This window comes from Pagrus pagrus, assembly GCF_965226575.1.
Source record: "Pagrus pagrus genome assembly, chromosome: 13".
Lineage (NCBI taxonomy): Eukaryota > Metazoa > Chordata > Actinopteri > Spariformes > Sparidae > Pagrus > Pagrus pagrus.
The window spans coordinates 31,351,486-31,422,006 of NC_140197.1; the positions used below are offsets into that span (position 1 = coordinate 31,351,486).

Sequence of the window (70,521 nt, forward strand, 5' to 3'; positions counted from 1 at the left end):
TAGTGGCACAGTGCTCATAATTCATGTCAGAAAGATGCTGCTGGAGGAGTGTTTCAAAGATTACTGTACAAAGACACAAATAGAAAAATGTATTCACGGATTTGAGTGAAACTGGATCATATTTTATGGAGACATGTTTTCTGGTTTAACCTTCGCTGATTTACAGTGTCCTGATGAACAGCTGGCTTTACTTGTTGCTAAAGTCACTGCTAACAGAAGCTAACTGTACCGGGCTCCACGTGAACGCAGCCGGCATCGAGACGAACACAACTTTAAGACCAACTGCCAGTTTGACGACAGGGAATCCAGTCAGAGTCAGCTGCTTCGACACGCTAACACTTTTAGCTCCTACAACCGCCGATCAATATTCTCAACAAGTCCCTCCCTACCTGACTTTTACAGGAAAATATGATGCCAAAGCAAATTGTTTCAGTGCTAGTATTCAGACAGTTTATAATGGCAGGGAAATATCTGATTATGCTAAGCTAACTAACGTTATTTAGCTACTCATTTAGTCAAGTGTAATTTGTAGCTTTATAGTTTGAGCTATTTTGTGTCTTTAAGATTGAATCATTATTACACAGAACTCATCAAGTTTCAGGTCAGATATGTTGACCGTACTTCACATTAGTCCTCGATTTTTCACTCTAAACAGGTCAGATAGTAGCATGCTAATGTTAGCGTACACTGGACTGGGCAGCTAATGGACCTCGCGGTAGCAGAGGTTTGATCAGCCTTGTCTATTGAGGAAAGATTTTTTAATAAACATATCTGACAATCCACAAAATGTTCATCCAGACTGTAGTGTAACTTTATTACCATTTAACCATCTTTAAGAATGGCACCCGCAGGTTATCTGTCAGATAAAGCTACAGTATTTTATTGATTTATGGATATTGTACAGTGGGAATAATCATCATCAATAATAATTTCCTGATAAAAGTCTGGGGCACGACATGAACTGTTTTTTGTAAAATATATATAAACATTGTATGTAGGGACTTCTGGTTTTCTCTCTAACTACACAAGTTTTCCGGGGTGTTTTTTTATTTATTGTACATTTCAGTTGTCACTGACATCCATTCTTCCTGGATGTACGTGTCAGACAGTCAGACACTGAGCTGAGGGGCAGAGTGATGATTGTTTCATCACAAACAGAATGACTTCTTTTATATGAAGCTAATTGTTTGATCCATTGTAAATCTATATATCATCAATCAAGCAAAATCTGCATTACAATTGTCTATTCGAGCTTTTATGAATGTGAGGATCTGCTGAATTTCTGTTTTTACCTCATAGTAGGTTATGTGAGGGAAATTCTCTAATGTTCCTTTATTATTGTCATGTTATTCTTGCATATGAAACATTAATATGTGTGTAGGGTGAGAACTTGTGTCTGTGGGCCTCCTGCATGGTTTCTGTCTGGTGACAGTTATGGTTGCAGAGCATATGTGATGACTCAGTCAGTTCATCCTGAGGGTGTTTCTGTAACCTCTCCTGTGGATGTGGTCTGACAACGGTTGATGTATGACACAAACTATGGGATGTACGTGTATGTTAAATGTACAGTTTGTTAACCTGAGGTGGATGTGGAGAAAGTGGGAATGTTATTTTAGGTGAGTTCACATGTAACCTTGTGGCTGCTGCAGCTGTGAGTGTTGGTTTCTGCTGTTATAAAGGACGAGGAGAGACGTTGAACTTGGTGTTTGACCAGCTCTCATCTGCACCAGACAAGCGACTGGTTTTCAGTTACCACGACAGTTATCTTTGGTTTTTGACTGTTGGTTGGACAAAACAATTGAAAGATGTTTCCTTGGGCTCTGGAAAACTCTAGATGGGCATTTTGCACTTTATTCCTCTGTGTTTTGTAGATAATGAAAACCAGAATGGCATTCAATAGAGCGCATACCTCCACCAAGGCCCAACAGTGCCCTTTTTCAATGGAGCCTATATTTAAATCTAGAAATTCCTGTTTCATGAAAATCTGTTCAGTCGTTTTTGTGTAATCCTGCAGACAAAACAACCATTACTTTCTAAAATAAGGACAAATCTGTGTCAACACATAATAACTGAAGCTGGGTGAACATTTTGAACACTTCTCTTCTTTGTTATATGTCTGTGGATAAATACTTCAGTCATATTGTTTCAGTTTTGGTGGAAAGTTTGATATTTGTAGATATTGTGTCATGACTTGACACATACTGTTCAGCTGTAGCACCTCCAGTCTAATTACTTCTCTTGCTTGATATATTGATGTTGATGAGCTCCAGATAAAAAAATGTGTTGTGTTTTCAGAAAACTGTCTGTGTAATCTGTTTCATTATGTCTTATTCAGAAGTGCATCTTTTACCAACATTAAAGACAAGTAACTAACCCAAACTGCCTCCAGTCTGTACTGTCCTCCTGAGCAGACCTGTTGACCTAATCTCTCATTAATAGTGCCTCACTGAAGTTGATTAGGACCACTTTTGTTTTCATTTTACACAAATGCTTTACTGTTGAATTATATCACCATTGCATGGTATGCAGATTAATTCATATATTTATAGAGGCAATAAAACATGAGCTATAACACCAGCTGATGAGTTTTTCTGACAAGGGACAGGGAATGGGAAGTTAAGTTGGAAAATAGATAAACAACCATATTTGACAGCAAAGAGCCCACTTACAGAGGCCATGTTCTGCTGTTTGGGTTTTTGCCTTTCCTTCAAAGGGCCCATATTATGAACAACACGTTTTCTCTGGTCTCTACATATATAAACTGGTCCTCGCTGAGCCAACCAACTCCCAGAATGAGGAAAGCAAACGAGTCCTGCATCTCTCTGCAGCCCACCCACTGGTAAAACACACACACTAACTAACTTACTGCAGTTTTACAGTGAGTTACTGTAGTTTTACAGCGAGTTACTGGTTTAAAATGCAGTAAATTCACAGAACTGTGTTTCTGCAGTAACTCAGACACAATGCAGAAGCATCATTACAGAAGTTTATTGTGTGCAGCAGCTTGTTGTCGTGTGTTTTTAAATACACAATATGTTCAGAGCAGGATTTTTAGGCATTACCTTTTACCAAGTCTGGTCTCCAGAACCATCACCTCGGACCACCAGAACCATCACCTCGGACCACCAGCCACAGCTGTCGTGTCACCTTCTTCTTCTTATTCACTCATTTTCAGGACAAACAGGACGGGATCAGGATCGTAGTCCTGCTCATAATGCTGTCAGAACCACCTCATCTCTCACATCACAGTTATACTTTAGCATGAGAGCCCCCTGGTGGCTCTGTGCGCCCTGTGCAACTGCATAGCAATTATCATAGCAAGAAGCTGCTGTCTGAGAGGGACACAACAGTAAGTTAAACACTCAGTGTCATTAATAAAATCATGTTTCTAGCTTCTAGTGTGAATAAGTGACTCGTGTGCTGGTAACTCAGTCCATCAGTCAGGCAGTGATGAAATCATTCGGTCTCCCTCAGTTTCATGAAATAAAGATGATTTAATGTAACTGTGAGACGTGAGGATCCTCCAGCACAATGTGCAGTCATAGCTTCCTAACAGAAACCCTCCACAGCTCCGTCCTTCTCTGACTGAGTCCGTTCTCCTCCTGGTGTTGACATGTTACCATAAACACTCAGTCAGTGTTGAGACGACCACGTCAGCTCCGCGTCCTCAGGACAAACACTGACGGCCTTCAGGCGTTCGTCTTCACATGACGGTCATTCAGTGAGAAGCTGCTCTCAGAACAATGGGCTTCGTTGTGTTTTTCACCTGTCAGCAGTTTTTCTAAATGCTGTGCGTGTGTCGTCTCATTGGAGAAGATGTTTCCTTCATTTGCTTCTGTTTTGTCTGTTTGCATGTGTTTTCTTCAGCTGCAGTGTGTTCAGCTCTCAGGCCCAGCGTGGACCACATACGTAGTAACAAACACGTTTCTCTTGATAATAAATGGTGTTATAAAGATAACACTGGTGAAGAAGAAAATAATGAATACGGACAACCCGCTAGATCCTCAGGACAAAACATATCTTACAGAAAAACGATATGAACCATAAACTGTAAGAAAGATCTCACAACAAACCCGTGGACTCAAAGGCAGAAACAAGTCGACAGCGAGGATGGAAACATATTTTACAAAGATGGACTGAAGTTCATTAAGTCTCAGAGTGTTATTCTCAACAAAGAGGGTCTTTCTTTGCATCACATCATGTCCAGACTAAAGGTTTCTGAGGGGTCAGTGAGGGAACTCCAGAAACTGGATCAGTTGTATCCAAAGCACGATCAGGCAGAAGTTCACTGAGAGATGGAAAAGCAGCTTCATCACAGAGACAGACTCCAATCAGCAGCCGTCCTGTCAGAAGAAGGTCTCTTAGAGTCTCAGAGGACGAGCAGCAGTTTTCCACTTCAGACATCACTTCAGAAGGAAACGAGGACAAACACTCGAGGTGTGCTCAGAAATAACCTCCAAAGGAAGGAGCCCTGGATGCTTCCTGATCAGATGCCTGAAGCACCTCAGGTGACTCCTTTTGATTTAAGGAGCAGCAGCCATGCTAACCCTGACCCTTAGGGACACATAAGCCTTCTCCAAGCCTTCCAGCCCCAGCAGGCTGAGCAGTGCGATACCTCGTTGTTGAAGCACCAGCCCAGTCAGCCACTCTGAAGGCTCTGTCCCCAACATGTCAGCCAGGACAGCCCAACAATGTCCAGAGCCTTCAGCATCTCACAGCAAATGCATCAACAGGACTACCTCAGAGATCTCTGCCGGGGGTCTGTCCGAGTCTGCCTCCTCCACAGAGGGTATGTCATGTTAGGAAGCTTTATCCACCTCTCAGCAGTATCTCCAGTCCAGGTCAGTACAGTGCTTCAGGGCCTTCTGGTACCCGTCCGTTCCACGGGAATAGGAACATGGCTAACATGGATCCTAACCAGGTAGTGCTGAGTTGACACGTCTTCACCCAAGTGTCCAAAACATACAGTGTTCTGGGACCAAGTACTTCAACACGGTGTGTGTTATATATATTCTTGGCACAGCTGTCCAACATAAAAACACCACTCTCGTTCAGATCAGCTTGGCTGTTCCTCCCAATCCAGGTTTCCCCATCAATGCGTCCCAATAGACCGATCGAGTCTGTTACCAGAAACTCTACGAAGGCCCAGCTCACGTCCAGCTCAGCTTTAAAATGCAGTCTGACACTCACTCGTACTTTGGCATGATCTTTCTTGTGGTATCAAATCGGCGGACTGTGAAAGTGCTTCGACACCAACTCAACAACAAGATGGGGCTGCAGGAAATACCGACAAAAAGTTGCATCTTGAGTCGGGATGAGTGAGGCGCACCAGCAAAAACTAAATTATCTGGACCCGTATCGGCACTCAGAATCAGCGAGACTTAAACCAGAAACAGGCAGGACTAACCAGCAGGTATTCATTATTAAAACTATTTACAGAACAGATCAAGACCGACGGTCACTCCGACAGCAACCGCCGACTGTCTCACCCAGCAGAGCGCCGTCTCCAACATGTATCCCTGTGCTGGCTTTAACACGTCCACAGCCTCAGAAGCTTGAAACACAGTTAGCTTCCTCACTATAGCGAGCTGGCTCAGAAAACTGCGAATAACAATGTTACGGTCGACAGAAACTAACAGCAGCCGCAGAAAATAGTCACCGCTGCCAAAATGTGTGTCTTGGGTTCGTCTGAGCAGTTTAACAAGCCACAAACATCTTCTCCAGACTGGCGACGACTCTGAGGAGCCACACAGACCTTCTTCATCCTGATGTTACGATGGTCAGCACTCGGCAGTCGATGACTGTCAGCCAGTTCTCCTTCTAACCCTGAGGTGCCTCTGTTAGTCATCAAACACCACATATGAACAGTGACATGCAGGAAGCAGCAGCATATAAAATACTGTGTACCCTGTAAAACAACCGTCATATGTAAACTAACAGATCTAAAACATGTTGTAAATGAAATGCACTTGGTTTGATGAACTTCTGCTCAGCACCTGATTCGCTGCTGGCAGCTTCACTCTGGTTCCTGAGCTGTGATTGGTCGGCTCTCTGTGCCTTGTTGCTCTCAAACTGACTTGGTAGCAGATGACATGGACTCAAGGGGAGGAACCACCCTGACTTTATAATATATAAAGATGAAATGACTGTTCAACAACAAGACATCAACAGCAACCAGACATCAGAGCGGCTGCTTTCACCAGACAACCATGGACAGCAAACACCTTCCTGGTGAGTGACTGTTTTATTAAGATTTCTTATTATTATGTCGTCTCATTAACATTAATGACATACTGAAGACACTTACACTCAGTCGTCACTGTGAAATCTCTTTTAATTTTTAGACAATGAAAAAATGTCTTATTTGCAGTTAGTGCAGCTCCACAAACTGCCACTTTTCATCATTCATCAACTGAACTTAGTGATTTTTAAATCCTAATAAATTAGTTTTGTTCAACAAACTTAAATCCAGTGAGACACAAACAGCTGTGACCTCGTGTGTTCTGCTTTTTAAACTCAATAAATCAAAATGGTATAAAATCATTTCTTAGTGACAACATGAATATTAAATCGTTCATTAGATGTTTGGACCTTTTGCTTTAAACACTTTGGTATGTGATTTTCTGCTGAGACCAAAATGTTGCTGAATATTAGTTTATTCATGATGTTTCTGAGAGCGGAGCGGAGCCGAGGATAACTTTGTGCTTTTTGTATTATTGTTATTTTTTGTTTTGTCATTTTAAAGATGTGATTTGTTGAGTGGTGGCAGAGCAGTAAACCAGCTGGAGGCAGTTTAACCAACTTCAATTAAAACGCTTACAATCAAATACAAATAGAAAGTTTAATAATGAGGAGAAGCAGCTTGTGTAACTTCACTCTTCTTCTTCTTCTTCTTCTTCTTCTTCTTCTTCTTCTTCTTATTATTATTATCATTATTATTATTATTATTATATAATGTTTAATATCAGGTGCGTTATTATTTTGCATGTCGTACTTCTTACTTCTCCTTTAGTCCATTTTTAGTTTACCTCGTCTTACTTCTATTGTTTTAATATAAGGCACTGGTTTTAGCAGTTACTCCTTCAATACTTTATATTTAGTATATTTCACTAATATTTAATACTCTACTGTCTTTATTCTCATAAAAACTGGACCCGGTGTGTGACCCTAACCCAGAGCAATCTATGGTATAAGAACTTTTGTCTTCAGTGTGAATCGGTACAATCGGCACAGCCACGGCAGTCGCTGGTATTTATCGAGTGACACTGTCTGCCAACTGTGCTCATCTAAATGAAACATCCTTTCTTTCAACAGGAGTTTATTTAAAGGATCCATCTGTAAAAACAATAAATATCTTTGAGCCGACACAAGTTGGCTCAAAAATCTACTTTTCTTGAAAAAAGGACCTCTAAGCTCTTCTGAACCGGCTGCTTCACCAAAACGAACATATTTAGTCCAGAACACAGAATTCACAGCAGACGCTGTTACATCTCTACACCATTTGATTGACAGCTGATTTGAGCAGATGGAGCGTATCTCCGCCCTAGAGCCTACAACAGCCAATGAGTGATCGTGTAGACCAGTGACACACTCGACATCATTTTACTGAGTTTCAAGGTTAAAACGTTACATTTTGGAAACAACTTGCCCAGCGCTGCATGTGATGTTGTATTTCCAGTTGAAAAACTGTTTGAAGGCGGAGTCTGTTTTTAACATCAAGCATGTCTGTTTGTTTTAATATTTCAGAGGAGGACGAGCTGAGGATCGTGCTCCTGGGAAAGACCGGAGTTGGGAAGAGTTCGGCAGGAAACATCATCCTGGAGCGCGACAGGTTTCACACTGATGTGTCTCCTTCATCTGTGACAACGAAGTGCCAGAAGGAAATCAGAGACTTTAACGGACAAACTCTTGCAATCGTCGACACTCCAGGTCTGTTTCACACAGACAAAAGTGTCAAAGAGGTGATGACAGAGATCGTAGATTGCACCACGTGGATCTCTCCCGGGCCTCACGTGTTCCTGCTGGTGCTGAGGCTCGGTGCCTTCTCAAGACAAGATAAAACATCTCTGGAAAACTTCCAGAAAGTCTTTAAAGATGCAAAACGTTACACGATTGTCTTGTTCACCCACGGAGATCAGTGTGAGCAAGGATGTGACGCTTTTATTCAAAGCAAAAAAGATTTGAAAAGGTTCATCGAGGAGTCCTGTGAGACGCACCACGCCTTTAATAAGGAAGTCGAGGATGAGTCTCAGGTTAACGGCCTGCTGCAGAAGATCAACCACATGGTCCAGAAAAACAGAAGACGCTGCTACAGCAACGACCTGTTCAGACAGGCTGCGACGGCCTTTAAAGAAGTCATGCAACGCCCTGAGGTGAAATCAGCACGTCATCCCACACAGGCAGCAACAGAGTACCTGGAGGGCTGGATCAGTAAAGGTCTAGTTACTGTGGTAGAACAAGCTCCGGGTCTGAGATGTTTCCTTAAAAAAGTGGAAGAGGCGGCGTATAAATGCATGCCACCTGAAGCGTTCCAGTCACAGTAATCAACCATCAGTGAGTCAATTCACAAAGCAGGCCGGCGCTGTGGATCCAAAACAGGCGTGACGGTGCACGCATCGCGGTGACGACGGCGCGGCATCATCGTGGCGTGCTGTGTGAATTGACACACTGGTTGTCTTGACCCGGAGCTGCTCGGTTCTGTGTGAAGGAACAAAGGTGGAGAATCGGTGAGCCTCAGCTGTGGAGGTGATGAAGAGTCTCTGTGTTGTTAAAGATACTTTCTGTGAAAAAAAGAAAATGATATTTCATTCACATTTTACCGCTGTGATTTTCTCGATCCTACAAACATCCTGGGAAGTGACAAAGTTACGTTTTTCGCTCTAAATGACATCATCACATCCACCAGCTGACAGGAAGCTGTCTGACTCTGTCACTCGAGGTTTTCTGGAGGGAAGTTCGCTGAAGTCTCGGCTGTTGCCTTGTAAAGCCGACGTCACTGTCCTGCTCTCAGTCTGCTGCCTCTTCCTGTTTATCCAACACTGTTGTAGAAAATATTCTGTTGGGTAAAATACATCCACAACCAATCCGGAGACTCCAGCTGTGTTTACTGTCATGAGTTATAGCACATTTTAATAAACTGTAATAAAGGCGACAATTCTTCAGAAAGTCTGAACGTGTCTGTTTGTGTTGTTTTGTTTATGTTTCAGTCATTTTTGTGATTTCTGATTTTGTTCGTGTTTCTATAAAAACAAAACAACACAATGAATGAAATGATCCTCACTCAGCAGGTTGAACTGCAGAGCTTCAGGGTTGGATTGTATTTCTATTAGTGGTCCTGAATTATTCAATCATTAGCGACGACGCAGGTCCAGGTGTGAATGAGGCTGACTGACTCTGCAGTTCAACACTTCTCAACAACTGTGGAAATGTGCTTCTAGTATTTCTGCTCAGCCTCCTGATGTGTTGTCTGCAGCTCCGTGTTCATGTCTGATCTGTGACTGGTCAGACTTCGGTTAGAAACAGATGATGAGTATTTCAGGGGAGGGAACTAGAAGCTAATATAAACACTGTTGTGTCAGAAGAAGACGTCCACAGTGACGGGACGTCCACAGTGACGGGACATCACAGATCTGCTGCCATCACAAGAAGAAGATGACCAGTGAAGAGTCCCGACTGTCTCGTAAGTTTCTTTCTCGATACATTTTCTCGACTATATGATGCCGGATGTTTGTCAGCAAGTATTAAACATCGATTTCTATCCATTTACAGTTCATTATCCGACACTCTGGTGATTTTCTTATGTAAATTTGCTCTAACTAAATGATTAAGCTTTGATTGATTATTAGTATCTGATAATGTACTTAACAGTGTTTGCAAACTCCCATTTTTGTGTTGATGATCAACTTTGTGTTCTGACACCAGACTTTAGTGTTTGTGTGATTTTTAGTCAAGAAACGTAGAAAAAATACTGAAACATAAAAACCTTGTTTAGACGAGTCAGTGTGTTTTACATAAAGCTGTAAACTCTGCAAAGTTACTTCAGACTTTAACAACAGATATATAACAGATGTTTATGTACCAGAGACATGAAGACATTCAGGAGACGAACAGTAACAGCTGAGACTCTGGCGTCATGTGTTCACTGTTACTGGTCTTTGTTCAGACTCTTCAGACTTTTTTCTAAGATGATGGAAATAAAAAGTACGAGGTGGATTTTTCTGCCTGGACGTTAATCTTTGAATTAAAGGTGGAACACAGACGATGTGGTCGAAACTGTGCGTCCAAGATTAAAGCAACATTTCTGTTTAATTCAGACTCATCAATCTGTTATTAGTTGTTCTCTTGCAGAGACAATCGGGACTCTAGTTGCTTGGTAACAAAGAAAGGTACATTTGTGTGTCGTCTGCATAATTATGATCGCTGATCTAATTATTTTGTGTAATCCGGCCTAATAGCAGCTTGTTAAAGCGCTGGTGAGCTCCACACGTCATGTTGGTGAACTCAGATATTTATTGGTTTGTCTAACAGGGACGATACATGTTTGCATTGTTCAATCTAAATAAAATGACACAAAGTACACAGGACTTCCAGCTGTGGCTAATACCTCATTACATCTTTAGACACAACAGTTCCTCTCTTGAAGATAGTACTTCAAGAGGCCAAACCAATCAGCCAAACAAACAACAGCTTTAAAAAACAACAAACAAACAAACAACAGTTTAACAAACAAACAAACAAACCAAGGTACTCATAGTCTGCGAACACAGCCTCTTTGTCACATTGAGTTCATTGTGATGTCGACACATTTGTCCAGAACTGGACGGCGTTTCTTCCACCGCGCTGACGTCTGTGTGATTTTCTCCAGCAGAGCGCTCAGAGCTGAGGGTCGTACTCGTCGGGAAGGTTGGAGCTGGGAAGACTTCGGTCGTGAACACCTTCCTGAGGAGCTCCGAGGAAAATGAGAAACCTAATTTTGAACATCCGAAGAACGACGTAAAGATCAGAGGACGACCTGTGGTCCTTGTCGACACTCCTGGTCTGTGCAGCTCAGAACAAACAGATGAGGAGGTGATGGAGGAGATCAAGCATCGTGTCTCCCTCGCTGCTCCTGGACCTCATGTCTTCCTGTTTGTGCTCTCCTGTCTGGACAGATTCACAGAAGAAGAACAGGACGTGGTGAAGATCATCAAGGAGACCTTTGGAGAAAACACTCCACGTTACAGTGTGGTTCTGTTCACGTGTGGAGACGAACTGAAGAAAAAGGGAAAACCTATAGAAGAGTTCATTAAAGACAGCAGAGCTCTCAAAGGCTTTGTCGATGAATGTAATGGAGGATACCACGTTATTGATAACAGAGACCAGGATCCATCTCAAGTCGCCGAGCTGCTGCAGAAGATCAGCGTCATGGTTCAGAAAAATGGAGGAGAGTGCTACACTGCTGAAATCATTGACGAGGCTGAGAAAGAAGGAAACCCGTCCGGGCTCAGGAAGAGGATCGCTCTGTGCGTGAACGGCTCGGCTCTGGCCGGAGCGGCTCTCGGAGGAGTCGTGTCGCACTTTGTCGGTGGCTCAGTGGGAGTTCCAGCAGGAGTTGCAGCAGGAGGTGCAGTCGGAGGTGTTCTGGGAGGAGCAGGCATCGTTACAGCTGAACACATCCGAGCTAAAACATGCATGACACAGTGAACGGTCATTACTCTTTAGGGTGTCAGACCTCAGAGGTTCTTCAACAAACAAAAGGGAAGTGTTGTCATGGTCCAGTCACTTCGGCTTCATTGTGTGTGTTTCATGTGTTCTCTGGGTTTTCTCAGTGTTTCCTCTCCTGGTCTCCTGTCGACCTTCTCAGTGTTTCCTCTCCTATCGTCCTCCTCAGTGTTTCCTCTCCTGGTCTCCTGTCGTCCTCCTCAGTGTTTCCTCTCCTGTTGTCCTCCTCAGTGTTTCCTCTCCTGTCGTCCTCCTCAGTGTTTCCTCTCCTATCGTCCTCCTCAGTGTTTCCTCTCCTGGTCTCCTATCGTCCTCCTCAGTGTTTCCTCTCCTGGTCTCCTGTCGTCCTCCTCAGTGTTTCCTCTCCTGGTCTCCTGTCGTCCTCCTCAGTGTTTCCTCTCCTGTCGTCCTCCTCAGTGTTTCCTCTCCTATCGTCCTCCTCAGTGTTTCCTCTCCTGGTCTCCTGTCGTCCTCCTCAGTGTTTCCTCTCCTGGTCTCCTGTCGTCCTCCTCAGTGTTTCCTCTCCTGGTCTCCTGTCGTCCTCCTCAGTGTTTCCTCTCCTATCGTCCTCCTCAGTGTTTCCTCTCCTGGTCTCCTATCATCCTCCACAGTGTTTCCTCTCCTGGTCTCCTATCGTCCTCCTCAGTGTTTCCTCTGCTATCGTCCTCCTCAGTGTTTCCTCTCCTGGTCTCCTATCGTCCTCCTCAGTGTTTCCTCTCCTGGTCTCCATCACATGAGATGCGTCACTTCTGGACGGGGCGCTGCCCATGAAAAGACAACACACTGGGCCACATCACACCGGGCCACGTGAACCCTGTGCAGCTGCTGTAACCACGTCTCCAGAACCTGATCGACCCATTGTCTTGTCTCTTGTAGTCCAACACTGACAGTATGATGTTTACTGTGCACATATAACACTGTGCAGACACACATGCACCAGTCTGCATACAGTGGACCCTAACCCTAACCCTTGTGTTGATCAAGGATTAATTTGTACCACCTGCTGTATTAGTTTGCATATCACTGTATATCACTGTGTCATTAAACTTCAGTCTGCATCAAAGCATCTGAAGGTTTTGACTTCACAGACTGAGTCACTTACATTTACATTACATTTAGCAGACGCTTTTGTCCAAAGCGACTTACAGTAATTCATACACTGATGGTGGTGGCTGCCACATCAGGAGCAATTTGAGGTTCAGTATCTTGCTCAGGGACACTTCGACATGCAGACCAGGGAATCGAACCAGCGGCTTCCCATAACAAGACGGTGGCTCTACCCCTGAGCCACAGCCGCCACTTCACTTCTCATGCAGCCAGTGTAGTACTATGATCCCAATTGATCACATGACCTGGAAGCTATTGAGCTTCCAGGTCATGTGATCAATTGACTCAAAATCATGTTGGGATCATGTGACTACACGGGTTCATGAGATACGCCTCTTGTTTTTACGTTTTACGTCTCTAAATATTTTTAATTAATTATTATATGTAAATATTAGCATTTTAGCTCAATAGCTTCCAGGTCATGTGATCAATTGACTCAAAATCATGTTGGGATCATGTAACTACACTGGCTGCATGAGATACACCTCTTGTTTTTACATTTTGAACCTCTCAATATTTTTTATTAATTTTTATTAATCTTTATATGTAAATATTAGCATGTTAGCTCAACCCATGATGTCGTGTTCAACGTGACACTCGTAGAGTCAGAAGATCAGTTTCATCTCTGTGAGGCCGACACAGCTGAGTCCAGGATGTGTTTAGCCTAGCTTAGCATAAAGACTGGAAGCTGGGGGAAACTGCTAGCCTACATCTTTTGGCTAAAATGAAGATATAAGTTGCTGCAGCTGATCCAAACAGTCTGAACCAGTAAAACACAACCAGTGATCAGCTGGACCTTATTTCTAGCAAAATATATGATCATTTACTCACCCAGATAACTTTGGTGTCATTTGAAGTCGTTCAGACGAAATTAGATCCAGTGTAGCGCCGATATATCCATATAATGCGAGTGACGGGGCAGCGATACACAGCCTCTATATAACACATTATCTGCCGCGAAACTAGTTCATTTCACCAATATTTTGTTACGATACGCTCGTGCTATTCCCCTCTGAGTCCGGGCTCGTCTGTTGTCAACATCCGGGGTCAAACTAGCAGCAGCAGCTACAGGTAAACAAGCCGGCTGTCGCGGGTGCGCGCAGCTCAGAGACGACATCCTCCAGGTCAGAGGTAGTAGGTCAACCTACAGACCCCGGATGTTGACAACAGACTTAAAGCTCTGGTCTACGATCTGAGAAAGGTTTGAAAAAAGCATCCCCCCACACACACACCCCTCCCCTCTGTGCTCCTTAACCCCTCCCCTCCGAGCTCGTATCGCTCTCCCCTCGGAGTCCCGCGACACACCCCCTCCGGCTACAAGCTTTTTTTTTTTTTTTCTCATCAACGAACTTTATACCTCCCGCAACAAGCTTTTTTTTTTTCCCTTTTCAACGAACTTTATACGTCCTGCAACAAGCACCAAGAGCCACTTCTAAAAGTTATTGAGGGCCAAGAGACTAACAGATGCTGCCGTCAGCTTTCATCACAACGATCGCTTCCACATTGTGGCTGAAAAACAAACCTGTGTGTGTCCCAGCTGCTGTTCGGTGCTACTCAGACTTGTTGTTAGCTTACAATGCTAGCATAGAGGCTAACGTCTCCGTCGAACAAGTAAACAGGTGTTGACAACACTGCAGAGACAGACACCGTCTAATAACAGAAACAAACTAACGGCAGCTTCACAGTCATCAGCAGCATCGGCATGAAACTTATCTGTGTCACAACATCCACAATAAAGACGAAGGTTACCTGCTCAACAGAAACGCCGCTGTATCAGCACCGGGTCCATATCTTCACGGACCTTTCGCCACCGTTCAAACGATGACCCGATGTTTACTCGGTTTGAGCCCACTTTGTTTCACATCTCCGGTTTGTGTGTTTTCAGTGACAGACTTTCTTTCTTTGACTCTTTGTCGGTGGGGCAAGCAGAGGCAGCTGAACTGCTCAGGGCAAAACAAACCTCTTGTCCGCTTGTAGTTTCAAATGCGGAAGTGGGTCGGGACCAGACGTGAGCAGGAGAGTGAGCGAGGATTGGATCGGAAAATTGATCCAATAGGAGCCATCCGGGCCGGATGGTTCCTATTGGTCAATTTCTTTTCAGTTTTACCGACACTAGAGAGAATGGATTTATTTGGTTCCTTTTACTCTCCACATTGTGTGGGTGGTACTATTGGGTCATAACCACCATCTAAATTATGTTAATAATAATAACAAATCTTTCAAATCGTAGACCATAGCTTTAATATCACAATGAGCTCAGACCAAAGACTCTTCAACACACGCTTTATTCATTTCAACATGATCAGGACAGAAGCTTGAAGCAGGAAGCGTCTCATTGGTTTAAACTCTGTCCAGTTTGATGTGATTGGCAGACAGCAGGTGATGATGACATCACACAGGTCACACAGATGAAACATCAGTTTCTGTTCGTGTCGTTGAGATTTATCAGACGAGGAAGTTTTAAATGTGACCCTCCTGTCTGTCTGTCTGTCTGTGTGTCTGTCTGTGTGTCTCTCCTCCTGTCTGTCTGTCTGTCTGTCTGTGTGTCTGTCTGTGTGTCTCTCCTCCTGTCTGTCTGTCTGTCTGTCTGTGTGTCTCTCCTCCTGTCTGTCTGTCTGTCTGTGTGTCTGTCTGTGTGTCTGTGTGTCTCTCCTCCTGTCTGTCTGTGTGTGTGAGTGTCTGTCTGTCTGTGTGTCTGTCTGTCTCTCCTCCTGTCTGTCTGTCTGTCTGTCTGTCTGTCTCTCCTCCTGTCTGTCTCTCCTCCTGTCTGTCTGTCTGTCTGTCTGTCTGTGTGTCTGTCTGTGTGTCTCTCCTCCTGTCTGTCTGTGTGTCTGTCTGTGTGTCTCTCCTCCTGTCTGTCTGTCTGTCTGTCTGTGTGTCTGTCTGTGTGTCTCTCCTCCTGTCTGTCTGTCTGTGTGAGTGTCTGTCTGTCTGTGTGTCTGTCTGTCTCTCCTCCTGTCTGTCTGTGTGTCTCTCCTCCTGTCTGTCTGTCTGTGTGTCTCTCCTCCTGTCTGTCTGTCTGTGGACAAAGGCTCTCGTTACTTAAGACGCAAGTGATGTCATCATGTTATGATGTCATCCTGTCATCATGTCATGACATCACTTACGTCTTGTTGTTGCTGTGAAGTTTTGGCAGCAGGCTAATTATCAGAAAAGTCGTCGGTTTCATGAAATGAATTCTCGTCTGTTGGATGTGAAAATTGTTCCGTTGTGTTAAAGTTGGTTTGTTTCATCACTTTAAAGTTCTTGTTGAGTTCTTGCTGATCACTGGTTGTGTTTTACTGGTTCAGACTGTTTGGATCAGCTGCAGCAACTTATATCTTCATGTTAGCCAAAAGATGTAGGCTAGCAGTTTCCCCCAGCTTCCAGTCTTTATGCTAAGCTAGGCTAAACACATCCTGGACTCAGCTGTGTCGGCCTCACAGAGATGAAACTGATCTTCTGACTCTACGAGTGTCACGTTGAACACGACATCATGACAGCTGTCTACTTGCAGAGAGTTAGAGAAGATTGTTACCGCTGTCATGGGAGCTAAGTCATTATGAGGCTAGTACCAGCAGCTGGTTAGCTTAGCTTAGCTTCATACAAAAACTGGAAGCAGATAAAAACAACTAGCTCTGATATGTTTGTGTGGATTAAACTTCGTGTGTTACATCAGGTCCAATAAGACGTGTGACAGACAGACAAAGTGCTGGAACGTCTGTTAGAAACAAGAAACTCATTTCATGAAATGTGTCGACCCTCAGCAGCGTCTTGCAGGCCGACTGTGACGCAGCAGTTATAATCCTGCTGTTACCCTGTCTTACTTCCTGAGGTGTCCTCCAACTCTTCCTGTAACTCCTTCGTGTAGTCGTCTATGCTGAGCTCACAGTTCAGGCCGTAGTACGGATGCTTGCACTCACACATCGCTACAAAGGTTTTTTCCATAGGAACACATGAGCCTCTAACACCATCTCTGTCGTTGCCACTACATTTCATGTCTTTGCAGGGATCTTGTTTCATCATCTCTTCATCACTTTTAATCAAAACCACAAATGTGCCACCAAAGTTTATCTCTGGGCTGAGTTTATATTTCTTACAAAGTCCTTGATAAAGATAAGGAACTGAATTGTCTTGAGGGTCGTTGGGTTTCTCTGGTGAGATCAATGCCTCGTAGCTTTGGTGGGCTTTGTCTATGAAGGCATGCACTGCTGTGTAAGTCTTGGACAATTCAATTCCCTCCACTTTTTCATTGCACTTCTCCAGTTTCTCTGCTACCTTATGACAATCATATGTCTTACTGAGGCATCTCTCTATGGCTCGTCCCACTTTATCTGCCTTTGTGTGAGTCCCCTTCACCTGTCTGACGAAGGACACACTTACACCCCCTGATGTTACCGCTGGATGAAACCCTGTCAAGGTGTGTTTGTTGAGCGATCTTAATATGGTATAGTCAGAATTTGTGGTTTTATATGCAACAACCATCCAGTCATACCTGTCATACGTCTCCGCTAAGAATAACCTGACTTCATGTGCCAGTTTTCGACGTTTTTGGTCCTTAATGAGGCCCTCCACTTCCTTTTCAATATACTTATAACTGTTGAAAATGCAGGACTTGTAAAGTTCGAACATCACTGATGAACTCTCGTATGCAATTTTAGCTGAGTGAGCAATCTTTTCCGGAGTCTGAGTTTTCTTGTGTTGGTAGCTGAAATGGTTCATCAGATTGCCCTTGTAGATAAGTGAATTAATCAACACAGTATATCCTAGAGTATCTTTTTCATGACATTTCAGCTCTTTAACCAGCTCCTGTCCAAGGTTTTTTATGAGGGATAGTCCCGTAGTCGTCAGGTACTTGTTCAATTCATCTGTGCCAGATTTTATGCGATCCTTAATAAACTCATCTTTAAGCTGGTTTCCCTCGGCCTCGTCTTTACCCGGTAAACTGCTGATAAGTATTATAAACTGGTCCCAGGCTACTGTTATTTCCATCTCTGGCTTGTGGAAGGCAGCAGCTGTCCAGATCTCCCATTTCTGCTCTACATGATATTCACTGATCTTAGAATTAAGACTTTCAAATTCAGACTTGAGAAGATCTGCTATTGATTTCTCATCTTTCTCAGTCAATTTCAGTATTACCCCGAGTCCTAACTTGGTACAGACACTTATCAACGGCCCATGAACTGGTATCAGCCTCAGAAAAGGCACACCAAAGTCACTGAACATGGTAATGGCTTTCCGGACTGTTTTGCCTGTAGATTGAATCATCTTCTCGATATCCTTAGAGGAGGCGGTGGAGTCGGTGGAGACGAGGAGGGAGGACAACACCAACAGGAGGAACAGCAGGCCAGGAGACGCCATGACTGCCAACACACAACAAGACAAACACATTAATAACTTCTTTATTATTTCTGCTCGACACGTTTATTCAGAGATGATTTGTTTTGTCAGCATTCAAGTATGAAGACTAGTAGAGGCAGCAGCAGTGTTGACCTGATCCCAGACCAGCTGAGAGGGCTGCATGCTTCCTAACAGAGCAGGTTAGAAATGTATTGAAAATAACAGAATAATCTGGTGGAGAAATAATCTCATTAATGTGACGACTGTAAAAACTTCAGCAGCAACTATTTAAAAGAACACGTTGTAAATGAACCTCGGTGTCTCTGTGAGGTTCACCACACATTTCAACACAATCCAGTGAAACAAGACGTTGGAGAGAAACAGAAACAGTCACTCACAACATTCAATTTAGCTCAGAGGGCCAAGCTTAAAAAAATCACAACTAAAAGGTATTTGCAGTACAGCTGGAGGATTCTGCAACATCCCATAAATGCAATATTTGATTTGAATTAAATATAGAAGTTTAAACATGACTTGAACTGGGAGGCCTGAGCTGAGTCGGGATGGAATGAACCAGTTTTATTACAAATACTACCTGATGTTCACATTTATCTTGTTTTACTGTGCAGCACGTTATAACCAGATTTTAAAGCTGACAAATGAGTTGGTAACATATCATAATAACACCACTAACAGAAGTAGAAGCAGTACTAGTTGTAGTAGTGACCGTGTCAGGAACCATTAGTAATACTACAGTGGAAAATGACACCATAGTTAGTGCAGAAACTGATCCTCAGGTTTAGAATGAATAAAACCCTCAACAGACAGACCTGAAGCTGGACACTGAAGAGGTTGGTGGTCAGCAGGATGGTCGGTCAGCAGGATGGTTGGTCAGCAGCTGGTTGGTTAGCAGGATGGTTGGTCAGCAGCTGGTTGGTCAGCAGGCTGGTCGGTCAGCAGCTGGTTGGTTAGCAGGATGGTTGGTCAGCCAGTCAGCAGCTGGTTGGTCAGCAGGATGGTCGGTCAGCAGCTGGTTGGTCAGCAGCTGGTTGGTTAGCAGGATGGTTGGTCAGCCAGTCAGCAGCTGGTTGGTCAGCAGGCTGGTCGGTCAGCAGGATGGTCGGTCAGCAGCTGGTTGGTTAGCAGGATGGTTGGTCAGCAGGTCAGCTGGCTGGTTGGTCAGCAGCTGGTTGGTCAGCAGCTGGCTGCTGGATGTGATCTCGGTCTGAAGATAGTCTGCAGGTCGTTGGAGTGTCGGAGGAAGCCTCTGAACTCTGAGCTCAATGGGACAGAAGCTGCAGATTTATAGAAGCTGACTGGCCACACCTTCTCTCCAGGTAGTGATGCTCATCCATTGCTGGGCAGCTGGAGACAAAGAGGTTTGCCACGAATGGAGAAGTGATAAAGAGACGAGGCAGATAACATCATCCAAGTTTTAATGTAAACAACACGTGTTCATTTCCACCTGAGAAGGTAATGAATAACTTCAGACTGTCAGGCTCCAGTGTGTGTGTGTGTGTGTGTGTGTGTGTGTGTGTGTGTTTTCATGCGTCTGTCTGTGTGTGTTCATGTGTGTGTGTGTGCGTGTGTGTGTGTTCATGCATCTGTCTCTGTGTGTTCGTGTGTGTGTGTGTGTTGTTTCGTTGTATTTTCTTGTGCTTTGTTGTATTTTGTTGTGTTTTCTTGTATTTCGTTGTGTTTTCTTGTATTTTATTGTGTTTTCTTGTGTTTTCTTATGTTTCATTGTGTTTTGTTGTATTTCATTGTGTTTCGTTGTGTTTTGTTACGTTGTGTTTCGTTGTGTTTCATTGTATTTTGTTGTATTTCATTGTTTTGTTGTGTTTCGCTGTGTTTCGTTGTGTTTCGCTGTGTTTTGTTGTGTTTCGCTGTGTTTGGTTGTGTTTGGTTGTGTTTTGTTGTGTTTTGCTGTGTTTCGCTGTGTTTTGGTGCGTTTCGTTGTGTTTTGTTGTGTTTCGCTGTGTTTCGCTGTGTTTCGTTGTGTTTCGTTGTGTTTCGTTGTGTTTCGCTGTGTTTTGCTGTGTTTTGTTGTGTTTCGTTGTGTTTCGTTGTGTTTTTGTTGTGTTTTGCTGTGTTTCGTTGTGTTTCGTTGTGTTTTTGCTGTGTTTTGCTGTGTTTTGTTGTGTTTTGTTGTGTTTTGTTGTGTTTCGTTGTGTTTAAATGATCTGATAACTCACACTTTAGTTTTGTTCTTCGAGTTTCTTTGTTTTGTTTGTGTTATTGACATTGATTGATTGACATATTAAGACATGAATGTATCAGGAGATGGGTCGATGGTTCGAGCATTGATTGTTGTTATGGTTACGTGCACAGGGTCTACAGATCTACCTCACATGAGACAGTTTTGCAGGCAGCAGGTACGTTTCCAACATAATGTTCACTGGAGACAGTTTTGGGTCAGAAATCAGGTTTTCTTCTTGGTTTGTCACATTTTCAGCTTCGACCGTCACTCATTGATGAGGTGAGATGATGTCATGTAGCTGTCCAGTGCTGTGAGCTTACTGTCCTCCACCATGTGAGCAGTGTGTGTGTGATGTGTGTGTGATGTGTGTCTGTGTGTGTGAGCCGTTACAACAGAACAATAACATGATAGAAAGTAGACCTCCTGCATTTGAATAACAGTCGGCTGCCTGTGCAGATAAACGAGCGTCTGTTAGCTTAAACACACACAGGGACTCTCCGGCTGCTTCACATGTAAATCCAGGCCGTCATGTTGTTAATCTTTATGAGGTGAACACAGATGAATCTCCAGCAGCTTCACAGGAAGAAGAACATCCTTTGTTTTAAAGTCTTCAAGGCGTCTAAATACTCAAATGACAAGAGGTCACAGGAAGACGCTGCCTCACTTAACGTCACCTGTGAGGACGAGTCTGCTGGCAGTAACATATGACCAACCAGAGGAGCAACACAGTCAGGCCTGAAGGCTTTTTACCAGCTGGTCCTCTGCAACAACACAGAGGACAGCCAGTCCTCAGACCCTCTGTCCTCAAGTCCTCTGTCCTCAGGTCCTCTGTCCTCAGGTCCTCTGTCCTCAGACCCTCTGTGCTCAGGTCCTCAGGTCCTCTGTCCTCACGTCCTCAGGTCCTCTGTCCTCAGGTCCTCTGTCCTCAGACCCTCTGTGTTCAGTCCTCAGGGCCTCAGGTCCTCTGTTTTCAGTTCTTCAGTCCTCAGACCCTCAGTGCTCAGACCCTCTGTCCTCAGACCCTTAGTGCTCAGACCCTCTGTCCTCAGACCCTTAGTGCTCAGACCCTCTGTCCTCAGACCCTCTGTCCTCAGACCCTCAGTGCTCAGACCCTTAGTGCTCAGACCCTCTGTCCTCAGACCCTCAGTGCTCAGACCCTTAGTGCTCAGACCCTCTGTCCTCAGACCCTCTGTCCTCAGACCCTCAGTGCTCAGACCTTCTGTCCTCAGTCCCTCAGTGCTCAGACCCTCTATCTTCAATTCTTCAGTCCTCAGGCCCTCTGTCCTCAGACCCTCTGTCCTCAGGCCCTCTGTGTTCAGTCCTCAGGGCCTCAGGTCCTCTGTTTTCAGTTCTTCAGTCCTCAGACCCTCAGTGCTCAGACCCTCTGTCCTCAGACCCTCTGTCCTCAGACCCTCAGTGCTCAGACCTTCTGTCCTCAGTCCCTCAGTGCTCAGACCCTCTATCTTCAATTCTTCAGTCCTCAGGCCCTCTGTCCTCAGACCCTCTGTCCTCAGGCCCTCAGGTCCTCTGTTCTTCAGTCCTCAGACCCTCGGTCCTCAGACCCTCTGTCCTCAGACCCTCTGTCCTCAGACCCTCAGTGCTCAGACCCTCTGTCTTCAGTTCTTCAGTCCTCAGACCCTCTGTCCTCAGACCCTCTGTCTTCAGTTCTTCAGTCCTCAGACCCTCTGTCCTCAGACCCTCAGTGCTCAGACCCTCTGTCTTCAGTTCTTCAGTCCTCAGACCCTCTGTCCTCAGACCCTCTATCTTCAATTCTTCAGTCCTCAGGCGCTCTGTCCTCAGACCCTCTGTCCTCAGGCCCTCAGGTCCTCTGTTCTTCAGTCCTCAGACCCTCTGTCCTCAGACCCTCAGACCCTCAGGTCCTCTGTCCTCAGACCCTCAGTGCTCAGACCCTCGATTCAAGAAAGGAAAAGAAAAACGATGTAAGAAATGTCAGGGAGAGCTACAGAGGAGGACCCCTCTCCAGGACAGACAGACAGGAAGTAGATGAACAAAACATCAAAATCACAAACACCACCACCTTCCTCCATCCACCTCCTCTGATGACGTCATACAAACGCTCCTCAGCAGCACAGCAGCCGTCTGAGCCGATCTGAGCAGATTAAAGGTTGGGACACCAGCCCCGTCCTCTTATTGGTGGATAGTGCTGCGTTCATGGTTTTTGACTTTTGCACCAACACTTCTTCTGATCAGGCACTTTAATGACACGGAGGCTCGACAGGTGGGAACGTGAGAACCTCTACGATCCATCGCTCACTCCAACACTGCAACAGCTCTGATGTTCGCTGGGAGATGATGAACAGAGCCTGACCTCAAACATCAGACACAATAAACCTCTGACGGTTACACAGTGTTTGACTAACACTGACGGCAGATACACAAACCTGTTATCTTAAACACACACAGACCGCTTTCATGTTTAATAATGCTGTCAGGATTTCATCTCTATGAGCTGGAGGAGAATGAATCTACAGCTGCAGCTTCACCTGATGGAGGTTCAGCTTCATTTACATCCACTGAGACGGACCAAGACTCAGATCAGGAGCTCATTTACTACATTTACTGATACTACTACTTTAAATACTACAGTTACCGTACAAGTACTGTGTGACCTGTGTGATGTCATCATCACCTGCTGTCTGCCAATCACATCAAACTGGACAGAGTTTAAACCAATGAGACGCTTCCTGCTTCAAGCTTCTGTGAACTTTACAAAGCGATCAATGGATGGATTGATGGAGGAAAGAATGATCAGTGTCAGTCCTGAACACAAGAAGAGTCCAGCTCAACAGCTCCAACAGAACCATCGTGCTGTTACATCACAGACTGACGTCTTTAACTACACTCACATCACCGACAGACGTTTACTGAAGTGAAGTAACTGATGGTGACAGAGTGGCTGTTGGAGGTAACAGTGAGCAGGTGAGTCCAGGTGAGTTGCACTGCTGCTGCAGTGACGTCATCATCCCAGTAGAGGGCGCTCCAACACCACAGATGACTCCAACACAGCTTTGTGCTCCTGAATGTTCAGAGAGCAGCAGCAGGATGTTTTCTGCAGCTAACTGAAGTTAGCATGGCTCTGCTGCCCTCTGTGGGGTTATTGAGTTTTAGATTATTACAGAAAATAATCTGTGACAAACAGTTTATGATACTTACAGGTTTTATAAATTACAACAAGTCAACCTCATGAGAAACAGAGACGACTCATCAAACACTGATATCAGCTCTAATCCTGAAACAGCAGTTAATCAGAAATCATCAGTGTGTTGGACTCATTAAGAGTGAACACCTGACACAGTGTGAGCCACACAACACTGTCAGAGCTGGAGGCTAAAGAGCACTGTGGCAGGAATCAAACCACCAACCCCATGAGCAACAATCCAGCTTCATTAGCACTGAGCCACAGCTGACACATGGACTCCTTCATGAGTCTGTCAGCATGTAGAGACTCTGCTGCAGTACAGCTGATGCACCACCAGAGGGCGCTCTAGTAGAAGCTGGACACCAGCTGTCATTAATGAGACGAGTCACAGCTGTGAGTCTCAAGTCACTTTGTGCTGACTTGTCTTCACGTTCCTCCTTCAGTCTCGTCCTCTCTCTCTCTCTGCTTGTTAGCTCTTGTCAGCCTGAAGATGGTCAAGAGGTTTAAGACGCCGCCCGGAGACGTGGGATCGATCCTCGGCTGGGACGCCTGCAGGTAGGAGACAACAGTGTGTGTGTGTGTGTGTGTGTGTGTGTGTGTGTGTGTGTGTGTGTGTTCAAAACAAAAAACAAATAAACTCTAAAATCGCGTCCGTCAAACTCTGTTGCGTTCGTCGCTCGCTCGTCGAGTTTGTGCCGTCGACTGACTGAGACAGATCCTGGAGGACACAGTGAGCAGGTGAGTCTGGTTGAGCTAGCTAGCTTGATGAAAGCTAGCTAGCAAGACTGGTTTCATTATTTAGAAATAAACAAACTTTATTGACTTGAAAATGATTTTTTAAATTGACAAACATCATCTGTGTGATTCAAACAGGATCAATACATCATCTGTCTCTTCACAAAGCATGAGGGGAACAGGAAGGGGCGGGGCTTCAGCTCTGCGGTACCTGAGGGGCGGGGCTTCAGCTCCGTAGTACCTGAGGGGCGGGGCTTCAGCTCTGTTGTAACCTGAGGGGCAGGGCTTCAGCTCTGTAGTAACCTGAGGGGGCGGGGCTTCAAAGAAATTAAAGTTATAAAGTTATAAAGTTATAAAGTGGCGTACAGGCGTTTTTCAGACACCTGGTTGTTGACAGGTGTGTTGAAGTTTGTTTCACTGAAGCTGAAACATTTTGTGGAACAAGTCGTTGTTCATCACTTTAAAGTCACGACTCTCAGAAGCTTTTGAATATCATTTTAATAGTTCACTCTCGATCAATAATCTTTAGATAAGGCACACTGTGATTCCAGATACATTCAGGTTAGACAGGTAATAAACACCTGACAGCAGATGTGAGTCACCCTGCGTGACGTCGTTATAATCAGAGCTCAGTGTTGCTCAGTGAACAGTTATAACTCATAATCACTGACTGGAGTCAAACACAGCGGTGAGTTAATATAACTGAAGCTAAAACAAATCGTCCTGTGTGAAACGTTCAAGACGACGTAGAAAAGCAAGTAAAAGACCAAATCAAATATGAAACACAGCAAACTGAGTATAAACTGATCATCTGAAGACGATCTGACGAGTTAAAGCTGCAGAACGTCACGAGAGAACCACGAGAACCTGATCGTTAGCTTTACCCTCCCTCACCATGTGAACACACTGAACAGTGTGAAACAGCAGTTCACATGTGAGGCGTTCAAAGGCACATGTGTTTTCCAGATGTTTCACATGTGATGCGTTCAAAGGCACATGTGTTTTTTCATAAATGTTTGAATCTCAGTTCAGAATATAAAACAAAGAAAAACAACAAACAAACGAGAACAAATCTAAAATCTTCAGACTGGATCAACAGACTTTTGTGTCTCTGCTGGTTTATAATGTAATATAATATATTTATAATAAAGTGTCGTGTGTTCAGGACTCCTCCTCTTCATCAGTTTCTTCATCACGTCAGCAGCTCTTCTCTTACTGAGGGTCAAAGACAACACAAGTTCATTCATGTAGAAATACAGAAACAGTCAGAAACAAACACACAAACACAAACAGTTTGAAACACATCTGAGAAAACTGAATCATAAAACCATCTTCCACACTGAAACACAAACAGCAGCTGGAGTTCAGGTCATCACGAGCTCACCATGCAGCTGTGTTCAGGGGCGAAGGTCACACCTCTCCCCACTCTGTCCTGAGACCCGCTGCTGCTGCCGCTCACCGAGCTCTTCCTCATGATACCTGCAGCACAAACACAGGTGACTTCAACACTGCTATTATAAACTGCATCATTCTGTTCATCCTGCAGGCTGCAGTGCCTCCTCCCACCTGCAGGGGACATCACGTCCAGTCTCTGCAGGCTGTTTTTGCGAGACGGAGGGTAGTTTCCGGTCTTGGAGAGGCGGCGTTGGCGATGGTTCAACATGGCAGCTGGAGAGACGATACCAGGGGGCGGGACTTTACCCATCCTCAGGTACAAGTCCTCAATCTCTCGCTTCTGACTGGCCTGCAGGTCGTGCACCTCCGCCAGGTGTCTGAGGTGAGAAGGAGAGGGTGAGAAATGATTCATGTGAAGTCTCCTCAGGTCAGGTTGTGATCTCTGTGATCACAGCAGACGAGCTGCATGGAGACATCTGATGTTTAAATCATCTCCAGCTGCTTCAGGTGTTCAGCAGAACGCTGCAACTCTGTTTTACTGTGAAGCTCCAGAAATGTTCTGTGGACTACGAGACTTCACCTGACTTTATATCATCAGGAGGAGACGATGACTGAGCCTGACTTTATATCATCAGGAGGAGACGATGGCTGAGCCTGACTTTATATCATCAGGAGGAGATGATGACTGAGCCTGACTTTATATCATCAGGAGGAGACGATGACTGAGCCTGACTTTATATCATCAGGAGGAGATGATGACTGAGCCTGACTTTATATCATCAGGAGGAGACGATGACTGAGCCTGACTTTATATCATCAGGAGGAGATGATGACTGAGCCTGACTTTATATCATCAGGAGGAGATGATGGCTGAGCCTGACTTTATATCATCATTACATGAACGTTGTTATGAGTTACTAATTCAGTCACATATCAGACATGAAGGTTGCTCAGCTGTCTTCATGAAGAACAATCTACTAGTTCATCGTTAATATATTCAAACGAGCAGAGTGAATAATGTTGTTTGTGAGTTAAACGTTCAATCTGCAGTAAAAATGTAGATCAGAGATGTTGTTCAGCTGTGACGAGTCGAAGACTCGTTATCAGTTGTTGATGTGCAGTTTGAGGAGCTGAACTGCAGTTGGCTGAGTTACTCAGCAGGTGGCAGCAGAGAGCGAGGAGCTCGTCATGGTAACCTGGAGCAGCTGGACGAGGAAGACAGCACACGTCCTCCTCACATGGTCTGAGCTGAATGTGTCCTGCCTCCTGTCCAACACACCTGCATCAGACGCAGCCTGAGCAGATGTTGACGCTCGTCCTTCGCTGAGCGGTCAGTTAAAGTTCGCCGTGTTCATTCAACAAAATTAGTACTTTAAATAAAACTGTTTTCAATCGACCAATCACCTTTCACGCAGCTGCTCTAGCTCCACCCACATCTCCTCATTCTCGCTCTCTGATTCGTCAGAGCTGATGCATGGTGCAGAGCGACTCCATGATTGGCCGGGGCTGCCGGTCGTCCCCTCCCACAGGCTGACGCTCAGCCTCCGGCTGCTCCTCCTCTTCTTCTCCTCCTCTTCCTCCTCTTCCCTCCTCCTCCTCTCCCCTTCCTGCTGTCCTCCAGGGTTGTCACGGTAACCCAGAAGACGTCCAGGTGGGGAGACGGTCACTGAGCTGATGCTGCTCTCTGATTCGCTCTGGTCCTCTGTGCTGCTCTCTGAGCTCTCTGATTGGTCCTGTCTGGATGGAGGCGGGGAGTGGGCGGTGGGTGTGGCCTGACACAGGGGGCGTGGCTCCTGATTAGAGACAGGAGGTGTGTCTTCAGAGGGCGTCACCTTGAAACGTCCGACGGTGAAGATGGAAGTTTTCTTCACTGAAAGACGAACAGAGGAACATCCTTTTTATTAGCTTAGCATCAGCTAACACAGGAACCACCCAGCTAACATTAGCCTGACAACTAGTCGTTAGCTAACACATTCACGCAGCTAACATTAGCCTAGATGAACTGACACTGTTCAGTGTTTTGTTTCTGAAGGAGGCTCGTACAGTAAAGATGTCTGGACTGACTGAAGTTAACCAGGGTGGACCATGACTGACAGACAGACAGGTGTGTCTTACCCTCCTGTATGGGGGACAGTCTGGGTGACGGGGAGACGGGGGAGGACACCTGGACGAGAGGAAGAACATCATCATCAGAGTGACAGTTTACACCATATGCTGTTCTGTGTTACTGCTGTTTGGATTTTTTCCCGATGTCGTCACGATGAAATTAAGAAAATCAACTTGAGTTTAAAATCACAGCAGCAAAGAAACAAAAGAAAAACTTTAAATAATTCAATGAAAAGAATAAGAACTGTAAAGAAATAAAAGGTTTCCTGTGTTTGTATCTCACTCTGTTGTGAGGAGTAGAGACAGGAGGCGGTGAGGAGGTGGACGGGTCAGAGAGCGCTGCTCTATGACTGGGAGCACTGGACAGACTGGGAGCACTGGACGGACTTGGAGCACTGGATGGACTTGGAGCACTGGATGGACTTGGAGCACTGGACAGACTGGGAGCACTGGACGGACTTGGAACACTGGACGGACTTGGAGCACTGGATGGACTTGGAGCACTGGACAGACTTGGAGCACTGGATGGACTGGGAGCACTGGACGGACTGGGAGCAGAGATGGTCTCTGAACCTGTGAACCACATCAGTGATCAGTGAGTCGGTTCAGTGTGGTGTGATGTCACTGTGATGTCAGCAGGGACTCACCATGAGGGGGCGGCGCTGAGCCGACCTTCAGCTGAGCGGAGCTGTGAGGCTGAAATGAAGGAACATCCATTGAAGGAACATTAGCCTGGAAACTAGTCGTTAGCTAACACATTAACCCAGCTAGCATTAGCCTGGAAACTAGTCGTTAGCTAACACATTAACCCAGCTAACATTAGCCTGGAAACTAGTCGTTAGCTAACACATTAACCCAGCTAACATTAGCCTGGAAACTAGTCGTTAGCTAACACATTAACCCAGCTAACATTAGCCTGGAAACTAGTCGTTAGCTAACACATTAACTCAGCTAACATTAGCCTGTAAACTACTCATTAGCTAACACATTAACTCAGCTAACATTAGCCTGTAAACTAGTCGTTAGCTAACACATTAACTCAGCTAACATTAGCCTGGAAACTAGTCGTTGGCTAGCACATTAACTCAGCTAACATTAGCCTGGAAACTACTCATTAGCTAACACATTAACTCAGCTAACATTAGCCTGTAAACTAGTCGTTAGCTAACACATTAACTCAGCTAACATTAGCCTGGAAACTAGTCGTTGGCTAACACATTAACCCAGCTAACATTAGCCTGGAAACTAGTCGTTAGCTAACACATTAACTCAGCTAACATTAGCCTGTAAACTACTCATTAGCTAACACATTAACTCAGCTAACATTAGCCTGGAAACTAGTCGTTGGCTAACACATGAACACTGTGTTAACAGAAGCTCACCTGTCCCTGAGGTGTGTCTGGAGTCCGGCTGGGCGGCGCCTGCTGCTGAATGTCAGGGGCGGAGCCTGTTTGAGGGGTGGGGGGGCGGTAGGAGGACAAGGGAGGGGAGAAGGAGGCGTCCCTGAGCTTTGAGCTCAGGGCGGGAGACATGGGGGGAGAGAGGGAGGCCTGCAGGGAGGGGAACGGGGGAGACAAGGCCTGGGGGTGAAAGCCCTGGTTGGGGGTCCCTGCTGGGGGCATGAGGGAGTGGGCCACACTCATGGCCAGAGAGAGAACGTTGGCCAGAGAGAAGAGAGGCTGGTCAGGCGGAGGCCAGTGAGGAGGAGGAGGAGGAGGAGGAGGAGCTGAGGCGGAGGAGGGGGGGGTGAGGAGGGAGTAGGGGGGAGATGGGAAGTGATACTGAGGAGGAGGGGCAGAGTCCGGGTGGAAGTAATGGAGCGGGTATGAGAGAGGCTGATGGGAGGAAGCTGGAGAGAGACGAGGAAGAGACGAGGAGGAGACGAGAAGGAGATGAGGAAGAGATGAGAGGAGACGGGGAGGAGACGAGAGGAGACGAGGAGGAGAGGTGAGATCATCAACAGTGAGAATCTTGAGTTGGGACATAAATTCAGTAACTTCGCTGTTAAAATGATCAAAACAAACGTTTCTATGCAGACGATTCCTTCTTTTATACCAAAGAGGGTAACGGTTAGTTTTTAAACGCTCACTCAAGATTTTCACTTTTTTTTTCATCCCTTTGAGTCCAGAACAGAGAAAGGGTCCCACACATCATTAGCATAGCTTAGCACAAAGACTGTAAGCAGGGGGAAACTGCTAGCTTAGCTTCAACAAAAGAAATAACAATCACTATCCAACAATCCCAAAGTAGTGATGGAGGGTTGTGAGTGTACTTTTTATAAAGTAAAAGTAAGTATAAAAAGTATAAATTTTTTATTATTCCATCGTTCCAAAACATGTAACTAATGTAACTAAGTAAATTTACTTAAGCACCGTAGTATAATATAAGTATAATTCTGAGATACTTTACGAGATTATTTCCATAATCTGCTTCTTTATACTTCCGTTCCACCACATTTTGGAGGTAAATATGGTGCTTTTACTCCACTACATTTATTTAATATTTTCAGTTACTAGTTACTTTACAGATTACATGCTGCATCATTTTGAATTACCTTAATTTATTAGAAATCGGATAAAAACCCGTGATTCTGATAATCAACAATTGTGAATACCAGACACACCCATAGTAAGTGTACATGTAAATAAATGAGTTATTTTACTTTTACTTGTAATTTTGTTGCATCATTTATTTACCATTTATACTCCTGTTATACCTTTCTTTTTATCTTCGTGCTAAGCTAAGTTAAACACACCCTGGATCTCCACAGAGGTGAAACAGATGTTCAACTGAAACATCTGGACGTAACCTGATTGTTTACTTAAATATTAAGTGTTGATAAAAGTTGAATAGTTGAGTTGAATATTATCAGCAGAGGCGGGACGACTCCACAATTTACTGATGAGGGACTTTTCCAATAATCTCTGAGGAACTGGAGACCAGGCTGATACGCACCTGAGGAGGTGTGAAACGACTGTGACCTCAGGGATCTGACGGAGGGCGTGGCCTCAGGGTCGATGTAGAAGTCTACACCCTTCATGGGGGAGGGGTCAGCGTCTGCAATGTCTGATTAGAAGACACATCAATTAATCAATGAGGCGTTTAAAGACAAAGACTCTGTTAACATGACAACAGTTTTCAATTGTACTATTGTAATTCACATGCACACACACACACAGTGTAGAGAGGAGATGAGTGAAGGGGCTGCCACATGCCCGGCGCCCAACGAGCAGTGTTAGGGGTCGGTGCCTTGCTCAAGGGCACCTCGGCAATGCCCAGGATGTGAACTAGCATTCTCCACTACTAGTCCACATCATACTTTTTTGGCCCACCTTTGAGTCCCCAAGCCAAGTCCCTACGGACTATACGGCCCAATGTCATTAAAGGGAAGTTTTCATTTGTGTTTTAAAGAAGTTCTGCGATCATACGACAAACGGTCCTCCGTCACACGGATCCTCAGACGGGTGAAAACGCTGTAACTTTGTATTCAGACACAACAGGATAAGACCAAACTCCTCCTGCCTTAATGAACTGAGGAGAGTCAGCAGCACAAACAGCTGAACAGTCAGCCATTGTTGTTGTCCTGCTATGTGCTCGTGGCCGAAACATGACACACATACACAAAGTGAAGCTGTGTTGTCACATTTCACAAGAAAACATCGAGACAGTTCACATGACGACGGTGTTCTTAAAGACTTTAAAGTTTGTGTTTTCAGCCCCTTAAACGCAACAAAAGTTCACCATTTTATACAAAAACCGTTGTGGTGTAAACCCTTCGTTGTTAAATGCATCTAGAAAGTGACACAACAATCACATAATAATAACAATACATTAAAGTTATGTAGCACTTTTCTAAATACTCAAAGACGCTTTACAAGGAAACAACAAGAAACATAAAACCAAGATAACCAAAGCTCACTGCTCATTTCACTACTGACAGGAAAGAGTTTCATATCAATACTACGGTTACTTTTACACCTTCTTAACCTTTTTATAAACTATTGTTTATAAAATGTTCCTCCTTCTTTTCTCACCAGGAAGTGAAGACGAGGACAGAGTCCTGGAGAGGCCTTGGGCCGGCAGGTTCACCTGAAGAAAGAAAATGAACCGTCAGTCTGTTTGACTGTAGAGATGAAATGATTTGACATTTAAATAATTTATTTTTAATCTAAACGTCTTTTTATTCTCTGGTGTCAGTTTTCTCAATATGTATAATAATATGTAATAATAACAAAACGAGACATTTGAAGACAAACTGGAAGAAACATTTTTGACTTTTCTGATGTTTCAGGACGAAACAAGTTTCAGAAAACTAGTCGTCACAAACACACCGTGACCCCGGGCAGCGTGGAGGCAGCCAGGTGAGATAACCTGTCCGTGCTGGCTGGCTGCTGTTGTTGCATCATAGACTCCGCCCTCTCGATGATGTCATACATGCGGAGGATGAATCCTTCTCGCTCTGATGGCAGGATGAAGTCTCTGTGGATCTGAACACAGCACAGTTCAGACATGTACGTTTACATAAAGTTAATTCTTTAGAGCTGAACTGCGTCCAGTCGTCAGCGTATCAGCGTGGATCTCATCTAAACAGCTTTGCAGGAACAAATAATATATATCCTGTCGTCATGTCAGTGAAGTCCGCTCTCTGATTGGCTGCAGGAGCTCACCATCACCGAGGCGATGTCCTCTGGATTGTCTCCATCGAGGTCAAACTTAAAGGTCACCATCTTACTGTTGTGAGTCTGCAGCTGACACTCCACCACCCGGTCCACCAGGTCTGACACCTGAACGCACCACACACACACACACACACACACACACACACACACACACAGTCACGTACATCATGTTATACATCATATATGAACACAATGATGACAGAGACTCAGGTGTTCACCCCTGTGATCGTCAGTCGAGCCCTCGCTCGCCTCCTGAAATGCTTCATTGCTGTTCGCTTAGTTACTTCCTTGTTGCTCTTGTCTGATTGGCCGTCAGTGCCGTCACTCAAACCTGAGGTCACATCAGAGGCATAGCTGCAAACACAGAGTCGGACGATGGACATTTTTATAAAGTGAGGACATGTAAAGACAATTTTGGAAAGTTAGGACATTTGGGTCATACTGATGAATGTCCTCAGAAGTATAGAACAAAACATGCATATGTGTGTGTTACCTGTCTACAGGTGAGGAGAAGCCGCAGACTGATCCAGGAGACGGTCGCTCGGCATTGTGGGACACAGCGATGCTCTGGAGAGGACACAAACAAATCAGTTCTACCTGATCAAACAGGAACAACACCTCTCAGAAGTTGAGTCAAGTCTCACAGAGCTGATTGGTCCACAGCCGCCCCCTAAACTATACTATAGCCACGCCCCTATCTATACTAAGCCCCGCCCCCTGCTCACCTTGGGGAAACGCAGCACAGGGAGGGGCGGTCCTTTGGAGGGAGTGCGGACCAGACGGCCAGGAGCAGCCTCGGGTCGAGGGGTTTCCTGAGCCACCTGAGCCGGGCCGGGGTCAAATGAGATGGGGGCGGGGTTTGTAACATGAGGGGGCGTGGCTTCAATCTCCAGGACACCTGAGGAGTTGTCCATCTCGCAGTCCGCTGCCATGGCAACCAGAGGAGACAGAGACATAATTAATTATATATTCACTAAAACATTTAAAGGATAACTACCGTTTTTTACAAACTGGACCTTTTTTCTAGCAAAATATACGATCATTTACTCACCCAGATAACTTTGGTGTCATTTGGCGTCGTTCGGATGAAATTAGATCCAGTGGAGCGCCGATATATCCATATAATGCGAGTAACGGGGCAGCGACACACAGCCTCTATATAACACATTATCGTGCTGTTCCCCTCTGAGTCCGGGCTCGTCTGTTATCAACATCCGGGGTCAAACTAGCAGTAGCAGCTACAGGTAAACAAGCCGGCTGTCGTGGGTGCGCGCAGCTCAGAGACGACATCTTCCAGGTCAGAGGTAGTAGGTCAACCTACAGACCCGGATGTTGACAACAGACGAGCCCGGACTCAGAGGGGAACAGCACGATAATGTGTTATATAGAGGCTGTGTGTCGCTGCCCCGTCACTCGCATTATATGGATATATCGGCGCTACACTGGATCTAATTTCGTCCGAACGACGCCAAATGACACCAAAGTTACCTGGGTGAGTAAATGACCATATATTTTGCTGGAAAATTTATCCTTTAAATTTAAGTTTTAAATTATATGGACATAAAATAAAACACTAATAATAAATAATATGATTCAAACAATAATATAATGAATATAAATCATTAGACACGTCTGATGATATAAATATAAAGTATGATCCTGACATGTAGCCGAGGAGTGTGAGGTGGGTTTGGAGGTCTTCTCGTCGTCCTCGTCTCCGTCTCCTTCCGTCCTGCTGGAGACGCTGCTGATCCCAGAATCCACTGGGCTGCCGCTCGATGACAGCATCGATGATGTCATTGTCACTGAGGGCGGGGTTTGCATCCAGGCGGGTGCTGAAACAGCAGCTGAGTCCAGCTGTGAGTGCAGTCAATTTTAATCTGGATGAGAACTATTGAATTCTGATTAATAATAAAATTAAATATCTTTTATATTGTAAACGATCAGGCGATCGGTGACATAATCAATTAAATGTTGGGATGATCAGATGAGACGTCAACATCAGGTCAACTCAGACAGCAAACCTGAGTCATGTTTCCTGAAGAGGTGAAGAAAACTTTCTAACTGAGAAACTCAGCTCACTTAAATGTTCTTTAACAAACAGTGAAACATGCAGTGAGATTGTTTTAACTTATTTTAACTAAATCCTGGAAAATATTGAAACTTTGCATCATAAATTCATGAACATTATTCACAGCACTGGCAGATTTTTTAACCTGTTTAAAGAAAATAAGATGTAAACGAATAAGATGGACTCAGAGTTTAATGACTCCATGATCTTTCCTCTGGCGCCCCCCTGAGGACAAACTGAGAACAAATGATCAGGGTGTAATGAACTCTGCAGCCTGGAGGGGGCAGCAGTCAGGACTACATGCTGACTGGGTCTGTGTTTCTATTGGACCAAAAGTCCTGTAAATGAGACGTGCTATAATCTCCAAAACATAAAACTTTATTTAAACTGAGACGTCTCAGCGGTCAGAGAATCATCTGGTTGGAATAAAGAAGTGAATCATTTTATTTTGATCTATTTATTTATCTGTGTAACGTGTGTTTGTAAACAGATATGTGCACATTTTCACATTCTTTGATGTCTTTGTCAACATCTGTGAACACCTGGTGTGTAAACAAACAAACAAACATGTCTGACTGTGAGTAAACACTGCCAGCAGGAGGCGCTGTGTGTCACCATGGAAACAGCTTCAAACACACCTGATTGGCCACATTCCCAGCAGCAGATGTGTCCGTCGCAGCTGCAGGCTTCTGATTGGCTGTTTCCGGTGGTTGGGGGGCCGGGTCGGGCTCCTCCTCCAGCACGCGGCGCCGTTTGTCCCGCTGACGCTTTATTGCCGTCACTCTGTGCCTGATCGCCTTGGCAACCAGTTTATAGTCCGCCTCACACAGGAAGCCCAACACCACCTGAGAGACAGAGAGGGAGAGACAGGTGAGTCTGCCAGGTGATGATGTCACCAGCATGATGTCATGAGCGTGGCGGTGCAGGTACCATCTCCTGGGCCACCTCCTCGGGGACGTCTTTGTAGAGCTCGAACAGGAACTCGATGGCGTTGTTGTCTTTGTATTTCCCGTGCAGCTTCTTGTTGTGGTCCATCCGGAGCCAGAGCTTCAGCGCCGCCTTCGAGCCGTCGTCGTCCTCTGCCAGGTCCACGTTGACCCCGAGCTGCTCCTGGAAGAACCGGTGGTCCAGCAGGTCCTGAACCGTGAACCTGCAGGAGGAGACAGGAAATTTGGAAATGTTCAAAGACTGCAGTCATGTGTTGTCTGTTGGTATCATTTAGTTTTTAAAAAAATGTTTTATTTATAATCTGTCAAACTCGCTGTTTGAATTAAGAATGAAAAGAAAAAATGTATAAAACTTTAACAGGTGAAGAAGAAACAGAAGATCAAAACATGACCTGAGTCACCTAACTTCATCTAATCTAAAACTATCGAGTCTAAACAGTGAACTGAAGTCTGCGCTACCCTGAGCTAATGTTGCTAATGCTGAACGCAGTGCTGCGCTGTGATTGGTCAGTTACCTCTCGTTGCTGTCGGTCCGTATGCAGCCTTCGATGATCTCCTTCAGCTCAGGGACCTTGACTTTGGAGAAGCTGTCGGGTTTGATCCCCTGAGAGACAAACAGGCATCAAACGTCTGAACAGAGACAGGAAGTGGATGCATTCAGGTGGGCGGAGCCTTACGCTTGTGACTTTGCGGTAGATCTGGGCGGCGTTCTGACACTCAGAGTACGGATACTCGGACGTCGCCATCTCCAGGATGCACATGCCGAAGGCGTAGACGTCCACAGCCTCGTCGTACTTCTCCTCGTACATCTCTGGAGCCATGAACTCTGGGGTCCCTGAACGCATCATGAGTTAACAGTAACGTCAGCTAACGTCTAACACTGACTCACAGCAGGTTTTTGGATTGAATGAAAAGTAGAAAAGTTCCAGATTAGATGGTTTGTCATCAACATTTTTGGCCCTGCTGGCTCTCCGTACTCGCCGTGTTCTTACCGATGACGCTCTTGGCGAACGAAGCCTTCTTGAGTGTGGCGAGGCCCAGGTCGCCGATCTTGACGGAGGCAGTGGGTCCAGTGATGAAGACGTTGTCACACTTGAGGTCTCGGTGCAGGATGGGGGGGCAGCGTGAGTGCAGGAACTGAAGGCCCTTCAAGATCTGAAAGCTCCAACGCTGCAGCAGCTTCAGCTTCATCTGACGGAACCTGCGCAGGTACCTGAAGAACACAAGGCCCGTCCACACCTGGTGTCAACATCCAGCCTGAGGGATCTATACAAGCTGTACAGACGTGATCGCCCACAGACACAGTGAACACACATTTGAGAGCTGATCCCAACATCACCAGACTCCCTTAACAAATGTGGTGATTTTAAGAGTTGTTGAGTTAAAACAAACTCTCTAACGTAGTGAAACTCTGTCTCTGACAGACTCTGAATCATTGTCTCCTTCTTGTAACTTCAGCATTAAATGAAAACAGTCAGTTGTTTGTTTCCTTGTAAAAAGTGTCAGTTTGTGGCAGCATGGCTGTACCAGCCTGTCTGCTTCTGTGTCTAAAGTGCTAAAGTCTCACCTGCCAACATTTAGCAGCTGTTTGAACACACTGTTTACACTGATTTCACCATTTACACTCAATTTATGAAAGAAGAAACATTGTATTGATCTCAACATGTCACATTTTACAAACACACTAAACAGTAACCAGTATAGACGGGTTTCTGTGCAACGTCATCGCACATATGCGCGCGCAGCCAGTGGAGTCAGCGGAGAAATAAAATGACAAGGAGCTGTTGTGCTGTAAACTGCACAAATCTGCAAAAGGATGGATGGAAACTGTTTAATATCCTGAGGGGATCTCATCCTTTTGCCAAGAGAAGAAGAAGATTGTGGGTCCAGTGCACGTACACCCAGGAATCACAAGGTTTTGCCTTTACTCCCTGTCTCTGGCTGAGCAGGACACCTGCCCTCAAAGCGCAAAACCCTGAACTCGTGTCATAACATTTTAAGTTTTGCACATGACCACAAAGTACATAATTATACGCGTCTAAAGATTTAACTGCACGCAAACTGTCCGTAGTGTGCACACTAGGCTTCTCAATTAGATAACTGTATATGTCGGGCCATCTAACAGCCGACCATTTGGACAAATCTGAAATCCATTCCTCACTCTGAGTATTTTATGGGTCTGGTAGTTTCTCACCAGTACTGAGGACCAGTTGTTCAGGTAATCGGTGCAGTCTGAGCTGCTGAGGCTGTTGAGATAACTGGTCTGAGCCATCGCTGTCAAGACTTAGCTAACGAGCTGTCAGACCTGTAGTGTAAAGTATATTTACAGTGACATTAGCGGGTTTTTTTCTTTCTAAATGTTGGCAGGCCGTAAAGTAGCCTCGTCGTAAACATTTTTACTTTGACTTTGTTAGCGTTCACTAACATTGCCGCCCTGCTCCTGATGTTGCAGACATCCAAAACAGTCGTCACAACCTGGTAAGTTGAGTGAAATTCACGGACATTTCAGCAAGTGTTTTTCTGATTTGTGGTGCAATGAAAGACAAAGCGATCTTTCAATGAAACGACATTTTATTGCAATTGTGTCAGTAAGAACTTACACACAATACGGCATCTACATTGATATCAGTTCACTCTGAAGCAGTCTTTTGCCCCCTGGTTGCGCGCGCACCTAGTATTGTTTGTACACAAGAAACCCGTCTATAGGCTCCGTACGTTTCAAAAATATAAATGAAGACACATATGAATATTAAAGATGGACCCGGTTCTGTGTCCTGCTGACTCACGTCTTGAGGGTCCCGGACGTCATGAGCTCCGTCACCAGGATGGTGCACTTGTGGCCCCTCAGCGTCGACTTCCAGGAGTCGAAGAATCGGACGATGTTCGGATGCTGCAGAGCTTTCAGCATCTCCACCTCCTCATTGAACCTGTGACGCTCGGCCTTGTTCAGACGGTGAGTCTGAGGGTCAAAGGTCAACAAGGACCCAGCTCATTAATGAACACATGAAACACCTGAGGACAGACAGACAGACAGACAGACAGACAGACAGACGGACAGAGAGACAGACAGACGGAGAGACAGACAGACGGAGAGACATCATGCTGACATGAAAACACAAATGTGTCAGATTACTGCAGAGCATAATGGGAAATCAGCAGACACACACACACACAGACACACACACACACACACACACACACACACACACAGGACTCTTGAGTCTCTATAAACATTAATGTTGGACACCAAGAAAATAAATGAGAACCACAAAGACAAAAGTCCAGACAGAGCTGACCTTTGACCTCATTCACTGTGTGTGTGTGTGTGTGTGTGTGTGTGTGTGTGTGTTTGTGTGTGTGTGTGATAAAGTGTTAGTGCTGACTCAGCAGTTTGTTGTACCGTACACACACTATCTGATCAGAGAGACGGCTGCTGGTTGATGTTGATAACAGCACACACACACACACAGACACACACACACACACACACACACACACACACACACCGGTGGGTGGACCTGCCCCAGTAGAAGTTTCCCAGAGTTCACTGGGACAGGACTGGTTAATGAGGACCGTCATGACCCAATCAGCTCTCTGATTGGTCAGATCGAACACACAGACTCACAGCTGACGTGTCACTCACACAGATTCATGTTTGATGTCATGACATCACAGAAATGATGTCATGACATCACAGAAATGATGTCATAACACATGTGTGAGTTGTGTCGTGTCGTGTTGTGTCGTGTCGTGTCATGTTGTGTTGAGTTGTGTTGTGTTGTGCTGGTTGTGTTGAGTTGTGTCGTGTCGTGTCATGTTGTGTTGAGTTGTGTTGTGTTGTGTTGTGCTGGTTGTGTTGAGTTGTGTTGTGTTGTGCTGTGTTGTGTTGAGTTGTGTTGTGCTGTGTTGTGTTGAGTTGTGTTGTGTTGTGTTGTGTAGAGCTGTGTTGTGTTGAGTTGTGTTGTGTTGTGCTGTGTTGTGTAGAGCTGTGTTGTGTTGAGTTGTGTTGTGTTGTGCTGTGTTGTGTTGTGTTGTGTTGTGTTGTGTTGAGTTGTGTTGTGCTGTGCTGTGCTGTGCTGTGTTGTGTTGTGTTGTGTTGTGCTGTGCTGTGCTGTGCTGTGCTGTGTTGTGTTGTGTTGAGTTGTGCTGTGCTGTGCTGTGCTGTGCTGTGCTGTGCTGTGCTGTGTTGTGTTGTGCTGTGCTGTGCTGTGCTGTGCTGTGCTGTGTTGTGTTGTGCTGTGCTGTGCTGTGCTGTGCTGTGCTGTGTTGTGTTGTGTTGTGTTGTGTTGTGTTGTGTTGAGTTGTGTTGTGTTTCTGATGATGTCATAAAAGAACCCGGTGTTATGAATCATAAGGTTCACAGTGAACTTCCTGTCTGATCTGATCCTCGTTCCTCCATCTGCTCCGTCACCACGACAACAGTGAGCATTACCATGACGACCAGGCCGACTTTAATTAAAAGGTTATTAAGATCAACACCGATCAGGGAGGTCTCACTCTCAACCAAACTTAGAATCTGAGTAGTGACATGGACTACAAGCTCAACAAGTCCAGGTGTGAGGAGCACTCAGTGTGTGTCTGTGTGTGTGTGTGTGTCAGTGTGTGTGTGTGTGTGTGTGTCAGTGTGTGTCAGTGTGTGTCTGTGTGTGTCAGTGTGTGTCTGTGTGTGTGTCAGTGTGTGTCTGTGTGTGTGTCTGTGTCAGTCTGTGTGTGTCTCTGTGTCTGTGTGTGTCTGTGTGTGTCAGTGTGTGTGTGTGTGTGTGTGTGTGTCTGTGTGTGTCAGTGTGTGTCTCTGTGATTGTGTGTCTGTGTGTCTCTGTGAGTGTGTGTCTGTGTGTGTGTACCTGCAGCTCACACCAGGCCACCTCCACCGTGGTCTCGGTGTCGAGGCCTCTGTAAACCGTCTTGAAGGATCCTCGTCCGATCTCGATGTTGAACTTGAGGAACCGTCCGTCGGGCGACGAGGCCACCGCCTGCGTCTCTTCTTCGTCGCGCTCCTCCTCCAACTGTTGCCACGGTAACGCCACCCTGCCGGAGTCCGAGAGAGCGGCCGTCGTCTCCTCCCCGGAGTCTGAGCTAGCGTCCCGATTGGCCGGTGGGCCCGCCGCAGCCTCTGATTGGACGTCCTCTGAGGTCGACGTGGTGACGGGAGCGAGAGGAGGAGGACCAGACTCCTCCTCCTCCTCTTCAGGTCTTTTGTTGATGTGGTCATCGGGGGGTCGGGGCAGCATCCTGCTCGGACCGACTCCACCCTCACAGTGATGTCAGAGGAGTGGGAGGAGCTACCAGAGGACAGTTTGTTGAGTCTGACCCATCATCGTGTGTTCATGTTCATCCTGAGTCCTCCCAGACAGCCGAGACCTCCAACCTGGTGACAAACAACTGGTGTGAGAAGGTCTGAGCAGCTTCTGTCCCTGTTGATCTGGACCGAGGCTCAGTTTCATCTACAGACCGTTTCAAGTATCATCACATGACCCCGATCACAGACGGATCTGAGGAGACCATGTTCACACTCTTTATTCAGCTGAGGGCTTCACCAGAGCTGCTGAGCTAACAGTGTTAGCACAGTAGCTCCAGTGAAGACTTCGTGTTATTGAAGGGTTAAATCTGGTCTCCTCAGGTCAGGTCGTGATCTCTGAGATCACAGCAGACGAGCTGCATGGAGACATCTGATGTTTCAATCATCTCCAGCTGCTTCAGGTGTTCAGCAGAACGCTGCAACTCTGTTTTACTGTGAAGCTCCAGAAATGTTCTGTGGACTACGAGACTTCACCTGACTTTATATCATCAGGAGGAGACGATGGCTGAGCCTGACTTTATATCATCAGGAGGAGATGATGGCTGAGCCTGACTTTCTATCATCAGGAGGAGACGATGGCTGAGCCTGACTTTCTATCATCAGGAGGAGACGATGGCTGAGCCTGACTTTATATCATCAGGAGGAGACGATGGCTGAGCCTGACTTTATATCATCAGGAGATGATGGCTGAGCCTGACTTTATATCATCAGGAGGAGACGATGGCTGAGCCTGACTTTATATCATCAGGAGGAGATGATGGCTGAGCCTGACTTTATATCATCAGGAGGAGACGATGGCTGAGCCTGACTTTATATCATCAGGAGGAGACGATGACTGAGCCTGACTTTATATCATCAGGAGGAGACGATGGCTGAGCCTGACTTTATATCATCAGGAGGAGACGATGGCTGAGCCTGACTTTATATCATCAGGAGGAGACGATGGCTGAGCCTGACTATATCATCAGGAGGAGACGATGGCTGAGCCTGACTTTATATCATCAGGAGGAGACGATGGCTGAGCCTGACTTTATATCATCAGGAGGAGACGATGGCTGAGCCTGACTCTTGTTCTGTTTCTTGGTCTCTCTTGTGTTTATGTCTGTAGATGTTCTCTTCTGCACTCTGAGCTGCTCGTCAATAATAACGTGTTAATAATTAGAGTTTATTATTATTATCAATCATTAATGGATCATATCACATCTGTCTCTTATAACTGCTTCAACTCAACACGTTAGGTTTTCTACTGTTTACATTATATTATATTGTTACAGTGTGTGTGTGTGTGTGTGTGTGTGTGTGTGTGTGTGTGTACTCACGGCAGCAGGTCACTTAACGAGGCTGAGCGGAAAAAGCGGAACCAGTAAAACCAGAACAGCCCAGCTGACCCGCAGAGCTGATCCGGTTCTGTGTGAGCTCACTACAAACTCCTGAAAGTCACCACAGAGTGAGACCTCCCCGCTACACTTCCGGCAGTTAAAAAACCCACAAAGAAGAGAACAAACGTCTTCTTCTGCTGCTGCTGCTTCATGCTGTGCGTCTCCTCAGGATGCACGTGCACACTTCACCGTGTCCGCGCACGAGCTCTATCAGCACAGAACAGACGAGCCGGAGCAGACCCCGCCCACCAGCGTGACACCTGTCACCTGGCCTGACGTCACCGTGACATCATCACTGAACGAAGGGATGAATTAATTAATTGAGTAATTAAAACATTTTGTTGGAGTGTGACGTCAGCTACACGCAGCTCACGGTCCTGCTCTCTGATTGGTGGAGGGCTGAACAGACGTCATCAGGTGAACATGAGACTGAAGATGTAAATATAATATTAATGTAACAGGAAGTTCATCTGCAAAGAATTCATTTTATTTCATATTTCATTACTTAAACATTAATTATTAATTTATTAATTTATGATTTGTGATGACTAAATGGATCAATTTATATCTAATACTACTACTTATTATTATTATTATTATATTATGTTATTATTATTATTATTATTATGTTATTATATTATTATTATTGTTGTTGTTATTATTATTATGTTATTATTATATTATTATTATTATTATTATTATTATTATTATGTTATTATATTATTATTGTTGTTGTTGTTGTTATTATTATTATGTTATTATTATATTATTATTATTATCATTATTATTATTATTGTTGTTGTTGTTGTTATTATTATATTATTATTATACACAGTATATTAGTTATTTTACACATACTCATGTTTATTATCTATTTTATATACATTATAATATTTATTCTATATTATTTCCTCTTTAATGGACTAATTGACATCATGTTTGATGACATCACATGTTATTGGTAGAGTGAAGGTGATCATGTGGAGAAATATTGATTATGATCAGATTTCATTTAAGACGTCTTCTTATTGATTGTTGTGAGTGGAGCCTCTGACCAGCAGAGGTCGCTGCTCATCACTTCCTGTTCTCTCCTCTTCAAACTGTTTTTTATTTCTTCTCATTAAAAATATTAAAACAAATATTTAACATCCAATATTATGGATCAATAATGATTTAAGAACACAGTCAGTGTAATTATTGATCAAATGGATTAAAGTTGATTTATTAGGAATCAAATAAATTCTTTAAACCTGAAAACACAGAGACAAATAATGTGTAGATAATTAAAACTCATTGATTGATCGGTTGATTGATCGGTTGATTGATGGAGTGATTGATTGATTGATGACGGAGGACTGACAGCTGCTGCTGCTTCTTCTTCTCTGGTAAAGACCGTCAGCACGTGAGGACCTCGTCAGCTCCTCACCGTCTTCTCGCTGCTTGTTTGTGTTTGTCTGATTTGTTTACATGTTTGTTTACATGTTTGTTTACACGCTGACCGGAAGTGATCGATCATCAGCAGTTATTAATGACGCTGCTGCAGCCGTCGGTGCGTCGGATCTAAAACTAGCAGAAATCTTTATGAAGTTTTGAACCGGACAGGAGAGCAGAGAGATCTGTCAGTGGAAATCAATACATCAATACATCAATCGATCAGTATGAGTCAGTGAAGACCAATAGAGAGATCTGTCAGTGGAAATCAATACATCAATACATCAATCGATCAGTATGAGTCAGTGAAGAAGACACAGCTGAGACCAACAGATCAGAGTTATCTGATCAGCTGCTGTCGGCTGTTATTATGAACTGATTATAGAAACAGTCAACTGATCGGTTATTGATCTGATCACTTGGTCTCTGTTTATTACTGTTATTGATTATCTATCTACTGTGATGGCTGAGACGTTTACTGGAGTAAAAACTAAGAGTACTCGATTACAAGTAAAGTTGCAGAGCTCACACTGAAGTATTGAATCTGAAGTGGTGTGTCGTTGCAGCGGGTGGAGTGACATCATCAGACGTCAGCTGACTGAGTGTCTGACTCGTCTTCAGTCATCTGAACCTTCTCCACCTGTTCCTTTAATCCCTGAGGATTAACCTCCTCTTCATCTTCATCTTCGTCTTCATCGCAGATTATTTCTGCTCTTTATTAATCCATCCTCTGACCCGTCTCCTCCCTCCGGTTCTAATCCCTCCTCGTCTCCTTCTTTCCTTCCTGTTCTAGTTTTAGTTTTGCAGGATTTGATTCATGTAACACAATAATAACAGATCAGTTATAAACACGAATAATAAATTCACTTCACTTCCTGTTTCTTTATGGACGAAGATCTGAAGCGACGATCAAGCAGCAGCTGACGGACCAGTACCAGCAGGGGGCGCCACCAACATCCAGATGTTGAGCTGGGACTGTTTCACCTCCGTCTGAACTCACTACTTGTTTTTCTCAAACAGGCTCCTCCTCCTCAGATTCAAAATGGCCGCCGGCAGCTGAACCGTGAGCAGAACAGAACGCCGCGACGAGCAGATGTTCGCACGATGTCCCACACCAAGTCCACCAATGCCTTCTTCTTCTGCGGTGGACCCGGCACAGCAGATGATCCGTCTTCTTCTTCTGATCCTTCCATGGCCCAACCTGGTGATGACATCATCACCATTTCCTGTGGCCCCGTGGAGCCACGGCGACAGAGTCCCCGCCAACATCTGCCAACATCAGACAGCAGACAGACGACTGATGGTTCGCTGCAGCGGACTGAGACTGACACAGGTGTGTGTGTGTGTGTGTGTGTGTGTGTCTGAGTGTGTGTGTGTGTGTGTGTGTGTGTGTGTGTGTGTGTGTGTGTGTGTGTGTTAGTATTTATGGTGTTGTGGGGACTCTCCGTCTGGACTGAACATTAACTCACCACATTTTTTCGTTTTTGGGTCAGAATCTTCTGTCTGGGTTAAAGGACCAGCCCGACATTTTCAGAAAACCTGACTTTTTAGCCTAGCCTAGCCTAGCCTAGCTTAGCACAAAGACTTGAAGCAGAGGGGAACTGCTAGCCTAGACACATCGACAGTGACCAGACGGGGGAGAAGGTTCTGCAGGTTTCCTTCGTTGCCAGGATCTGTGCCGTGTTGGGCCGAACACGTTCCTCTCTGTGGTCAACACGCTCACATTGATCTGATATTAAGTTTGTTTAACCTGCTCAGGTGTTTCTGTCCTCAGGTACCTGTCGGCCTCCCTCACCACACCGTCCGTCTGTTTCTGGATAAAAACCTGCTCGTCTCTCTGCCGGCCGACTCGTTCTCTGACCTGTTCCTGCTCGATGAGCTCGACCTGTCGCACAACCAGGTGCTGAAACACTCGTGTACTTAACGCAGACGTGAGCGTGAGGTGCTGAGGAAGAAAATGTTGGGACTTCATCTGTGTTCCCTGTTTCCTCTCAGCTCTCCTCTCTGGAAGCAGATTGTTTCAGAGGTTTGGCATCCTCGCTTCGCTTCCTGGACCTGTCGTCCAATCGGCTGTCTACGTTGGACCCGGCGGCGCTCAGCGGGCTGCGAGCTCACACCAACCTGACACACAACCCATGGCACTGTGACTGCAGGATGCAGGTGAGTTTGACCTGCATCAGAAGGCTTGTTTGGTTCTCTGAAGTGTCTGACTTCCTGTTTGTGCTCAGCTGTTGGCGCCTCAGTTGAATCTGGACCCGTCGTCTCTGGCTGAAGTCGTCTGTCAGACCTCCGACCTCCCGAGCCTCGGTACGTCTACACTCATTAGCCAATCAGTGTGGAGTGTTTGTGTTGTCATGTAGCGTCACTGCCCGTCCTTCATGTTCCCACAACGTTCATTAAATGTTAACTTGTGTAAAAGTGACACATGTTGTTCTTTGTCGCTCAGCTTCATTTGAACTTCACAAGAATATTATTAAAGCTGCTATTTGTAAAAAAAGTTGATTTTTCAGTCTCATTACCAACTTTTCACAGATGTAGGACGTGTCGACCGCCATCCGAGCGACAGTCGTTCTGTGACGAGTCGGGAACGAGGCTCAAAAATCTACTTTTCTTACAAAAAGCACCTTTGAGCCTTTCATGCATGAATCACTGAATCAACTAAGAATCAGTTTCACTCAAACAAAAGAAATCATGCTGATCATTTCCTTCATTATTCTCCACACACCAACACTGACGCTAACCCATCTTCAGTTAGACAAACAAAAATGTAACTTCTCAACATCTTAGGTAGTAGAAACGTTTTCTGTAGCGGACACCGTGCATGAAAGGTTCATATGAATGTGTGAGCAGCAGCGAATCATCTGTCTGGAGTCTGAAGTGACGTCTCAGCTTGTGTCTCTGCTGCAGGAGCTGTGGGGATGCCTCTGGTCCTGCTGGTGGAGGACTGGGATCTGTGTCTGTCTGTGAGGAGAACCACTGATGTGACCATGCTGGTCACCATGCTCCTCTGGTTCTTCATCCTCATCTGCTACCTGGTCTACTACGTCCGCCAGAACCACGAGGACTCCCGAAAATACTTAGACTACTTCAAGACTCTGCAGGGCCGCCAGGTGTAGAGGACGGAGCGCCACCTGGTGGAGGTCAGGGAACCGATTACATCATCAGAAGGACGAAAACACAGAGCTCAATCCTGGAAGAACTGCTGTTAGTGACCAACGAGGTCTCCTCAAGGCCCATTGAGACCCTCACTGGGTCTCTAGACCCTCACTGGACCTCTAGAACTTTACTGGACCTCTAGAACGTCACTGGACCTTTAGACCTTCACTGGACCTCTAGACCCTCACTGGACCTCTAGACTTTCACTGGACCTCTAGACCCTCACTGGACCTCTAGACCTTCACTGGACCTCTAGACCCTCACTGGACCTCTAGACCCTCACTGGACCTCTAGACCCTCACTGGACCTCTAGACCTTCACTGGACCTCTAGACCTTCACTGGACCTCTAGACCCTCACTGGACCTCTAGACCTTCACTGGACCTCTAGACCCTCACTGGACCTCTAGACCTTCACTGGGCCTCTAGACCTTCACTGGGCCTCTAGACCCTCACTGGACCTCTAGACCTTCACTGGACCTCTAGACCCTCACTGGACCTCTAGACCTTCACTGGACCTCTAGACCCTCACTGGGCCTCTAGACCCTCACTGGGCCTTTAGACCTTCACTGGACCTCTAGAACTTCACTGGACCTCTAGACCCTCACTGGGCCTTTAGACCTTCACTGGACCTCTAGAACTTCACTGGACCTCTAGACCCTCACTGGACCTCTAGACCCTCACTGACTGGCCTCTAGACATTTTAAATGTAGTTCTCTTGGTTTCGTTTCTTCTCTTTATAAACCTTCATCAGATCTTCGGTCCCTTAACGTCTTGTGTTTTTTCTGTGCGGTTATTCGTGCCTGGCTTCCTGTGAGTCTCTGGCGCCCTCGTGTGGCCGTCAGGATGTCACAGCAGAGTGTGTTTGTGTGTGTTTTTGTCTGTGTGTCTGTCTGTGTGTGTGTGTCTGTCTGTGTGTGTGTGTGTGTGTGTGTGTGTGTGTGTGTGTGTGTTTGTAAAACTCTCATTTAATTTCCTTTAATTAAATATCTGTGTTTCAGTTTTAGTTGGTTCATTTTAATCTTCATCTTTTATTCAACAGTGTTTAGTTTTCTGTGCGTCTTGTTGGAGTCAGTTTTCTCTGAATGTACTTTTGTTTCATGAATATTTAGCACAAATGTATTCAGTCAATCTAACTTAAAACAGAATGAAATAAAAAATATGTATTTTATCTGCTTGTTTATTTATTTGTTTGTTTTTGGTGTATTAGTAAAAAGATTAAAAGAAATCATAGCAACTCTTGTTTACAGGAGGATTCATTCATTTTTAGATATTGAAAATAAATGTCATTTTGCAATGAACCATAATATTTAACGTGTTTTTCCACCACATAGATTCAATTACTTTAGGATTTGATCTTATATTTTTATATCTATTGTTTAAAAATGTCATTATAGAGTTTGAACGTGATAAATATAACATTGTTAACTTAATAGTTCTACATGGTTAAATTTCACATTGATGCCGAATAACAAAAGTTACAGACAGTTTCACTGGATTATTATTATTATTATTATTATTATTATAACAAGAACACACTGAGACGATTAAAATCAAAAACTCTAGAAAGGTAATAAACTGTCAAATATTATGCACGCTTTAAAGAATAACAACATACATTTATTTTGTAATCATAATTGTATTGTTAGGAAGTTTATCTAACAACAACAACAATAATAATAATAATAATAATAATAATAATAATAATAACAACAATAATAATCTGTAAATTAATTCTTGCTCTTCTTGTCTGCGCTGTTTGTTTGTTTGTTTGTTTGTTTGTTTGTTGAATGTTTTCTTAATAAACATGTAAACACGGTTGGACCGGCTCGATCACTCTGTCATCGATTAGCTGCTCTGCGTCTCTGCGATCCTCTGACGCCGTCTGAAGCTTCCCACAATCCTTTGCGCTTCATAATAGTTGCCAGTCATTGTAGCAGCCTGAGGTGAGTGAGTGTGCGGATAAACCAGCTCCCAGCGGACCGACGGAGGTTTATTGGACCTGACTCTCAGCTCTTTGTCTTCCAGACATCATGAAGGAGACAGCGGCCAAGCGGCGGGACAAGGCGGGCGGTCGGGACCGGGACTCCAAAGCCGAGAAGCCGAAGGACCCGGGCCCGGAGCCGCAGGACGTGGAGATGCCGGAGGAGGAGGCGGCTAACGCGGCTAAACAGCCCAAAGAGCTGGACAGCCTGACGCTGGACGGTAATACTGAGGTTTAATGTTCCCGTCAGAACCACCGGGAGACAGCGGCACCGGAGCCGGTCCACTGTCGGCCCGGTTCACTGAAGGTAGCGTTAGTCAGCGGCGGTTAGCCTGTTAGCCGCGAAGAAGCTAACTGCTAATGAAGCGTTAATGTACAGAGAAGCAGCCTGAAGTGATTTACTGTGAACTCCATCACACACAGCACCGAGTCCGCAGGTCCACTTCTGCCTCTGACCCGGTGCTGACCACTGAGACTTCTTCTGAACGGGTCGTAAACAGACCAGAGACCACACCAGACCACATCAGACCACACCAGACCAGGTCTAGATCAGGCTTCATGTAGACTTCAGACCTTCAGACCAGGTCTAGATCAGGCTTCATGTAGACTTCAGACCATCAGACCTCCAGATCTTCAGACCAGGTCTAGATCAGACTTCATGTAGACTTCAGACCTTCAGACCTCCAGATCTTCAGACCAGGTCTAGATCAGGCTTCATGTAGACTTCAGGCCCGGACTAACATGAGTAGTTGGACACTAAAACTGGTTAAAACATGCAGATTTATTCTCCTTGTGAAATGAGTTAAACTGTAGTCCACCCTGAGCACCTCAGACCTGGTCTACATAAACCCTGTATCTGTATTTAGACCTGTCAGACCTGGACCAGGTCCACATGTGGTCTCCACAGGCTCAGGTCATAGAGACCCTCATTTGACTTTACAGGTCCAATTCTCTGTGGACTAGACTCTTAAGACTTGTTTGAGTCCATCAGAACTGAAGAAGTGACCACAGACCACATCAGACCAGGTCTACATGAAAAACTGTCCTCATGGATCTGTCTTCATTCAGACCATCAGACCTGGTCTACAGAACCGCCCTCTGTGTTTAGACCGGTCAGACCTGGTCTACAGAACCCCCCCCTCTGTGTTTAGACCGGTCAGACCTGGACTAGATTAAAGAGACGGGAGACTCCACAGACAAAACCAACCTGGTTCAGGGTTTATTAAAGTGTTCAGGGCTCATAAATATCTTCGTGTTGAGACGCTGGAAGTCGTCTCAGGATCTTTGAGTTGATTAGAATCGTCACTGATCGATCATTCAGCCTGTCGGCTCATTAACAACGTTCATGTGTTCAGAACCGGTCCGTCCAGGTGACCTGAACTAATTTACCTGTCAGTCATCAGATCGTCATGACGGCCACTGATTCACACGACGTGTCACAAGAAACAGGAAACTGACGGGAGCTCAGAGATCCTGAGGTGAAACTGTGCTCTGCTCTGTCTCTGACCTTCATCTCCTCCTCCTCTTCCTCCTCCTCCTCCTCTTCCTCCTCTTCCTCCTCTTCCTCCTCCTCCTCCTCTTCCTCCTCTTCCTCCTCCTCCTCCTCCTCCTCAGACATTAAGGAGCATGTGAAGCAGATAGAGAAGGCGGTGTCGGGGAAGGAGCCTCGGTTCGTCCTCCGTGCTCTCAGAGCGTTGCCGTCCACCAGCCGTCGTCTGAACACCAACGTGCTGCATAAAGCCATCTTCGGCTTCTTCACCAACAACACCACCACCAGAGACTTCCTGCTCGGCTTCCTGGAGGAGGTGACGACCCGCAGCACCGCCACTGATTATTCTAGTATTGATTAACCTGCTGATTATTGCTAGTTATCATCATTAATGAGAACAAATGCTCATTACAAGAGTCGTTATGTAAACTGCTGTCAGTCCAGTTCTGCAACAAATTATTTCAATTATCAAATGAAACTCCACACTCAAATGGTCATAAACCATCAATCAAGCTGACCTGATGCTGTCTGTCCCTCTGTCCCTCTGTCTGTCTCTCCGTCTCTCTGACAGCCGATGGAGATGGCGGAAGGAGACGTCCAGTTTCGTCCGAGGACAGGTAAAGCAGCGTCCGCGCCTCTGCTGCCGGAGGTGGAGGCTTACCTGCAGCTGCTGCTGGTGGTTCACCTGACCAACAACAAGAGATACACTGAGGTGTGTGTGTGTGTGTGTGTGTGTGTGTGTGTGTGAGAATCAGTTGCTAGGGAACAGCTGTAGCTCTGTGTAAACAGGAAGTGAGCATGTGGACAGTCTGAGAGGCTCAGAGAAACTTTTCTAAATGAGTTTTTGTTTCTGTCTGCATGGAAGGAAATGTGATCATGTTGGAGTCTTCAGTCTGTGAGATCTGGTTTGTTGAGTGCAGTGATGCTCACACAGTGAAGGAACAGAGCGTTACACATGCAGGAGTGTGTTTCTGGTCATTATTGATCATTTCTCAGCTTCAGTGTTGAAGCGTACAGACAGAAGCACACAGTGAACAGCTGGAGTCAGTTTTGTCTTCGTCTTTTCTCTCCAGGCTCAGAAGGTTTCTGACGACCTGCTGCAGAAGATCGGCTCTAAGAACCGCAGAGCTCTGGACCTGGTAGCTGCTAAGTGTTACTATTACCACGCCCGCGTGTACGAGTTCCTCAACCAGTTCGACACCATGCGCAGGTACAAGACGCTCAACACACCTGAGAACCTCCACGATCATGACAACGATCTGATGTCTCTTCTTCTCAGTCTGGACCTTTCACATCAACCCGTCTGTTTTATTTATTGTGTGTGTGTGTGTGTGTGTGTGTGTGTGTGTGTGTGTGTGTGTCTGTGTGTGTCTTCAGTTTCCTCCACACTCGTCTGCGTACGGCGACTCTGCGTCACGACGCTGACGGTCAGGCCGTCCTCCTGAACCTGCTGCTGAGGAACTACCTGCACTTCAACCTGTACGACCAGGCCGAGAAGCTGGTGTCCAAATCAGTGTTTCCTGAGCTCGCCAACAACAATGAGTGGGCCCGGTACCTTTATTACACAGGTGAGGGCCAAACCTGTACTACACAGGTGAGAGCTGTGTGTACATGTGTGTTGACCTGTGTGTTGACCTGAGTGTCATGTGACCTCCTGCAGGTCGTATCAAGGCGATCCAGTTGGAGTACTCTGAGGCTCGCAGGACTCTGACCAACGCTCTGAGGAAAGCTCCTCAACACACCGCTGTGGGCTTCAAACAGACGGTCAGTCACACACACACACACACACACACACACACACACTAATGGTGTCACGATTTAAATCGATCGAAATTAATTCACAATCTCGAACTTGAATTAAAAAACAGAACCGTCGATGCTGCCACGCCCCCACGTCACGTCCGGTCGTGTTGAAGTGCTGCGAGTCGACCTGCTCTAACTGAGCTACTAGCTGAGCCAGCAGCTGTTAGCTACAGCCAGTCAAACGACAGCATGGTGTTACACCGGTCCTGTCCGGCTCCAGGACCGTGGTCGGGAAGCACAGGGGAGATGATTTCCTCCAGTTTACCTTCGGGGTGAACCCCCTGTCACGTGTTGAGCTGGTGGGGAAATAACACCAGGGAGCTCTGCTGTTTCTGAGGAGCCGTCGCCTTTATTCAGCCAGACTGCAGCCTGTGTTGAACACTTCACTGCTGCTGCTGCTGCTTTCTTCTCCTTCCTCTGCCATTCATTCACTGTCCACACGCTCCCTCACTCTCGCTCGCCCACTCACACCTTATATATGTCCGACTGTTGAAACAGTTTAAGACACTTTGTTCAGAGACGACTGTGGACATGGCTGTTTATCTTTTGTTTTGTTGTGAACTTGAATCATCTTGTGTGAAGAAGACAGTTACACAGAGAAACTAGATGGCAGTTTCCAACTGACTGAAGATAGAAGTTATTGTTACATTATGTCGTTAATAAATGTTTTAAATTTGACAGTGTAGTGTGGTACACTGCTAACAAAGGTCAGATATTATATTGTATAAAAGTCTAAAGATGGCAGCAACCTGTGCTTTAAAAAAATACATGTAAGAATCGAACCGTGACCTTTGGATGGAATCGAGGATTTGGAGAATGGTGACTCCCCTGTGACACACGCTGCTACACACTGACGGGTCACATTTCATGGCTACATGTTAGTTTGAGAGAGACGGCGCCGTCACAGCCGGTGGTCTCACAGTTCAGGACCGATTCTTCATGAAACTGTCCCGAGTTCTTGACAACAGCTGTTGTGTTCTGTATGAAGTCTGTGCAGGAGCTCACAGGGTCGCTGCCAGCTGCGAGCATGGCTTGTGATTTGGACTCATCGTGTTTCTTGTACCGGCCGTTTGGTCACTGTTGACCTTTACGACCGTCTGCTGAAGTACGATATTTATTTCGCAACGTCCGAGCGTCTCCTCAGCGATGAAGGGAGACAGAAATGATCACTGGGTCTTCTCGTGGCTCTGAAGCTGCCCAGACTTCACTCCTGCACCAAGTGTCATGATGATCAGCAGCAGTTTGTTTAATGATTAACATCAGGCTGTGCACTGACAGGCGGGTCAGTTGACTCTGCAGCAGAACCGGGTTTTTATCTCCTCGGTCAGCTTTGATCCAAACGTAATCTGATCTCAGATCTGACAGATTTCCCGCCGTGTGAATGAATAAATAAATAAATAAATGAGGACGGCGTCTATTGTTTTGTCTTGCGTTACATCTGAACCGACATCATGACATCATGACATCAGGCCTCCACGCTGCCAGCTGCTTGTGTTTACTTTAAGTGTTTCCTGTTTCCGGCACATTCATGATGTGAAACGTGACGTCGGTGACACTTTGGGAAATGTGGTCAGTCGGTGACTTTCAGCAGGAAGGAAGCTTCCTCTGACCGATCGCTGACATCAACCCTCCGTCTGTGTTCAGGTCCACAAGCTGCTGATCGTGGTGGAGCTGTTGTTGGGAGAGATTCCTGACAGACTTCAGTTCAGACAGCCGTCACTGAAGAGGTCCCTGATGCCCTACTTCCTGCTGACTCAGGGTCAGTATCTCTGAGATGTCCACACGTCTGTCTGCAGGACGAACGGTCGGCTCGCCGACACGTGACAGAGTCCTGTTCTGGTTTACAGTCGTAATATTCCATTAATGTTTTAATTAGCTTGAAAAAATAACTATTTAATTGTTTTAGCAAACACAAGACAAGAATGAAGGTTTTAGTCGTTAAATAAAATAAATGTTCAGGTGTTAAATGAAGTCCAGAACTAAACTTGAACATGTGTCGTGCGTCCAGCGGTGAGAACAGGTAACCTGGCCAAGTTCAACCAGGTGTTGGAGCAGTTCGGGGAGAAGTTTCAGACGGACGGGACGTACACGCTCATCATCCGCCTGAGACACAACGTCATCAAGACCGGTGAGCCAATCACAGCCCACATCACCTGTGACATCACGTTACCGTGTGTGTTCACAGCCCTAACGTGTGTGTGTGTGTGTGTGTGTGTCAGGTGTGCGTATGATCAGCCTGTCGTACTCTCGTATCTCTCTGGCCGACATCGCTCAGAAGCTTCAGCTCGACAGTCCCGAGGATGCAGAGTTCATCGTCGCCAAGGTAACAAGGAAATGACCTCATTATGACATCAGAGCATCTCTAACGGCCCCTGGGTCAGCAGGTGGGAAACCCCTCATGTGATCTGTGTGCATCCTTCAGGCGATCCGTGACGGCGTGATCGAGGCGAGCATCAACCACGAGAAAGGCTTCGTCCAATCAAAAGAGACCATGGACATCTACGGGACCAGAGAGCCTCAGCTGGCTTTCCACCAGAGGATCTCCTTCTGCCTCGACATCCACAACATGTCTGTGAAGGTAACACACCTGAGCACACCTTTCATCACCTGTGTGTGTTTAAAAGTGGATGTTTGTCTGGTTGAAGACGAGTTGAATTAAAACTCAACCACTGAGCACAGCCAGGAAACAACGTGTCCGACGTCCAGATGTTCGTCACTCTGCTGCTGGATGGTTTATTATCACACTTCTGACACGCCTGCAGGTCGTGACCACGACTGTTACGTTACTACAGAACGACCTGAAGTCCAAACAGATAAACAAACGGAAGCTGTCCAGTTTTTATTCAGATCATCTGTTATTTTATCATGATGACGTCATACTGCAGGTTCATGGTGACAGAATCATGACTCTGTGTCTCCCCCTGCAGGCCATGAGGTTCCCTCCTAAAGCTTACAACAAAGACCTGGAGTCAGCAGAGGTAACACACACACACACACACACACACACACACACACACACACACACACACACACACACACACTGTGAAAAGTAATCAGAGTGGTGCCTCCTTCATCAGATATATGTGTGTGTGTGTGTGCGTGCTCTCTTCAGGAGCGTCGGGAACGTGAGCAGCAGGATCTGGAGTTCGCCAAAGAAATGGCCGAAGACGACGACGACAGCTTCCCGTGATCGACTCGGCTGACTTCCTGTGCAGACAGGAAGTAGTTGCGTGTGTGTGTGTCTGCACGCTGATGTTAGTAGATCAGTTATTACCCACAATCCCCCTCTCCTCCTCTCTCTGCTGTTTTCCTGCTGTAACCTCTGAACTTTGTTTCTCTCACTCACCAATAAAACCTGTTTGTTTTGTTTACACCTTTGTGGTTTTCTGAGCTTCAAACCAAACTCCACTCAATAATTGTGCGTTTTAACGAGTCACTACTGTTGTCAGTTTTATACCTCGTCACGCCAGCTGATTCATGAAATGATTAAATGTTTGGTAAAAACAAACACAATACATGGATACATATTTATATTTCTGGCGCCTGTTGAAGCCTGTAGGTGTCGGCGTGACCACGAGCCTGAAGACGCTCAGAGCTCAACTGCTGGAGGACAGAAATGTGAAATGAATGATTAATCTTCAGTCTTCTGGACTTCACAAAATACCTTGTAGCTGAAGTGTAATGGAGTAAACGGTACAGTATTACATGTAGTCGAGTAGAAGATGGTACCTGAAACACTCAGTCAAGTACAACACATGAGTAAATGTATTTAGTTACTTTCCACTGATGAGTAGAAGCTTTCAGAGCTGCTCTCCAGTCGAAGTCTTCACTGTAGACGTTTATTTCTGTAGCACATTAAAAACAGCCTCCCAGGCTCTGTACCGACATGTGGAGGCCACAGGTCCAGTTTCACCTGAAGCCGGTGAGAACAGGAAGGTTTTTAGCAATGACTTAAAAGTTTCGGCGGTCCGAGCAGCTCCAGTCCTCTACTTTTGAGTTTGGCTCTGGGAACCTTCGGAACCATCTGATGGGACGACCTCAGAGCTTTAACCGGGGCGTGAATGTGTAGAAGCTCAGTTAAATAAGAAGCTGCCGTTTAAAACCTTAAAAACAAATCAGTACTGAAGCCAGTGGAGTGACAGAGGCCCGGTTCAGACCCACGTACAGAGGGGCCCGGTTCAGACCCACGTACAGAGGGGACTGGCTCAGACCCACGTACAGAGGTGCCGGTTCAGACCCACATACAGAGGGGCCCGGTTCAGACCCACGTACAGAGGGGCCCGGTTCAGACCCACGTACAGAGGGGACTGGCTCAGACCCACGTACAGAGGTGCCCGGTTCAGACCCACGTACAGAGGGGCCCGGTTCAGACCCACGTACAGAGGGGACTGGTTCAGACCCACGTACAGAGAGGCCCGGTTCAGACCCACGTACAGAGGGGCCCGGTTCAGACCCACGTACAGAGGGGACTGGCTCAGACCCACGTACAGAGGGGCCCGGTTCAGACCCACGTACAGAGGGGACTGGCTCAGACCCACGTACAGAGGGAACTGGTTCAGACCCACGTACAGAGGGGCCCGGTTCAGACCCACGTACAGAGGGGACTGGCTCAGACCCACGTACAGAGGGAACTGGTTCAGACCCACGTACAGAGGGGCCCGGTTCAGACCCACGTACAGAGGGGACTGGCTCAGACCCACGTACAGAGGGGCCCGGTTCAGACCCACGTACAGAGGGGACTGGCTCAGACCCACGTACAGAGGGGCCCGGTTCAGACCCACGTACAGAGGGGACTGGCTCAGACCCACGTACAGAGGGGCCCGGTTCAGACCCACGTACAGAGGGGACTGGTTCTTTGACGATTTGCGACAGAAATGTGACTTTCAGTCTAAACGTTTGTTTACATATCTTCAGATCAGAAGTCCTGATCCGGACCTTCTCTCACCTCCTGAAGAACTAACAGTCGAACTGGACTCCACCAGGAGGCTGACTGAATAATTGTTGACGGTTCCAAGTTTCCTCAGAAAATAAGCGGCAGCAGCGAGGACTTAAAAAATGAAATCTCGGTGGAAGTATGGCAGAAGATCTGCTGAAGCCCAGACACAGTCTGTAAAACCCATTTTAAATGAATTCAGTAAACGTGGTTAATGAGAACTGATGTTGCCTTGTTAAAGCAGTCTGATCCCCGGCTGTGTCAAATGTGGAATAAAAGGTACTTCACTGCCTATGGGACTGCCCAGGTATTCAGCAATCTGAATGTTACCTGCGTTACATATATTCCCACTGTGCCCGAAGCAAGATGATACAATAATGACTGTTTACTGCTTTCGACGAGCAAAACGCGCCGTTGCCAAATGTTGGAGGTCGGTTACCAAACCAAGTTTCCAGGTGTGTCAGATTCTTCTTGCCTTTGACTGGATTTGGAGACGTTTTATTACGTTTCTGGAAGATGAGTCACTGAAGTGTTCTCGGCCTAATCGAAGTATTTCATCTGACATTTACTTCTATTTCATTTTATTATTTGCTTTGGATACATGCTGATATACTTCAACTCAGAGAGGAACTCACTGTCGTGCTCTGTCAGGACTATTGGAAGATGCCTTGCTGCTACCCGGCACCTTGTTCCCTGTCAGTGTGTTTGTGTCTGTTGTGTTGTTGTTGTTGTTGTTGTTGTTGTTCAAGTCTTTAGTGCTTAAAGTGCAGAATTCGTGCAGGGGGAGGGGAGGGGAGGGGTGGTGCGTGGTCCCAGGATCCAGCGTGGCTCGTGAAGTCACCAGTGAGGGCGAGAGTGTCTCGGTGTGGCGTCTGCCGCGGCGCAGAGAGGTCCGTCTCCAGAGCGTACCACTCAGAGGGGAAACACAGGAGAGCGCAGGCAGGCAGGCAGGCAGCAGGCAGGCAGGCAGGCAGGCAACAGGCAGGCAGGCAGGCAGGCAGGCAGGCAGGCAGGCAGGCAGGAGGGAATCCAGAGGCTTTATAGAAGGTTGATTCCTGGAGTGGATTCACCTGGCGCTGCCTGTGGAGGGAGACCATGCCCACCTGCACACACACAGAACAGACAGGGGATGACAACACACACACACACACACACACACACACACACACACACACACACACACATACACACACATAGGGCTGCCATGATGAGGATCATCACTGTAATATGTGAAACATTTAATAAAGACATTTGTTTTAAAAAAAGACAACAGTTTCAGTTTTATTGTCATTGAGACAGAGAAGGTTCAGATCCAGCCGGTTCTCACTCAAACAGTCCAATAAGTTCTGCAGCGAGTCCGAATCATTCGGTTTTAACAGCCAGCAGATGTGATCGTCCACAAAGCAAAGAAAGGAAATGTTTTGTTTCTTAAAAATGAAACCCGACGGTGAAGAAGATTCACCGAGCTGCACAGAACTTCATGAAACATCTGAGCGGATTAAAAGACTTCAGGCACAACGTGATCTGAGCCCGAGGCCTCGTCAGCTGTTAACAAAGTGGTTTCCTTCAATACTCGTAACAAGAAACACGAGGTGACTTCTGATATTCAAGTAATCTGATTACTTATGATTTCAAAAAGTAATCAGATACAGTGAGTATTCCATTATTCATAGTATTTCCCTTTCATTTTATTAAATAGCTTCCATGGACTCAGAACCACTGTCCAAATGTCTCCCTGTGCTGAAGGAGACACACCGGCCCGACAGAACCACAGCAGTCACATCACTTCTGTCATTTTTCATGGTGTCAAGTGTTTATCTGATCCATGTAGTTTAACACTTTCACTGACGTCACATTGGAGACGTGATTCACTTTAACATCAAAAACTGACCTGAGACCTGAAACGGATCCGATCGGACCGAACAGCTGAACAACAACCAAATGACAGGAGAACGAGCAGCTGATCTGAAGACAGTTTGATGTGTTCAAATCACACCAACACCAAAATATCAAAAACACAGAAGCAGATCAAATTGATCAAATGTCAAACAAAGTGTTTCCCAGCAGCCTCTTCAGTCTGAGCTGTGACCACACCAACATTTCATAACCTCAGGAAACTCCTCTGAGTCAGCAGAGTCCTTGAACACACCCTCAGGCCGACGCTGCACTCCACTGAGGACCACACGGTCGCTTCAGTGGAAAGTTTTAACTTCTGAAGAAGTTCAAAGTCTGAAGAGTTCAAAGTCTGAAGAAGTTTAAAGTCTGAAGAGTTCAAAGTCTGAAGATGTTTAAAGTCTGAAGATGTTTAAAGTCTGAAGAAGTTAAAGTCACCTCACTGAGTTCATTCAAGTCTAATCAGCTTTAATTAATGAGACAATATAAAGTGTGTCAGAGGGTCATGGAGGAAAATGTCAAATCGAAGTATTGAAGCTCACCTGACTGAACTCACCTGTCTGAACTCACCTGTCTGAACTCACCTATCTGAACTCACCTGTCTGAACTCACCTGTCTGAACTCACCTGTATTCTGGGTGACATCGTCATGTCCTCACGTCCGTCTGCTTCCTGACGTCTGTCTCTATGTGTCCATGTGTTCCTGAGCTTCCTCTGCAGCTGGAGGTGCTTCAGGTGTCATATCTTCATTTTCCAACGAGACTGAAGGACGTGGTCCAAAGCTCTGGAAAACATCTGATCATTGAACCTTGAAGACTGAATCTCAGATCTCTCTCTCTCTCTTCTTCTTTATTTAATTAATAATATCTAATTTAACAAACTGCTTTCTTGTTGATTTAACATGTTGAACTGAAGGAGCTGTGAACAACAAGATGTTTAGTGTCTGAGAGTGGAGCAACATTACTGTGGATCCATACATCATGTTTATTACACATATTTATTATACATCATGTTTATTACTCATGTTTATTATACATCATGTTTATTACACGTTTATTACACATATTTATTATACATCATGTTTATTACACATGTTTATTATACATCATGTTTATTACTCATGTTTATTATACATCATGTTTATTACACATGTTTATTACACATGTTTATTATACATCATGTTTATTACTCATGTTTATTATACATCATGTTTATTACACGTTTATTACACATGTTTATTATACATCATGTTTATTACACATATTTATTATACATCATGTTTATTACTCATGTTTATTATACATCATGTTTATTACACATGTTTATTACACATGTTTATTATACATCATGTTTATTACACATGTTTATTATACATCATGTTTATTACTCATGTTTTTTATACATCATGTTTATTACACATGTTTATTACACGTTTATTATACATCATGTTTATTACTCATGTTTATTATACATCATGTTTATTACACATGTTTATTATACATCATGTTTATTACTCATGTTTATTATGCATCATGTTTATTGCACATGTTTATTTTACATCATGTTTATTACACGTTTATTATACATCATGTTTATTACACATGTTTATAATACATCATGTTTATTACTCACGTTTATTATACATGTTTACTATACATCATGGTTCCTATACATCATGTTTATTATACATCATGTTTATTACACGTTTATTATACATCATGTTTATTATACATGTTTATTACACATGTTTATTATACATCATGTTTATTATACATGTTTATTATACATCATGTTTATTACACATGTTTATTATACTTCATGTTTATTACACATGTTTATTAAACATCATGTTTATTACACATGTTTATTACACCTGTTTATTATACATCATGTTTATTAAATATGTTTATTTTACATCATGTTTATTATACATGTTTATTATACATCACGTTAATTACACATGTTTATTATACATCATGTTAATTACACATGTTTATTATACATCATGTTTACTATACATCATGTTTATTATACATGTTTATTATACATCATATTTATTACACTTGTTTATTAAACATCATGTTTATTACACATATTTATTACTCATGTTTATTATACATGTTTATTACACATGTTTATTATACATGTTTATTATACATCATGTTTATTATACATGTTTATTATACATCATGTTAATTACACGTTTATTATACATGATGTTTATTAAATATCATGTTTATTTTACATCATGTTTATTATACATGTTTATTATACATCATGTTAATTACACATGTTTATTATACATCATGTTTATTAAATATCATGTTTATTTTACATCATGTTTATTATGCATGTTTATTATACATCATGTTAATTACACATGTTTATTATACATCATGTTTATTTTTACATCATGTTTATTATACATGTTTATTATACATCATGTTTATTAAACATCATGTTTATTACACATGTTTATTATACATCATGTTTATTAAACATCATGTTTATTATACATCATGTTTATTGTTCACTGTATGTTGTTGTGTGCTTCATGTGTCCATCACATGAACATCAGGACATGTGAAGGATCAGATATGATGCAGCAGCGTGTCATCAAACGTTATTTAACAGCATGACTCTTATTGTGTGAACATGTGACGTGTTCCAACAAATCCTCATGGAATCAACAGGAATATGTAGTTTGAGACTTTTACTGCAGCGAGGCCTGATGACTTGTTTCCTGTTCAGCAGCAGGAAATAAAACATCTGAACAATGTTTCAGCTGACTCACTGATTTCTGTTTCCAGGATTTCTTAAAGACAAACGTGACGACATGCAGCAGGAAGTGAAGCTGAATATCACACACACACACACACACACATACACACGCACACACACTCACTCACTCACACACACACACACACACACACACACACACACACACACACTCTCTCACACACACACACACACACACACTCTCTCTCTCTCACACACACACACACACACACACACACACACACACACAGCTTGCTGATGTTACGATGTTTTTACACAAAGAAATCATCTTCATGTGTAATATTTGCCGAATTAATAAGCAGGCCTGAACAGTTCCGGATGTTGAAGACAGCGAGTCTCAAAGTTCACACAGTTTCTCCAAATGCAACAAGTCTTAAAATGTAGCGTTTTTTAAAGGGAGTCTGGTGAACATAAAATATCAAACTTTCCACTTCTTCTTTTGATGCTTGAGGTTTATTTTCTGATCATATGACCTGAAAACTTCCTCCACCGCTGCATAATAATAATAATAATAATAATAATAATAATAATAATAATAATAATAAAAATAAGTAGTAGTATTATGACATGTTCATTTTTGCTTCATCAGAGTGTTTCCACATCATGAGTGTTTAAACCTGCACTGAAGGACTTCTCTTCATAATTAAACTGAACTCTCTGTCGCGCTCACCGGTCACCTGGATGGACAGGCGTGATGAAGGTGTACGTGACGTGTGTTACCGGCAGCAGGTGAGACCTCTGCCGCTCTCGTCTCTCTCATTCGGTCGGTTGTGACGCAACAACTTTCTGGAGCTTCGTCACTTCGGGATTTATCGGTATGACTCCTCGGGTGACGGCGCTGTCGGAAAAACCCCGCTGGACTGAGCGCAGATAAAAGCTCCAAACTGCTGCAAATGGAAGCTGAAGGAGAATTTACCGAGTTAACCGGCGGACAGACACCGAGACCGACCGACAGACCGCCGCCCTGACAGACATGAACCCTCTGATAGGTAAGAACCAACTTTACTATCATTTAAACTGATGGAGAGACAGGCGGTTTAAATCAGCAGAAACATGCATGGAGTTTGGTTGGGGAGTGGATACAGATGTGCCCTGACTGTTCCCAAACAAACTTGAACAGAACCACATAAAAAAATCGACTTTTTAGACAAACGTGAAGGTGAGCAGCTGCACAGCTGCTGTACCTGAGCTGAGCCTGGACTCACCTGGAGCTCCACGGGGGGGGGGGGCTCCAGGTGATCATTCATTATGCTAGCAGCCTGACTCTGTGTTAGCATGTCTGTCCTCCACTCTGTCAGGACTGAGACATGTCAACACCTCTGTGAGGCTCATGTTGTCCCCATGATGAACTGTGATGATGTGCTGATCCTGTGACTCCGTCTAGCGCCACCATCAGGTCCACATGTTCACGGTTTATGAGCAAACACCTGCAGAACTGATGACATCACATCAGCCTCGGCTTCACTCTGATGATTAGCTCTTGTTAGCATGCTAACACACTAAACTAAGACTTGTAAACAAACATCAGCTTGTTAACATTGTCATTGTGAGCACGTTAGCATGCTGATGTTAGCATTTAGCTCGTCTCTATAGTGAGAATTGTGTCAAAAAGACATTTTCTGTATTCAAGAAACATAGTTGTGTTTTGTATTTGTGTTGTATTCTCGCTTCATCCGTCACACTGAACATTACATTAATAACTGCATATCTATCTGAAAAGACGACTTAATTAACATTTAATACATATTTCTGTAATAAACCAGTCTGTGGTTATAAATGTTAATGAGTCAGTAATAATCACAATAATCAATAATTAAGTTATAAGAGATAAGGTTGTTTATAAATTAATTTCAGTCCAATAATTAATATGTTAGAACTGATCACTGAAGTGTGAATGACGGGGCGGGCGGTGTTTACCCTCCGTACGCTGAACTGTTGATTAAAACCATGTTTCTCCTCCAGTCGTCGCCCTGCTGCACTACTTCCTGGTTGTGGTCCAATCAGCTCCCGTCAGCTCGTCCAACCTCCCGCCAGCGTTCACACAAGCGTCCAATCGAGCGAAGATGCTGGTGGAGAAAATCCTGAGAGACATCCCCACCGTGCACGCCGCCACCGTCAACACCGAGGTGAGCAAGACATCTGATTGGCGGCTTCAGCTCGTCTCCTATTGGCTCTTCTTCTTCTTCATGTGTTCTTAACCTCTTCCTGTTCTCCTCAGGGTTTGACCCTTGACCCCTCCACCCAAACAACCAACCTGCAGATGATGGTGACGTCACTGGGCATCCCTGCCGCACCCGTCCTCAAACCGCCATCCGAGCACTTCACACTGGTGAGTCTGCAGTCTGGGGGGTGTAGGGGGGACTGAAGAGGAGGTTCTGGAGGGTTCTGGAGGTTCTCAGGGTCTTTGAAGAGAGACATGGTCTTGAGGAGACAGTCAAGATATGTCCTGTGTATCTGAAACTCACCTGTGTTAAGATCACCTGTCAGTACTGATGAGCTGCGTGTCGCCCCCTGTAGGACATCTGTGTGAGTCGCATGTCGGCGGGCGGCCGGCTGTACCAGGGGCTGCTGGGAGTTTTGTCCAACAGTGTGAGTGACCTGAGCGACCTGCAGGCGGACCTCAGAGACCTGCTGACACACCTCAACAAGGTAACACACACACCTGACGTGACATCATGACACCAGGGAACATTCTGGAGCTCCACAGTAAAACAGCCGAAGTGTCTGAGACTTGTCTAGAACCTCCGGCCCGGCTCGTCTGCTGGATCCAATCTCTTCTCTGCACTTCCTGTTCTCTGGTGCTTCACTCTGATTGGCTCCCGTGCTAACAGCTGACTGTGTGTTTGTGTGCTTCAGATGAAGGAGGAGGCGCAGCTCGACACCGTTGTGGATCAGGACCACAGTCTGGACCTTGCCCGTCGTCTCCATGGTAACTACGAGGTCCAGGTGGCGGTCCACCTGACGCTGACGCAGCTTCGCTCTTTCTGTCACGACCTGATCCGCAGCCTGAGAGCCATCGCCACCTACAGGCGCCCGGCTGCAGCTGCACACTAGGCCCCGCCCACCATGGGTCAACCCCACGCTGCATTTGAGGACCTTAGGGAAAACATCAGTGTCACTCAGATGGACAGAACTGAGGAGTCCTGCAGTGCCTCGTGGGAGATACTTTATTGATCGTCCATCAGCGACTTTGTGTTTTTTCCACAAGAGTCTCTGAGGGAACTCTTCACACTGACGGACCGGAACCATCTCCTACAGAACCGTCTGCATTCAGCAGAACAGACGAGGAACACAAAATAAATTAAGATATTTAAATTTACATTTTCAGCAAACCGAGATGAGCAGCAGCCACACGAGACGTTCAGGTCAGTCAGAGAAATGAATCCAGAGTTTAGAGAAACATTTGAGCGACGAACAGCTGCAGTCCAGTTCTGTGATTGGACATTAGAAAGGATATGGACTGGACCGATCCTGATCAGAACATCTGCTGGGACAGAAACAAGCTGCACTGAGTGAAACGTCTTCCTTTAGAGACAATCTTTGCTGCTGCTGTTTGCAGATTCATTTATTCACGGGGACATTTTATGAGACAGATTCAAAGGACCGCTTGAACCCTGGCATTTTATTTTGGCGGGGGATCCTCCTCGGTGTGCGATCACCAGCTCTCGTCTCCTCTGATTGGCCGATGCGCTGCAGAAGAGTGGCAGCAGGAATGTGGCTGAAGATGTGAGCTGCAGGTCTGAACGTGTCCGACACCTCAAACCTGTTTCACGCTCGCTGCTCTTTGTTTTCATCTGGAAGCTGCAGGAGAGTTCAGACCGCCTGAAAACTACAGACGTCAGCAGAAATATCACCTGATGTTCAATAATCCGTCAGTTAACTGATTAATCAATTCACAGAAAATTAATTGGCAGCAAATTTTCTTATAATCAAAAACAAGAAAACCTTTGACTTTTAGACGCTTTTAGAGTTTGATGATGTCAACTTAATCATTAGACTGATCAATAATGGAGTTAATCATTAGACTGATCAATAATGGAGTTAATCATTAGACTGATCAATAATGAAGTTAATCATTAGACTGATCAATAATGAACTTAATCATTAGACTGATCAATAATGAACTTAATCATTAGACTGATCAATAATGAACTTAATCATTAAGTGCCGCTCTGATCAGAACTGATAATCGATCACTTCCTGTTGCTGCTGTTCCACATGAAAACGATCATGTGGATGCTTTTATTGTGAAGCAGCTACAGGAAATGCTGCTGGTCACGTCAACGTTTGTTTCTATAAATGTATTTATTTATATTTTTATTTATGTTTCAGTTTGTACGAACCTGCTGATATTTATCACACTTTATTTATTATCAATATTTATTGATTTCTTACAGTGAAATATTTATTGTTTGTGAAAGTTTTACTTTGGAGGAGGACTGAGGGGGAGAGAGGGGGGGAGGGGGAGAGAGTCACTGCAGGAAGTGAAAAGTTTCTCACATTGAGCAACAAGTGCAATGATGTCACAGTAGTGATGATGACATCACAGTAGTGATGATGACGTCACAGTAGTGATGATGACATCACAGTAGTGATGATGACTTCACAGTAGTGATGATGTCACAGTGCAGTAAACCCTGTGGGTGAACTCATTATTATTATTTATTTTGTTGACGAGGAAACAGATTTTATAAACAAAATGTTTGTTTATTGGCTTTTCTCTCAGCCAATCAGGAGTCCTGTACATGTTGATCTTAATAATAAATTATTTAACTGTCACTTCCTGTGTAGTTGTTGTGTTACGTGTGTGTGTGTGTGTGTGTGTGTGTGTGTGTGTTGGGGTGCGTTCCATTCAGATATCGAGTATTTACACTTTATATAAAATAAATAAATTATTATCTTTTGGGACTTCAAAGGACAACAATCATTTTTATTTGAATTTATTTATTTTTTATTTTGAAAGAAAATGATGCTCAGTTTTATTTATTGAAATGATCGTTTCAATGTGGAGGTCACAGAGTCAGAGGTCAGTCAGAGGTCAGAGGTTACAGAGTCAGAGGTCACAGAGTCAGAGGTCAGTCAGGGGTCACAGAGTCAGAGGTCAGTCAGAGGTCAGTCAGGGGTCAGTCAGGGGTCACAGAGGTCAGTCAGACGATGTGTTCAGGCGCTTCATGGAAGCAGAGAAAAGCTCCTGTCCTGGATCACATGACTGACAGGGAGCTTCCTGATTGGATGACTGGTGACCATGATTCAGATCTTTTCACCTGACCTCGTTTTTTAATAATGTTTAAATTAGATAATTTCATTTTACAGAAAATTACGACTGAATTAATGATTCAGATTGAAACACATAAACTCAAAATAAACCAAAATGAAAATATTTCATTGCTTAAATGACTTTTTGACGAGGTATCAGGTTGAATTTTGGCCTTTCTCTGCCTCCGTACTTCTCATCAACTCTGAAAGTCAGATTCTTTCTCTTTTCTCCTGTGATGACTTTCACACCTGAACACACTGTTAAACGACAACAAAGAGCACCTGAACGCACCTTTAACAAGTCCCTGGCATGCAATGGATTGTGGGATAGCGAGCACCACAGGAGATGTGTCCTTTAAACTGCTATGGTGGCCCTGAAGGACAAAACACATACATGCAGCAAATAAAAAAAAAGAGAAAATGAATTAAATTTGTTTTCATTCAGTTTTTATTCAGTGAAAAAAAAGTTGTTAATATTTCTTTTGTTCAAATTGAACTCACACAAACATGAAGACACTCGAACAAACACAAGTGAACACAACACTGCTTGAATTGCTGGATTTGTCCCTCAGGGCCACCGTACAGCCTGAAGCATGTCTTCATGATTAAATTACTGTTCAACGAGCTGCTGCGGAAACCAGGCGGAGCTCCAGGGTTTGTCCATTTTCCCCCCCGTCCCTCCGTCCACCAGTTGTCCTCTTCCCTCCCCCGTCCCCCCTCTCTGTCTCCCCCTGGTGGCGGTGCTCAGTTCCTGCGTTGTTCTTGGTCTTTTCTTCTTTGTTTTTCTTTCTGTTTCTCCATCTTGTCCAGAGCTTTCCTCTCCTTCTCTGCTGCACTCTGGATCTCTTTGATGCGACGCTTCAGAGCGCCGCGATCAGACGAACTGAGCACGCCCAGACTCTGCAGAGGACAGGAGACAGAGGACAGGAGACAGAGGACAGGAGACAGGAGACAGAGGACAGAGTACAGAGGACAGGGGACAGAGGACAGGAGACAGAGGACAGGAGACAGGGGACAGACAAACAGATTAATGTCTTTGTTAAATATTAAAGATGACTGAATAAAGCTTTTTATTTCTGACTTCCTGTTCACATTTTATTATTTGAAAATTGTCAAATTATCAAAGTTGAGACACAAATTTTAAGGAAACAAAACAAAACGTCTTTCTGATCCTGATTCTGATTCCGACTCTTTACTTTGTTCCTGGCAGTAAAAGTACATGAGTCTGAGCGCTCAGACGCCACGGAGGACGTCCTCCTCGTCCTCACCTTCAGCTTGTTGCCGTCCATCTGCAGCAGCTCCTGACCGTCCACGTCTCTCGCACTGAATTCTGGGACGTACTGCTCCATGTTGAGTCCTCGCAGCCAATCACAGACCTGCTGAGTCGTCCACGAGGACGCCGGACAGGACGGGTCATCACAGGGCTGAGGAGGAGGAGCGGGAGGAGGAGGAGGAGGATGAGGAAGAGGAAGAGGAAGAAGAGGAGGAGGAGGAAGAGGAAGAGGAATACGAGGAAGATGAAGAGGAGTCATCTGACTGAATGAAGCTCTATAGCGATGCTAAGCTAGAAGCTAACTGTGTGAGTGTGTGTGTGTTACCTCGTCAGAGGACTGTGACAGGGTGTGGTATGGGTGGGAGGCTCTGGAGGAGGAGTCGACAGGAGGAGAGGTGGAGGAGGAGGTGTGAGGAGGAGAGAAGTCCTCACTCAGAGCCGACTCCTGACAGAGAGACATTCACAGTTAACTTTATTTCCTGCAGTGTGAGACATCTGTCTGTCAGTGTGATCTCTTCTTCTTCTTCCTGTTTGTGTCACAGTCCTCACACACCACAGAAGAAGAACGTCTCCTAAACTGTCCAGCAGGGGGCGCTGACAGGATGACCTGAACTAAGACAGGTCGAGTCACAGTAATGGATCCTGATGTTACAAACATACGGCGGCCATTTTCTATTTTCTTCTACTCACACAACACACACACACACACACACACACACACACACACTAAGCCATTAGAGCCATTAGGCGGCTCTCTGATGGATGTTTAATGGAGCTTCTTCCTCTGAGCTTTAATGGTGAAGAGAGAGAGAGAGTCATAAACACACACACACACACACACACACTCACACACACACACATTGTTCTTACAGGCTATAACAGCAGAATATTTATCACCCACCACAAAACAAACCACAGCTGTGCAATCGTGTGTGTGTGTGTGTGTGTGTGTGTGTGTGTGTGGTGGTTAAGGATGGTCATGTGGGTGAAGATGAGTAAATCAAAAAATTATTGCAAAGAAACACGCTGCAAACTGATACACTCTGGTCTCTGATTGGCTGCAATCAAATTTGTGTTTCTGTTTAATCTGTTCTCCTCTTGTCAACAAAAGAGGAACCTTTGTCAACAATAGAGGAACCTTTGTCAATAAGAGAGGAACCTTTGTAAACAAGAGAGGAACCTTTGTCAATAAGAGAGGAACCTTTGTAAAAAAGAGAGGAACCTTTGTCAAGAAGAGAGGAACCTTTGTAAACAAGAGAGGAACATTTGTCAATAAGAGAGGAACCTTTGTAAACAAGAGAGGAACCTTTGTCTAGAAGAGAGGAACCTTTGTCAGCAATAGAGGAACCATTGTCAATAAGTGAGGAACCTTTGTAAACAAGAGAGGAACCTTTGTCAATAAGAGAGGAACCTTTGTAAACAAGAGAGGAACATTTGTCAATAAGAGAGGAACCTTTGTAAAAAAGAGAGGAACCTTTGTCAAGAAGAGAGGAACCTTTGTCAGCAATAGAGAAACCTTTGTCAACAATAGAGGAACCTTTATCAAGAAGAGAGGAACCTTTGTCAGCAATAGAGGAACCATTGTCAATAAGTGAGGAACCTTTGTAAACAAGAGAGGAACCTTTGTCAATAAGAGAGGAACCTTTGTAAACAAGAGAGGAACATTTGTCAATAAGAGAGGAACCTTTGTAAAAAAGAGAGGAACCTTTGTCAAGAAGAGAGGAACCTTTGTCAGCAATAGAGAAACCTTTGTCAACAATAGAGGAACCTTTATCAAGAAGAGAGGAACCTTCATAAACAAGAGAAGAACCTTTGTCAGCAATAGAGGAACCTTTGTCAACAATAGAGGAACCTTTGTAAAAAGAGAGGAGCCTCTGTCAGCACTACAGAAACCTTTGTCAACAATAGAGGAACCTTTGTAAACAAGAGAAGAACATTTGTCAGCAATAGAGGAACCTTTGTCAAGAAGAGAGGAACCTTTGTCAGCAATAGAGGAACCTTTGTCAAGAAGAGAGGAACCTTTGTCAAGAAGAGAGAAACCTTTGTCAACAATAGAGGAACCTTTGTCAACAAGAGAGGAACCTTTGTCAACAATAGAGGAACCTTTATCAAAAAGAGGAACCTTTGTCAACAATAGAGGAACCTTTGTAAAAAAAAGAGAGGAACCTTTGTCAGCAATAGAGGAACCTTTGTAAACAAGAGAAGAACATCTGTCAGCAAAAGAGGAACCTTTGTCAAGAAGAGAGGAACCTTTGTCAACAATAGAGGAACCTTTGTCAACAATAGAGGAACCTTTGTAAAAAGAGAGGAGCCTTTGTCAGCACTACAGAAACCTTTGTCAACAATAGAGGAACCTTTGTAAACAAGAGAAGAACCTTTGTCAGCAATAGAGGAACCTTTGTCAAGAAGA

At 44.9% G+C, this 70,521-nt stretch overlaps 6 protein-coding genes across 7 annotated transcripts in view; 4 read left to right on the forward strand and 2 right to left on the reverse strand.

The window, feature by feature from the left end:
* LOC311268524 (GTPase IMAP family member 8-like) overlaps positions 1–8,543 on the forward strand; it is a gene marked incomplete at both ends in the record, with an annotated part of 16,403 nt that extends 7,860 nt beyond the window's left edge. The window contains 2 exons of the mRNA XM_084372202.1: positions 6,172–6,231; positions 7,747–8,543. Of these exons, the coding sequence (XP_084228328.1) occupies positions 6,172–6,231; positions 7,747–8,543 (857 nt within the window). The remainder of the gene's footprint in view (positions 1–6,171; positions 6,232–7,746) is intronic.
* A 16,158-nt stretch (positions 8,544–24,701) lies between these two features.
* Positions 24,702–42,286, reverse strand: LOC311268732 (serine/threonine-protein kinase WNK4-like). The gene is made up of 24 exons (XM_084372528.1): positions 42,038–42,286; positions 40,264–40,787; positions 38,206–38,378; positions 36,412–36,632; positions 36,097–36,254; positions 35,935–36,023; positions 35,403–35,622; positions 35,111–35,317; positions 34,066–34,258; positions 33,127–33,326; positions 32,895–32,968; positions 32,620–32,755; positions 32,390–32,506; positions 32,054–32,209; positions 31,757–31,811; positions 30,678–30,788; positions 29,105–29,571; positions 28,370–28,418; positions 28,006–28,295; positions 27,732–27,780; positions 27,021–27,486; positions 25,788–25,993; positions 25,606–25,700; positions 24,702–25,436 (listed from the first exon to the last, which is right to left on the reverse strand). The coding sequence occupies exons 2-24, from the start codon at positions 40,648–40,650 to the stop codon at positions 25,434–25,436; spliced, it is 4,122 nt and encodes a 1,373-aa protein (XP_084228654.1). The 5' UTR covers positions 40,651–40,787; positions 42,038–42,286; the 3' UTR covers positions 24,702–25,433.
* A 2,287-nt stretch (positions 42,287–44,573) lies between these two features.
* LOC311268746 (leucine-rich repeat-containing protein 3B-like) lies at positions 44,574–47,734 on the forward strand. The gene is made up of 5 exons (XM_084372553.1): positions 44,574–44,861; positions 45,303–45,428; positions 45,524–45,688; positions 45,757–45,835; positions 46,436–47,734. Exons 1-5 carry the CDS (start codon positions 44,622–44,624, stop codon positions 46,642–46,644), a joined length of 819 nt encoding a protein of 272 aa, XP_084228679.1. The 5' UTR covers positions 44,574–44,621; the 3' UTR covers positions 46,645–47,734.
* Positions 47,735–48,538: 804 nt separating this feature from the next.
* On the forward strand, positions 48,539–55,329 carry psmd3 (proteasome 26S subunit, non-ATPase 3). The gene is made up of 13 exons (XM_084372539.1): positions 48,539–48,628; positions 48,711–48,887; positions 50,281–50,471; positions 50,727–50,867; positions 51,229–51,365; positions 51,533–51,723; positions 51,816–51,919; positions 53,603–53,717; positions 53,967–54,086; positions 54,178–54,281; positions 54,381–54,536; positions 54,886–54,936; positions 55,071–55,329. The coding sequence occupies exons 2-13, from the start codon at positions 48,716–48,718 to the stop codon at positions 55,146–55,148; spliced, it is 1,560 nt and encodes a 519-aa protein (XP_084228665.1). The 5' UTR covers positions 48,539–48,628; positions 48,711–48,715; the 3' UTR covers positions 55,149–55,329.
* Positions 55,330–62,460: 7,131 nt separating this feature from the next.
* Positions 62,461–65,919, forward strand: LOC311268747 (uncharacterized protein). Its single transcript, XM_084372554.1, has 5 exons — positions 62,461–62,571; positions 63,545–63,708; positions 63,801–63,911; positions 64,100–64,231; positions 64,439–65,919. Exons 1-5 carry the CDS (start codon positions 62,556–62,558, stop codon positions 64,634–64,636), a joined length of 621 nt encoding a protein of 206 aa, XP_084228680.1. The 5' UTR covers positions 62,461–62,555; the 3' UTR covers positions 64,637–65,919.
* Positions 65,920–67,555: 1,636 nt separating this feature from the next.
* The window catches only part of samd14 (sterile alpha motif domain containing 14), a 10,186-nt gene continuing 7,220 nt past the window's right edge, over positions 67,556–70,521 (reverse strand). For both annotated transcript variants that reach the window (XM_084372543.1, XM_084372542.1), the window contains exons 9-11: positions 68,437–68,556; positions 68,107–68,262; positions 67,556–67,738 (exon numbers count right to left, since the gene is read on the reverse strand). In XM_084372543.1, the coding sequence (XP_084228669.1) occupies positions 67,583–67,738; positions 68,107–68,262; positions 68,437–68,556 (432 nt within the window). In that variant the 3' untranslated portion in view covers positions 67,556–67,582. The remainder of the gene's footprint in view (positions 67,739–68,106; positions 68,263–68,436; positions 68,557–70,521) is intronic.

Excerpts from the sequence above, each read along its gene's own strand:
- psmd3 (XM_084372539.1), top strand. The coding sequence starts at position 48,716 with ATGAAGGAGACAGCGGCCAAGCGGCGGGACAAGGCGGGCGGTCGGGAC. Across the intron at positions 48,888-50,280 it reads GGACAGCCTGACGCTGGACG|ACATTAAGGAGCATGTGAAG; the intron begins GTAATACTGAGG and ends CCTCCTCCTCAG. Across the intron at positions 54,282-54,380 it reads CAGAGTTCATCGTCGCCAAG|GCGATCCGTGACGGCGTGAT; the intron begins GTAACAAGGAAA and ends TGCATCCTTCAG.
- LOC311268747 (XM_084372554.1), top strand. Across the intron at positions 63,709-63,800 it reads CCGCCACCGTCAACACCGAG|GGTTTGACCCTTGACCCCTC; the intron begins GTGAGCAAGACA and ends TGTTCTCCTCAG. Across the intron at positions 63,912-64,099 it reads CATCCGAGCACTTCACACTG|GACATCTGTGTGAGTCGCAT; the intron begins GTGAGTCTGCAG and ends CGCCCCCTGTAG.
- LOC311268746 (XM_084372553.1), top strand. The coding sequence starts at position 44,622 with ATGTTCGCACGATGTCCCACACCAAGTCCACCAATGCCTTCTTCTTCT. Across the intron at positions 45,429-45,523 it reads TCGACCTGTCGCACAACCAG|CTCTCCTCTCTGGAAGCAGA; the intron begins GTGCTGAAACAC and ends GTTTCCTCTCAG. Across the intron at positions 45,689-45,756 it reads ACTGTGACTGCAGGATGCAG|CTGTTGGCGCCTCAGTTGAA; the intron begins GTGAGTTTGACC and ends GTTTGTGCTCAG.
- LOC311268732 (XM_084372528.1), bottom strand. The coding sequence starts at position 40,650 with ATGCTGCCCCGACCCCCCGATGACCACATCAACAAAAGACCTGAAGAG. Across the intron at positions 36,633-38,205 it reads ACGTCCGGGACCCTCAAGAC|GTACCTGCGCAGGTTCCGTC; the intron begins GTGAGTCAGCAG and ends TGTGTTCTTCAG. Across the intron at positions 25,701-25,787 it reads GGACGTGATGTCCCCTGCAG|GTATCATGAGGAAGAGCTCG; the intron begins GTGGGAGGAGGC and ends TTTGTGCTGCAG.